General features: G+C 36.3%; 2 protein-coding genes across 7 annotated transcripts; one reads left to right on the plus strand and one right to left on the minus strand.

Annotated features, from left to right (window-relative positions):
- Window positions 1-17,059: 17,059 nt before the first annotated feature.
- LOC132274231 (membrane-anchored ubiquitin-fold protein 6) lies at window positions 17,060-23,467 on the plus strand. Its single transcript, XM_059775465.1, has 3 exons — window positions 17,060-17,749; window positions 21,176-21,346; window positions 22,907-23,467. Exons 1-3 carry the CDS (start codon window positions 17,620-17,622, stop codon window positions 22,963-22,965), a joined length of 360 nt encoding a protein of 119 aa, XP_059631448.1. The 5' UTR covers window positions 17,060-17,619; the 3' UTR covers window positions 22,966-23,467.
- A 1,822-nt stretch (window positions 23,468-25,289) lies between these two features.
- LOC132274229 (uncharacterized) lies at window positions 25,290-44,025 on the minus strand. Of its 6 annotated transcripts, XM_059775460.1 has the most exons (12): window positions 43,907-44,025; window positions 43,260-43,373; window positions 41,856-42,017; window positions 40,022-40,222; window positions 39,687-39,809; window positions 39,135-39,172; window positions 38,928-39,057; window positions 31,421-36,637; window positions 27,076-27,231; window positions 26,805-26,903; window positions 26,570-26,712; window positions 25,290-26,011 (listed from the first exon to the last, which is right to left on the minus strand). In XM_059775460.1, the coding sequence occupies exons 3-12, from the start codon at window positions 41,931-41,933 to the stop codon at window positions 25,729-25,731; spliced, it is 6,468 nt and encodes a 2,155-aa protein (XP_059631443.1). In that variant the 5' UTR covers window positions 41,934-42,017; window positions 43,260-43,373; window positions 43,907-44,025; the 3' UTR covers window positions 25,290-25,728. The 6 variants fall into 6 exon arrangements, with proteins under 6 accessions (XP_059631443.1, XP_059631447.1, XP_059631444.1 ...); XM_059775464.1 differs by lacking the exon at window positions 43,260-43,373 and having other exon boundaries at window positions 41,856-41,985; XM_059775461.1 differs by lacking the exon at window positions 43,260-43,373.
- Between the last annotated feature and the right edge of the window lie 28,064 nt (window positions 44,026-72,089).

Here is a 72,089-nt window from a genome sequence, read left to right on the forward strand (position 1 = left end):
AAAGACAAAAAATGAATTACCTAGCAAGTTGAGATACAGATACTGGATGAACTAGGAATCTAGGAACCATTTCAAAGCAATCATACCCACTCTCTGAGTCTCCAAGCACAAAGTAAATCTTGACAACCAAAGCAAACAAAATTGTATTTTATTATCTTTATCTTAAACTAAGATGGAAACTAAATATTCTTTAATAATGTGAATTGAAAATACCCATAAAAGAATTTATTTGTTTATCTAAAGAACTAAACTGGTAACAAGTTGATATGATATTTAAATAAAAAGAACTAAAGTAGAATACTTGACACATATAAGATCCAAAATATTGATTGATAATATTTCATTGAATACAATTACAACTGCTCTCGACGGCTTTTTCATCTTTTGAAAGCGTTGAATGATAGTTTCATTATCTATGCCCTTAAATATTTCTTTTTCAATATACACAACCAAGCTATCATTCATAAATTGATCTCCCATCCGATTATGCAATTCATTCTTTACAATATTCATAGCAGAAAATGCCCTCTCCACCTTGGCAGTCGCGACTGGTAAGATTAATGTCAATGTCACTGGTAAGATAAATGCCAATGTCACAAGTAAATACACCAATGGATATACCTTGTCTTTTTTTGTTTCAACCATTTTTTTTTGCAAGAACGGAAATCCCTTTCAATCCTTCAAACCTGATATTAGAGCGCACATCAAGAATATAAGGTTCAAGTTGACTATCAAGTTCTATGAGCTTGGCTGCAGAAAATTCTTTTGGATAGTATTCAGCAAAGCGAGTGATCTTTTGTTTGTCAAAAGCAAAGAATGCATCATCTGGACATAGACATGCCACACAAAGAAGTAACTCAGTATTGGCCTCATTAAAACGATTATTTAGCTCTTGAAGTTGCATATTTATAACAGAATAAAACAACTCAACATGATAATAATGCAAGTTTGTCATTTCTTGCGCATTTCGTCGTCGTCGTCCTTGAGTAATGAATATATCATCCATGTTGGGAACATCAATCTCATGTCTTTCACAAAAGGAAGAAACTTCATCAAGCAAAGAATCCCATCCATCATCCCTCATCATTTGTAATCGTTGCTTACATACTTTGACAAGCTCTATGGCATTTACAATATCTTGATCTTTTTTTTTGTAGTGCTTTGGATAATTCATTTGTCATGCCCAATGTTTTCATTAAATGGAGATTAAATACAAAATTAAAGGATTGTATTGACCCAAGTAGAATAGATGATTCGCCTCTTTGATCAGATTTCAATCCATCCTTTTCGATAAACTCAAGAACAACAATTACATATGAGAACAATGTAAACAAGCTAATTAAAGTACCATAATGCGAACCCCAACGGGTGTCTCCTGCACGTACAAAAAAAGTGCTCTGATTTAGGCCTTGCCCACTTGTGAGCTCGCCTTTGCTAAGTCCATCAATAACTTTAGCAATTTGTTTCTCGCGAAGCATATCACGACGTTTACATGAGGCTCCAACTACATTCACCACATTGGCAACAAATACGAAAAAAGTGGAAATCTGGCCATGATTATTTGCCACAGCAACAAGAGCCAACTGAAGTTAGTGAGCAAAAACAATGCACATAAAAAGTAAATTCATTCTCTTTTAGAATAAGCATTTTGAGACCGTTGAACTCACCTTGTGTAACGGCCCACTCCACCACATGATATGATATTGTCCGCTTTGGGCCTGAGCCCGCACAGTTTTGTTCTTGAGCTTCACCCCAAAAGCCCTCATACCAATTGGAGATGATGCACTTACATATAAGCACTTCACCTTTCCTCTACCCAGGCGATGTGGGACTTGTGCACCCGTAGCTCGCCAGTGTGAGGAAGTTCCCTTGATTGTTTGAATCTTCAGATTCATCGTGGCCACAAAAGGCAAGTCCTTAATGTAAAAGATATCGGATACATTCAATTGATGCAGTCAAACGAGTCCGATATTCATTTCTAGATTGGTGCGACTGCTTGCATAAAATTGTTTGAATGTGTTGTTTTTGGTTCACCAAAACTTCACATGATCTCCAAGCTTGGTTGTGGGCACTATTGGGACCTCCAACATGAGTTTGAAATTTTTCTTTCTTCTTCCAATTTGAAAACCCCTCACCCACAAAAGATTCACCTCCTGCTTGATCTCCAATATCCGGCTTGAAAAGATAACAACATAGGCAAAATGCTGCATCGTTGGTTATACTATATTCTAGCCAATTAGAATATTCACTAAACCAAGCAGGGTTAAAACGACGTGATGCTTTCCCAAAACTCGTATAGGGAAAACGATGAGTCTTGGGTTGACAAGGACCCTTAAGATAATATGCTCTACGAATGTCATCTCGAATATCAAGATGATAATCCAAGATTCGAGTTCATAATCCTGGATCCGCTGGAAGATTTTCTAAGTTGATGTCGGAACGACTTTGCTTCAATATTCGATCATCATCTCTCTCTATAGGAAGTGGCCGAGGTGCCAACCCTGATTTTCTTTTATAATATTTCTCCATAACTGTTTTAAAAAAAAAATACTTATTTACATATAATAATTAAGATGGACACTTCAATCTTATTAATTTTATTTAAACTATTCAATTTTTCATTTAGAATGTATTAGGAAAGATTGGAAAGTAAGTGCTAACTAGTAACTACACAATAAAAATTTAGAAAAAAATGCCCAATTTAAGTGACGATGATTTAACCCAACCTTAATATTATGATCAAAATTAGAAAATTTCAAAAAAATCCAAAAGACATAATAAATAAAAAATAAAAAAAACTCCCAGAAAAATATTTGAAAATTTAATAAAGGGTTGTGCTGCAGAACAAAATTAAAAAACTAACTTATAATTACTCAATTTATCTGTTATAATGATCAAACAAGTAAGATAAAAACTAAAATAGATCATCCTTAGAACAAGATAGAACAAGAAATCAATCTGGATCTTGGAAAGGGAGACCAACAAACAAAACCAAACAGCACCCCACTTGTGGGTATGCAGTCGTGCGAGAGATGGTGAAGGAGAAGGCGGTAAGCTTTGGGGTTTAAGGTTAGGGCAATGAAAAGTGATTCGGAATTAGGGTCTTTGGGGTTATGGTGTAAGTCAGGTCTACATTAAAATCTACAACAACCAATAACAGAGACTGGTAAGAATTGGATTTTTCTTTTCTCTTTTTTTCCAGCACTATCAAATTAAATTGTCAAGCCCCAGTTAAGTGCATATTTAAATGATTAGTTAAGCACGACTTGGTTAACAAGTTTAATTAGGTTAAAAAAAAAACTAGTTTCAATGATCCAAGCCCCGTTACTGGAAAAACAAAAAATCAAGTCCAGAACAAAAAAAAAAAAAAATGCTTTCAATATCAATTATCAAACAACCCAGGTTTGAGTACCTAAGATTATAGATGTGAATCTGATTCATGTAAAAAATAATAATAATAAAAAAAAATACTAGGGTTTCGGGTTTACCTGTAAATTAAACGTTGAATCAACAGCAAAACAAATTGGAAATCCTTCCTTCTAATTCCAAATCCGCAAACGATGAAGATTTAAAATCTGACACCCAAGCTTTTGCTTTTCGTATCTCACTTTTGTGCAAAGAAACTAGAAAGTCTCAAAGTCATAAAGTTTTTCATATGATCGTATCTCACTTTTGTGCAAAGAAACTAAAAAGTCAGAAAGCGAATTTTTATTTGGACTTTATTTGGTTCCACCGTACTTGTTATTTGCTTTTTGGTTTGTCTTATTGGGTTATATTTGGTACTTTGTTAGGGCTTTATTTGGTAGTACTTTGTAGGTGAATGACTTAAATGGGCTTGATTCACAAAAGTATTACTAATATATGAGGGCAAAAAAAAAAAATTTCAGGGGGGGCATTTTTGGACTTTTTAAAAAATATACATATACTATAAAATAAAATAAAAAAGTCAGGGGGGGTATGTGCCCCCCCTGGGCACTAGCTCCCTTCGCCAATGAAGATATGTCCCGTGTTACTAAATAGGACTCCTATATAAAATTGGAGTCTAAAGTCAATAAATTGCCTACGTCAATTTTATTCCACAAATACGATTTATTTGGATAAATTTAAGACAAAAGGCAAAAGGTGGATAAGATTAAGACTAAGGGTAGTTTTATAATTCAAATGATGGTGGATAAGATTAAGACAAGGGTAGTTTCTATAATTCAAATGATATTTAAATTTAAAAAGAAAACTGTTGCTACAAGGTTTCTCTATAGATAGAGACAGGAGGAGTCTGTGTAAAAGGTCCCTGACCAACACAATGCATTTTCTTTATCAATGTTTTTCATTCTCTGCAATTTCATTCAGCCTTTAAGTTGTATTTTACTTCTTTTCATAGGAGTAGCCTAGTGTTAGATTTATAATTATTGTACTCTGTATGGGGATTTTACTTATGAAATAAAAGTCGACGCTTGGCTTCAGTCCCCTCTACTTTTATTTTCTAAGTCTCTTCGAATAGATGAATGCTCGTGTAATTTGTTTTACTTCCTTCATCCATTCTACATATAGTGCTGAAAGTCCTCTTTATTGAGGCGTTGAAGAACCTGAAGGAAGGGGTCATCCTTGCCTTCCAGCAGTCGTCTGATTCACTAATGGCCGATTTCATATTCGGTCAACACCAAGAATAGTTTGGCAATCCAACCCCTTGGGTTGAAAGACTTTGGCACGCCCCTAAAAAAAATGGCCAAACAATTTGGCACGCCCGGTGGGACACAAAAAGTGTCTAAATCTATGCCATTTACTCAGCCGCAGTTGCAAAATTTGCCTGAGAAACAGCCTTAACATTAGGAATAAGAGGCTGAAATTAAAGTAAATCAACAACCAAGTAATCAGATGTTAGCTGAGAATATTAATAATTTAGTACAACGGATGGAAATTTCTAACCGTACATTTCATGGAGCACTAGATCCAATCCATAACACATTGGCTAATTTGAGTAACTCTTTGACTGTCTTATCAATAAAGTTTGATCAACACCTTATGGCATGGTCAAATACTATAGATACTTTGTTGTATGCACAACAACAAGTTCCAGCGCCTATTGGGGTTCAACAGAATTACTACCAACAATAGCTGCAAGGGTTTCAACCCCTTCTACAGTCGTTGCATGGACGGTATCCACCCCAAGCTAATGAATCGCAGGCTAATCAGCCACAACATCAGACACCAGCGGAGTACCAACTAATAGGAGGGGTCAATCAGAATGTGAATTGGCCACCACTTAATCCGATTTATCAATACCAACCGCAGGTATGTCAGCCCCAAGAGGGGCGAGATAATTTTAATGCTGGTTTTAATTTTCCAGCGCCTAAACCTTAGAAGTCGTATGTGCCTCAGCCTCAGGCGTCGAATGTGCCTCAGCCTCAGGCGTTGTATATGCCTCAGCCTCAGGCGTCGTATGTGCCTCAGCCTCAGGTACCGGATGTGCCTCAGCCTCATGTGTCGTATGTGCCTCATCCTCTGGCACCTTATATGTATCAGCCTTAAGCACAACGGCCAAACCATCAACCCCTTATGGTTGATAGAGATCAATTGGCTAATTCAATTCAAGAAACTTATGGACCATCCCCAAGAAGAGTTGGTCGCCTTACATATAGGAAGCCATCGGGGTTATATAGACCAATACGAGTTTCCAAGAGGTTTTAAAGTTCCCGATTTCGTTACCTTTTCGGGAGAAGACTCCATTTCGACCATAGAACATATTGGTCAGTTTACCATTCAATGTGATGAGGCTGGAGTAAATGAATTTTTAAAGTTAAGGCTATTTGTTAATTCCCGTAAAGGGACCGCATTTTCTTGGTATATAAGTTTACCAGCAGATTCAGTCTATACTTGACAACAATTGGAAGAAATGTTTCATACCTAATTTTATAAGACCGAACAAAAGGTTTCGATGACTGACATATCTAGGCTGTCCCAAATGCTTAGAGAGACGGCTGAAACCTTTATTGGTAGATTAAAAAGTGCGAGAAATAAATGCCAAGTAGCCCTTCCAGAAACAGAATATGTGAGTCTAGCCTTGAATGGTTTAGACTTTGAATTACGAAGGAAGTTTGAAGGAATGCAATTTCGGGATTTGTTCCAACTAGCCTCTAGTACTACAAGATATGAAAAGGTCCCGAAAAAAGAACAAGATAAAAAGAATGCCTCTAGGGGTACTTATTATAGGGACCCAAACCATGAAATTCATGTGACAGAGGCATTGAATAATAATAATGTCAAAGATTCTACTTATGAGAATCATTTGACAAAGGCTGAAAATGGCATTAAAGTTGATGCTGCAGAATTGATAAAAATCAAGCGTTACATATATCGAGTGTTGAAAAAGCCTCTGAAAAGGGTTAATGGTGTTCAGGTGTTGAATTCAATAACCATAAGGACACCAAAAGAGGCTGAAAAACAATATAATTTTGAACCAAGGCTTACTTGGCCTTGGGGCGCAACTCATTCGGCCCTAAGAAATCCCAAGAGGCCGAAAGAATTCTCGTTTCTGGGAGGACCCATTAAGTTGTTCAACCACTTGGGGTACCAAAGAAGAATCAATTATTGTGACCGATTTAAATTATGAGTTGTTGATTGATAGCCAAATATGTATATTTTGGTTGCAAATGTCAACAATTTAGTGCTGAGATTGGAAATTACCCGGGGGCTAAACACAATCAGTCTCTATATAATTCAATCCTGTACCTAGACCACTTAATTGTCATGTTGGTGGTATGGTTTAATCAGCACCTCAATCGATTAAGTGCTCAAAACGATTGTATGGCAAATGTGTCGTAGTTAGGATGTTGTTGAAAGATTGCTTTTAAACGAAATAAAAAAGGGATTGACGGCAATAAGGTGCTGATCGGAAAAGCAATCGAAGAATTGTCAGAAGATATAGGGACTGGTTAGTTATGCAAAGGGCCGAATACGAGTGGCTGATTTAAATTGTGATCCATCAATTCAACTCTTTAAAATTTCGATCTGCCCTTATTTCAAAGAGCTGGGGGGGGCATTGTTTGCACCATAAAAATAAATTTTATAATTTAAACACATGGTATTATTTGATTGGAGGAGAAGATATGTACCATGTTATTAAATAGGACTCCTATATAAAATTGGAGTCTAAAGTCAATAAATTGCTTACGTCAATTTTATTCCACAAATACGATTTATTTGGATAAATTTAAGACAAAAGGCAAAAGGTGGATAAGATTAAGGCAAGGGTAGTTTTTATAATTCAAATAATATTTTAATTTAAAAAGAAAACTGCTGTTACAAGGTTTCCTTATAAATAGAGACATGAGGAGTCTGTGCAAAAGGTCCCTGACCAACACAACACATTTCTTTATCAATGTTTTTCATTCTCTGCAATTTCATTCAGCCTTTAAGTTGTATTTTACTTCTTTTCATAGGAGTAGCCTCTAGTGTTAGATTTATAATTCTTGTACTCTGTATGGGGATTTTACTTATGAAATAAAAGTCGACGCTTGGCTTCAGTCCCCTCTACTTTTATTTTCTAAGTCTCTTGGAATATATGAATGCTCGTGTAATTTGTTTCTCCCTTCATCCATTCTACATATAGTGCTGAAAGTCCTCTTTATTGAGGCGTTGAAGAACCTGAAGGAAGGGGTCATCCTTGCCTTCCAGCAGTCGCCTGACTCACTAAGGGCTGATTTCATATTCAGTCAACACCAAGGATAGTTTGGCTATCTAACCCCTTGGGTCGAAAGACTCTGGTACGCCCCTAAAAAAAATAGCCAAACAATTTGGCACGCCCGGTGGGACACCAAAAGTGTTTAAATTTATGCCATTTACTCAGTCTCAGTTGCAAAATTTGCCTGAGAAACAGCCTCAACATTAGGAATAAGAGGCTGAAATTGAAGTAAATCAACAACCAAGTAATCAGATGTTGGCTGAGAATATTAATAATTTAGTGCAACGGATGGAAATTTCTAACCGTACATTTCATGGAGCACTAGATCCAATCCATAACACATTGGCTAATTTGAGTAACTCTTTGACCGTCCTATCAATAAAGTTTGATCAACACCTTATGGCACGGTCAAATACTACAGATACTTTGTTGTATGCACAACAACAAGTTCCAGCACCTATTGGGGTTCAACAGAATTACTACCAACAACAGCAACAAGGGTTTCAACCCCTTCTGCAGCCGTTGCATGGACAGTATCCACCCCAGGCTAATGAATCGCAGGCTAATCAGCCATAACATCAGACACCAGCGGAGTACCAACTAATCGAAGGGGCCAATCAGAATGTGAATTGACCACCATTTAATTCGATTTATCAATACCAACCGCAGGTATGTCAGCCCCAAGAGGGGCAAGATAATTTTATTGCTGGTTTTAATTTTCCAGCGCCTAAGCCTTAGGCGTCGTATGTGCCTCAGCCTCAGGCGTCGAATGTGCCTCAGCCTCAGGCGTCGTATGTGCCTGAGCCTCAGGTGTCGTATGTGCCTCATCATCTGGCACCTTATATGTATCAGCCTCAAGCACAACAGCCAAACCATCAACCTCTTATGGTTGATAGAGATCAATTGGCTAATTTAATTCAAGAAACTTATGGACCATCCCCAAAAAGAGTTGGTCGCCTTACATATAGGAAGCCATATCTGGGTTATATAAACTGATACGAGTTTCCAAGAGGCTATAAAGTTCCCGATTTCGTTACCTTTTCGAGAGAAGACTCCACTTCAACTATAGAACATATTGGTCGGTTTACCACTCAATGTGGTGAGGCTGGAGTAAATGAATTTTTAAAATTAAGGCTATTTGTTAATTCCCTTAAAGGGACCGCATTTTCTTGGTATATAAGTTTACCAGCAAATTCGGTCTATACTTGACAACAATTGGAAGAAATGTTTCATACCCAATTTTATAAGACCGAACTAAAGGTATCGATGGCTGACTTATCTAGGCTATCCCAAATGCTTAGAGAGACGGCTGAAGCCTTTGTTGGTAGGTTAAAAAGTTCGAGAAATAAATGCCAAGTAGCCCTTCCAGAAACAGAATATGTGAGTCTAGCCTTGAATGGTTTAGACTTTGAATTACGAAGGAAATTTGATGCAATTTCGGGATTTGTTCCAACTAGCCTCTAGTGCTACAAGATATGAAAAGGTCCCGAAAAAAAAACAAGATAAAAAGAAAGCCTCTAGGGGTACCTATTATAAGGACCCAAACTATGAAATTCATGTGACAAAGGCATTGAATAATAATTATGTCAAAGATCCTACTTATAAGAATCATTTGACAAAGGCTGAAAATGGGTATTAAAGTTGACGTTGCAAAATTGATAAAAATCAAGCGTTACATATGTCGAGCGTTGAAAAAGCCTCTGAAAAGGGTTAATGGTGTTCAAGTGTTGAATTCAATAACTATAAGGACACCAAAAGAGGCTGAAAAATAATATAATTTTGAACCAAGGCTTACTTGGCCTTGGGGGGCAACTCGTTCGGCCCTAAGAAATCCCAAGAGGCCGAAAGAATTCCCGTTCGATCCGGGAGGACCCATTAGGTTGTTCAACCACTTGGGGTACCAAAGAAGAATCGGTTATTGTGACCGATTTAAATTATGAGTTGTTGATTGATAGCCAAATATGTACATTTTGGTTACAAATGTCAACAATTTAGTACTGAGATTGGAAATTACCCGGGGGCTAAACACAATCAGCCTCTACATAATTCAATCCTGCACTTAGACCACTTAATTGTCATGTTGGTGGTAAGGTTTGATCAGCACCTCAATCGATTAAGTGCTTAAAACGATTGTATGGCAAATGTGCCGTAGTTAGGATGTTATTAAAAGATTGCTTTTAAGCGAAATAAAAAAGGGATTGACAGCAATAAGGTGTTGATCGGAAAAGCAATCAAAGAATTGCCAGAAGATATAGGGACTGGTTAGTTATGCAAAGGGCCAAATAAGAGTGGCTGATTTAAATTGTGATCCATCAATTCAACTCTTTAAAATTTCGGTTTGTCCTTATTTCAAAGAGCTGGGGAAAAATAAATTTTATAATTTAGACACATGGTATTGTTTGATTAGAGGAGAAGATATGTACCATGTTATTAAATAGGACTCTTATATAAAATTGGAGTCTAAAGTCAATAAATTGCCTACGTCAATTTTATTCCTCAAATACGATTTATTTGGATAAATTTAAAACAAAAGGCAAAAGGTGGATAAGATTAAGACAAAGGTAGTTTTTATAATTCAAATGATATTTGAATTTAAAAAGAAAATTGCTGCTACAAGGTTTCCCTATAAATAGAGACAGGAGGAGTCTATACAAAAGGTCCCTGACCAACACAACGCATTTTCTTTATCAATGTTTTTCATTCTCTGCAATTTCATTCAGCCTTTAAGTTGTATTTTACTTCTTTTCATAGGAGTAGCCTCTAGTGTTAGATTTATAATTCTTGTACTCTGTATGGGGATTTTACTTATGAAATAAAAGTCGACGATTGGCTTCAGTCCCCTCTACTTTTATTTTCTAAGTTTCTTGGAATAGATGAATGCTCGTGTAATTTGTTTTACTTCCTTCATCCATTCTACATATAGTGCTGAAAGTCCTCTTTATTGAGGCGTTGAAGAACCTGAAGGAAGGGGTCATCCTTGCCTTCCAACAGTCGCCTGATTCACTAAGGGCTAATTTCATATTCGGTTAGCACCAAGGACAGTTTGGCTATCCAACCCCTTTGGTCGAAAGACTCTGGCACGCCCCTAAAAAAAAAAACAGCCAAACAGTATGAAAAATCATGAAACTGATCAAGGCACTAGAATCTAATATGGAGGCAGTGGCACCTGCATGGTACATCTCTCTTATTATGAAACGATCAAATATACCGAGTTGCAAGAGGAGTTGAGCTTTAATTGTACCGGTGTACGTACTTACAATGATCATGCTCCCCTCCCCTCTACGTGATATAGGAGGTCACTATCACTCTTTCTTGAGACTCAGAATCCTCATTTGGAGCTGATATTCATGGTTTTCAAAACGCCTCTACATAATTTGGAGGATTTCACACATATAAGTGTCAATAACTTTTCCTCCATACGCCGTGGATGTCACAGATAACATGTAGAATTCCATGGTAAAGCTATTGGATAAATTGATCTGGATGGGAAAGAGTGTCATGCCCTTCTTCCTGTGCTTGTAGAAGAACATAATGTCACGGGCCTAGAGATTTGGCGCAGCGGCATGGCCGTGCGGCACCAAGGCGCTACTTCAGCTCGCACAAGCGCCTTGGTCAGCCATCACGACCTGCCCTCCCAAGGATACATGCTGACTCGTTTCGGCCTTGGCCTCGTCAGGGGAACGGCTCCAGCTCCCGACCAGTTTGTGCAGGGATGGCCAACTCCTTCCTTCATAGTCAAGTCCACGACCAGCGATAAGCACCTCGAACTGAACCGAGTCGACCAGCTTGAACTCTAAAGAAGTACCATCCTGTGCTCTTGCACGCCCCTTCCCTGGAACCATTCCCAATCAAACTCTGCTCTTTGCTAACCAGCATGCGTGCCTTCCATACTCTAAGCATCTTAGGAATCACTTCGTGACACTCTCCTACCCAAATCCTGCGATGCCCTTATCGCAGTGCAGCGCTTCACTACTGCGTCCACTCCCTTCCAAAGTTTGCCTCCAAGCGATATGCTCGCCTTCCTACCATCGCTTTCTTGTGCAACTTCCTGCACTGTACTCGCCCAATGATAGGCCTCGGACTAAGGGAACGTCCACTCCTCAATGACGTGACTCTTCTCCGTCATGTCGCCTCCGCGACATCCCGAGCAAGCAAGGGCCTCCTGCCGACTTGATACCCACCCTTCTCCATGGTTTGCATCGCCCAAGGAGCTCATACGAACTTTGGTGCGCGCAGCCCTCCGGCCCTCCGGTGCCAACTTCAACGGACGCCTCTTCCTTGGGAGATGAAGGCTCTCCCCCCAACTGCATTGATTCCTCCTCATCGATGCATCTTCAATGCACCGTTTTCATTCTCAGACCCCTCCCGGATCGACAAGGGGGCACCTCACCGTGCTTTACCCCAAGTCCTGCTCTGATACCATTTGTCATGGGCCTAAAGATTTGGCGCAGCGGCACGGCCCGTACGGCACCAAGGCATTGCTTCAGCTCGTGCTAGCACCCTGGTCAGCCACCACGACCTACCCTCCCAAGGGTACATGCTAACTGGTTTCAGCCTACCTTAGCGTCGTCAGGGGAACGGTTCCAGCTCCCGACCAGTTTGTGCAGGAATGGCCAACTCCCTTCTTCATAGTCAAGTCCACGACCAGCGACAAGCACCTCGAACTGAACCGAGTCGACCTGCCTGAACTCTGAAGAGGTACCATCTTGTGCCTCTGCACGCCCCTTCCCTGGAACCATTCCCAGTCAAACTCTGCTATTTACCAACCAGCATGTGTGTCTTCCATACTCCAAGCGTCTTTGAAATCACTTCGTGACAATAAGCTAGCTTGCTTCTTTTGCATCATCTTGGTTGTGAGTGGGATCAAGATTCAAAGACTCTGAAGATATTTATTGTGGTTTGTGAAAAACTTCTATAAATGGCACTACAATCTGCATGCTTTATGAGGAAGCTTAGATGGATATAGTAAGGTCTATAACCCAAACACTACAACAATGGCAATCCACTTATTGGTGGGTGTGCTACTGAAAATCCCAATCTTTTCATCATCTACTTCCAAAAATTCCAATCTTTTCAAAAAAAAAAAAAAAAGCGAAATATGCGTATGGTATACATATAGAGTGTATAACTTCTTATAAGTTTATGAAAAATTCCTAACATTTAATTTTTGAGTAAACAAGGATCTAAATGTTAAAAAGACTAAAGTGTCCCAATATAACTAAATAAAAAAAGAATAAAAAAAACAATTAAATGTGAAATGACTAAAGTGTCCTTTTTCTTTTTTTTCTTTTTTTTTTTTTCTATATAAAAGGGCATTATTAAAAAAGAAAATGGTATTTTTGAAATTTTATATCTTAAAAATGTCATGTGCATTGTATACATCACTAAATGTGTAACGAAACAATGACCTCATACCCTTCTTTGATTATTTTTTCAAACTCACTTATATACCCAAATATATATATATATATATATATATATTAAGATGATATTTTCTAAAATTTAAACATTAAGGATATTTTTCTCAAATTGTCCTTTGATTTATAAAACTCGAATTCCTACTTTTATGTTCTAAACAAATGTCCTCTGTACCAAACTAGACTTTAGGGATTGGAACTTACTTGGTCCAATTGATTTATATTTGACTTGCACAATGTAGTATATGGTGTTATGATTGGGTTGAGAGATGAGCATGATAAATGTGTCTACTCTTTTGTGGCTGAGAGGGACTAACTCTACAAAAGGTTGTGTTGACCCCATTTATTAGACCAATTGATGTTCCATATAGTGTTATTCCATATATTAGTGCTTGCCTTTTGCGATAACTTTTTTCTTATTATATTCATTTTCTCCATGAAATTGTGATGCCTATGCAACGTTGTTTGGTGACACAAAATAAAATAAAATAATCATATTCTCCATTATCTTTGCGTTCGTCCTCTAATGCACAAAAATTTTTATATTGGTCTATTGTCATGATCAAACAGCCAATAGATATTGATGTCGTGTGCTCGCGAGTGTGTATATTGTATTATATATACACATCTATTAATCTTGGGAGTTGGACTAGGACATTTTGGACTGAGTTGCGGATTCTCATATTTAATATTGTCCGGTTAAGTCATTAAATTAATGTCTGTGAATTTTTGAGTGTACTCAATATATATGTGTGTGTGTGTATTTTAATATTGTGAATGATCCACAAGATTATGTGATAAATCATGTTAAAAATAGTGTGAACTTGGGTTACACTAAATAAAAATTCGGATAACCATTCTTTACATGTGAGAAGAAAAAATTACATATTTCGATACTATCATGAAAATTAGAATTTAATGGTCAAAATTAAATAATATTGTTACAAAGTGATCAACACTATCACGGAAATTAGAATTTAGTTACCAAAATTAAAAAATATTGCTATAAAGTGATAATAAATAAATAAATAAAGCTTAATGACTACTAAATGACCATTTTTAATTTATTTTTAAAATGCCTTTCTTATAAATTTATAACAGTAAATCATTTTATAATTGGACAAATATATTCCTGTGGACCTTAGAATTTTGTGATTCAATTAATCAGACTGTCCATCTCTTAGCCCACCACCATATTTTTGTGATTTAAAAAATTGTATTTAAATTATTTTCCAAAAAAATATAAAATTCAAATATAATGCTAGTACTTACCAAAAACTATATATATATATATATATAACACAGCCGGCACTTGAAATTTCTATAGAGTTGTTCATCCATCCACCAAACAACGGTTAGATCTCTTTCTATGTTTGATTGTGCCACCAACTTAAATTTCAAGTTGCAAATATATATATATATATATATATATATATATATAAACAATGTGTGTATATTATTAGTATATACACATTGTGAAGATACTATAATAATGCATTCCTGACCAGGTCTTCCTATTTCACGTGTGCCATTAGCTCAGCTCCTCAATTAAAATACTCTTCCAACTTCAAAATTATAATTTTACCTTTTAACTTTCTAATTAATAATAGATTTGTTATGACACTATACTACTACAGTAGTAATGTAACTACTGGTAATATAGATTGAATGGAAATATATCATTTCTTCAATTTTTCCGAACTTCCTGTTTCGTGTAATACGAAAGAAAAGAAATGAAGAATGATACGATAACATTGATTATTAGAACCAATAGGCTTGTGGCCTAGTGGTACGAAGTTCTTACTTTTGAAAGGGAGGTCACGGTTCAAATCTTAGTGGAGGAAGTGTGTGTGACTCCCAACTAAGAAAAAAAAAAAAAAAAAAATTGATTATTAGAGAAAAAAAAATGATAATATTTGGAAAAGATAAAAGAAAAAAAAATGATGTTTTATTTTGTGAATGATAAGGATAAAATTGGAATTCATTGTTAAAAAAATTTAAAAAATAAGAAGAAGAATAAAGAAAACAAGCGATTTCTAGCTCTCCAACAAAAAAAAAAAAAAAAAAAAAAAAAATGAATTTAATAAAATAAAATAAAAAAATAGATTCGATATATTAAACAGTCTCTCCTAATTCTTTTTTTTTTTTTTAAAAAATAATAATAATAATAATAATAGACTTTGATATCAAATTATTGACAGCAATTATACAAGCAAAGGAATGTTCTGTTGTGGGAAGCACATCTTATCCATTACACGCGTCCTTCTTGTATTTTGCTATGCATCACCCTTTATTTCGAGATTGTAACACAAATTATTCATCAATGGGACCACTATTGTCTGGAAAATTTCACATTAACTTTAGGAAAATGCTAAAGATCACTAAATAAATTACTTTATTTTATTGAATTTTTATTTTTGAAAAGAAATAGTCAAATAATTAAGTTAAATAATGAGAAAGGGATTATATATTTTTGGGAAGAATTAATGGGAGAAAGAAAAAAATAAAAAATAAAAATAAAAATAATGTTATTCCGAAAAACTAATCTTACAAACCGAGTCTTGTTATCTCTCAATCTAAGGTTATTTATGTGTCTTATACATCTCTCAATCTAGGGTTAATCTTTTATTTTTGCACGAGTTATGGTGATATACATATACATATACATATATAATATGAATGGTGATGCTGCAACTTGAATGAAATATAATTGTAAGGTTTGATGAATTAAAAATTCAAAACAAATTCAAAATAAAATCGAAACTAGTTTTTATCTTAAACCTTTTAGAAATCTCTTACATATTTACAGGATGACTGTGTACTTTGTTATTCAATCTAAAATGGGATTGAAAAGATGTAAAGAAGGAATTGAAATATAGAATTCATATATATAATATACTTAAGTATATAGATAGCTAAAGAAAAAAATTAGGGGGAATATGAGAAACATAAGGTACTAAAATGACTAAAAATATATATATTTGCCATAAATATGCAGATTTGTGATAAAGTGATGTTTTTTTTTTTTTTTTTTTTTTTGACATGTACCACTGCTCTTAACTTTATTACATTGTAAAAAATAAAATATTTTATTTTATACCAAGAGAACTGATCGATATGCCAAACCGAACGAATTTTAGTCGCATTGAGTCCCACGCATATATCTAATGGCTTGTTATTCTTTGATTTTGTTTTTGGATTACTAATTTACTTCTCTCGACTAATGTAATATGATTCTTTTAAAAAATAATAATTATATTTACTTTTCAAGTTATTATCTAAATAATAGAATATTTCTTTCTAATTTTAAATATAACACTAACATCTTATCAAGATTAACTTTGATCCGAAAATATTAAAGGTTTGTTATACTCATTGTACCTTTATTGGTTTTTTTTTTTTTTTAATATAAAATATATATTTCTTTATGAACAGTGCTTATTCTCCATATTTGAAAAAAACAAATGTGGAATCTATTGCGGGCCCTTCTTCTTGTGGGCTTTTGCCCTTGCTGTTTGCTTTCGAATAAAATTTATTTACGGAGAAAAAAATAATAATTTTTCAAGTTTGTTAAGGACATTATTGAATTTTAAATTTTATTTTTTTTCTTTGTGAATATGCTTAATAAGAGGTCACCTAAATTGTTTAAAAAGTTAAAAAAGACCGGCCAAATCATAATAGTTGGTATTACCCAAACTTAAAATGTATACTTGTATAGGAGGTTAGTATTATATTTGAAATTAAAAATGAGATCTTGTTATTTAGATAATATGAAAAAAATTATAATTATTTCAAAAAAATATCATTTTGCTGCACAGTATTTCCAACAGTGCAGCGAAATGAACACGGATCAATAGTATTGGTTATGAGTATTCATATAAAACTGTCGATTTCCAAATCATTAGATTTTTAATTCAGATTAAAGATATTTCATATATATTTTTGACATATTATAAATCTCACTGAGAAAGTCTCCGCCGTTTAGGTGGTTGTTTTCTTTATTTGTTTCTCTTCTTTCTTTTTTCCTTTCTTTCTACATCAAGCAATTGAATACGTTTCTCATTCTTTCAGCTGGTGGGTGTCGATCCATTATCATTTTCACCCCCCACTTTTTTCCACTTTCGTTTCTGATTCTTTCTCAATAATCTGAACATCTTCAAGGCTTTTTGGGTTGATTGATTTCATGGATGTCTAATCAGTTAGCACTGATCTTAGGTTGACATCAAGCACTTATTTGTATATTATTCACTGCAAATCTGTTGAAACTACTACTCTTTTCATGGATTTCTGCCTACTTGTTTGATGGGTTCGAGTGATTTTTGGTTGTGATCTTGTTAGATTTGATCTGGGTTATTGATAATTTCGTTTATAAATCAGTTGTTAATTGATTATAGGGAGGTTTGGGGTGATTGCGATTGTGATTGTCAGTGTGAAAGCAATATAGAGTTATTATTTTGAAAATTTTGAGTTGATTTGGTTATGATTATGAGAAATTGAGGTGAATTTTGGTTGTGAGGCTCTTGAATGGCAGGAGAAGAATTGATTGAGCTCAAATTCAGGCTTGCCGATGGCACCGACATCGGGCCGAGCAGTTATAGCCCTGGTACCACTGTGGGATTTCTCAAAGAAAGGATAATTGGACAATGGCCTAAAGGTTACAAATTCTTTTTTATTCTTACATTTTTTTTTTTTTTTGAAATATGAATTTGGATGTAATAATAATCTTTGGTATTGATATCCTCTGGATTTGCTTCTGTCTGAAAATTATAGTTTCTTTTTTCTTCTATAATTTGAGAAAATAAATTACTGTACACTGCAGTTTTTTCATTTGCTTGCTTATTCAGTTTCATGCTGTAAAGATATTGACTTTGCTATATAATTTTTTGCAAGTGGGCATGCTTTGTTGCTGTAATTGTCTTAAAAACCATCAACTTATGATGCATATGTTTAATTTTCTACTCTCTCTCACACACACACTTTTTTATATGTCATGATCCAATTTGTCACTTCTCATTCATTTGCTGTATAATCTGGAACTTCTGGAAATTCTTGCATACGCATTTAAGATAATTAATTACCATTGTATTTGCAATTTGAAGAACTTCTGAGCAAATTTGTCTACATCATTAGGAAAGCAATATGAAGTTAGGAGAACTTTTAAATTTTCTATTAGTGGCAGATAAAAAGTTAACTAGCTTACTAGTCTTCCTGCATGCTTTATGTCTTCGAATTGTTTTGGCAGCTGATGTTTGAGGGCTTTAATAGCTGTTGGGGCTACTGAGAAGTCACTAATTGTAATTATTTAATATAATAATGGTGTTCTTTATTTGTTTGGATTATTGTTAAGAATGGAGATAATGTATATTTATGGGCTCTAGCTCTGCTACATCTTTGTTGGTAGTCTGTTCTACCAAGAGTTGCCTCTTCTCTATATCTCTCCTAGAATCACATTGGCAATGTTCAGTTATAATCTGGCCATCTGCCAATATATATATTTTACAAGAAAGCCAACTCCTAGGGTCAATCTATATGGTTCTTTCGGTCGTTTCTTAGGAAGTAGGAACGCAAGAAATTAGACGTCCAACTTAATATGTCCCTTTCAAAGCACTTTCCTCAACATCAAAATATTTTAGAGAGATTCCATGAATAATCTATGAAATTACAATTATTATTCATCGTATTGCCTACTTTACATGCCAAAATTTATGAAATGAGAATGGCTTACGAATTTTGAAGATGCTTAATTCTGACAAAAAACTTGGAGGGTTCAGCTTTCAAGCTATAGAAGTGAGTCAGGGTCAATGCTAGGAGAACCAAATCAGGCACCATAAATTTCAGGCTTCTTTATATTATCCTAGGTAGGCTTCAACATGAGTTCTCTGTTGTTATTATATGAAGTCTAAACAATCTAGTGCTTAAAATTGTTTTTTCTGGTAATCATTTGATTCAAAATCATTATAAATTGTCTCGACCTCACTTGAACTTTTCACTTTTATCTTTTCTTTTCTTTTCCTTTTTTCTTTGGAGGGGGAGGGGGGGAGCAGAGCTTCCAACGGTTGGGCTACATAACATGGATGGCCTTTCCCCTAATCCATAATCCTCCCTGAACATAACAAGGATGGAGCCTGGATTTAATCCTGTACAACTATCTAGAGACTTTACAAGATAGGCTAGTCACCTTCAAACTGTTCGCTTTTCAATATATGAGTGTGTGGCATGCAAAAGTTAACAGCCTTCCACTATATTTCTAAATTTCTCTGTTTTTAGTCAATAATTGGATTCACGTCTTTACTGATCATGATTGAACCTATAACCCCAGATTTGTGTTTTTCTGCAGTCCAAAGCTTTTGAAAATGCTGGTTCCTAGGTGATCAAGTTTTTTTTTTTTTTTTTTTTTTTTTTTTTTGGGGGGCATAAAAAATCTCTCTCTGCATACCTGCGTCATCATGTTGAAAAGAAGTTGAGTGCTGTATCGTAGCCATATGTAAAACTGTCTTAGTTAGTGGTATATTGATCACAATTATTAATGGATCTTTGGGATTCTGTTTTGAATTTTTTTTTTTATCTGGATGATTGCTACAGAACTTTTTGAAAATGTGTTCCTTTTCGTGAGTGAGGGCGGGCCTTGGCGCAACTGTAAGGTTGCTCCACTGTAACTTGGAGATCACGGATTCAAAACAGGAAACAACTTCTTGGTATGTGGAGGTAAGGCTGCATACATCTAACCTTCCCCAAACTCCGCAATGGCGGGAGCCTCGTGTACTAGGATAGCCCTTTGTTCCTTTTTCTGTGAGTGAAATGGGAGAGTTTTAAAACCTCTTCAGATTGCCTAAGTTGTTGAAAATGATGCATAAGTCCATCTTGAATAATATGAATATTGTTTCTCCCATCTACTCTATCTAATGTCGTACTTCAATTAAATCGCAAGTTATCACATCTTTCCCTACTCTTCTAATGTATGTTAATTTTTGGTTTTTCCCTTCCTAGTATTACCCTTAATGTGGACCACTAATGTTTCACAAATTTATTGGCATTCGCTTCATAAGGTGAAACTATCTTTAGTCAATTTTCTCTTGTTTTATCTCCATTATGTGCTACTTCAATCATCTCAGGAATGTATTCAATTTAAATTCGTTGTTTACTTTCTTACTGCACATCCATTCTCAACATTCATATTTTCACTGCATTCTTTATTTAATATGTTTTTCTTAGTCATACTCATTTCATCCCATAAAGTATGGCTAGTCCAATAACTGTTTATGGTTCAATTCTATAGTTATATGTTAATATATCTATTTCTAACATATTTCTTTTCTGGAACCTGTCTTGTTATATTTTCAGAGATTAGGATTTCTCTAAATTTATAGAACTTCTATGAAAATCTTTCTTCACCTTGTATCTTTCCATTAGTATCCTCAGTAAGTAATAGTCTCTATTATTGTTCTTCTTGACATCAATCCAAAATAAATTTTCAATGCTGTTCTTTGAGTCTTGGTCGCTACTCAATCACTCTTTGCCATGGCTTTACACTACGTTTCGTTGATGTAATACTGCAATAATTTGTACAACTTTGAATATCCCTTTTTATATATAGGACTCCTCTAGACACTCCAAACTTCAATGAGAACCCTCCAAATTCTCAAGTAAATAATTGTATGTTCCCCTTAAGTGATGTGTTGCATCAACTTCCGCGTGCTTCAGAAAATGGGCAAAGGCACTGCAGTACCTAGATGATGTTAAAGACAGGCAAAAGTTCCTGTGATATTATATTGAGAATCATGCATAATAAATATGATTCAACAAATGATTGAAAAAGTTATCTATGAATGTGAGCTTAAATTGCAGCTATGATTATATGTGAAATAATATCCATTTGTTCTATTATGTGGTGGTGCCTTTGATTTACATTTTTTTGGTACTCTAGAAAGCACAGAGCTTTTACTGTTTGAGGTCTGATATTCCCCTCTGACCATGCAATTTTGTGTTCTTCATTGATAGCGTGGTTGTTCTTGATTTTTTTATTTATTATTATTTTTTTTTAACTCACATTTTTTCATAAGCTGCTGCCTCTGTTTTGCAGATAAAGAAAATTGTCCAAAAACTATAAATGATGTGAAGCTTATTAATGCGGGAAAGATACTGGATAATAACAGGACACTTGCTGAGTCCAGACTCCCTGTGGGTGAACTTGCAGCAGGGATCATCACTATGCATGTTGTTGTTCGTCCTCCCATTTCAGAAAAAAGTAGTGGTAATTCACTGATTATTTTTTGTTCACTAGACATACTTACCTGTACACTGCATGTGTTTTTGCCTAGGATGAAGTATATGTGTGTTTTCGTGTGTCTATCCTTATAAAGGTAAACAAGGTTATACATCATAACTACACAAACTGCCTTGCTTTCTTGAAACTGTAAATATAGTTTATTATGTCTTCGGTGATGCTAATTACAACATGAGTTATATTGACTGTCGTCAGTCATAATAGTTCCTTCTCTTACCACTTCATGTTTTGTTTCTCAAAAAAGCTCTGCCAATTTCTGGTCTTTCGAGATGACATGTGAGTAATATAATTTACTTGATTCTTGGACATTCTATGGCTTTCCTCTTCCATTTGATAGCCTCAAAACTGGATGAATGAAGTACCAATTTTTTTTTTTTCTTCTTCTTATTTTCCTTTTTTTTTTCTTATTATTTATTTATTTTTTTTTCCTTTTTTTGGTAAGTGAATTTCCTACAGTTTCTGTTGCTGATCTGTACACATGCACTGCCTTCTAAGTTGAGCACCTTCATTTTGTTCTATCTAGGGATCACATGCTTTTGAATTTATTTATTTTTCTGCTGTCATTACTCAAATCCTTTCCACATCCTAATGACAACAAGCTCCGTTTATGAACATCTTGCCATTTGTTCTCCTATCTTCCATATATTTATGGTGTCCTTGTTATTGCCTCATAAAATTACTATGCATTAGTCGCACAGCTTTTTGAAACGTATCAGTTGTACTATTTTAAAAACTTTCTTGAACATGTGTCTGTGACAAATGGCTCAATGTTGTAGGAAGTCTACATTTGTGCATCTCTTCTCACAATAATTCAATTTACGGATCATTACATGATTGTTGAACTTGTCCATTTCTTATATGATATTGCAATATGCTTTCACTAAAATAACCTTGCTGATTGAGATAATCTAACTAGTTCTTTGTTTTTTAACTTTTTCGTACCTACTCTACTATCCCCCTTTTTTCTCCCTTGGTCCACGGACATACTTCTTATATAATCACGATAGTATTATTCTTCCTTAGGCCTTAACATGACATCTGTAAGGATAGTATTATTCTTCCTTAGGCTTTAACATGACTTTTGTAAGGATACTGTTAGCATATCATACTTCTAAAAAGATTAGGAAATTTTCCACGGTGATGGGTGCACTGGTGGTTATTTAATGGAGCCAGAAGTTCTTGGGTGGTAGAACCCAGGGCAACTTTAATGTAGGAAGATACTTTCATATTGAACACACTTGTCCCATAGACAGTTAGGATACGTGTAATATATATTTATATTCTATAGAGTTATGCTACACAAGCGCATCATTTCAACCGAAATGATGGGCCGAATGCATTCCATGCGTGGGATGCGTTCAAGTGGAGACCAAACACGGTCTCACATTCATCTAATCCAAGGCTTCAAAGCTTTCCGTCAAGGAATTGGGTTAATTTTGTAGGCTTAAATATCATTTTTCTATTCTAAATAAAGATTGACTGCGAGTCCCAGCCCAAAAAAACTAATGCTCGATGCATTTGTCACAGAAAAATTTCAGGATGATTTCCCAAAGAAGAGTAGCAGATGTTCATGCTCAATCCTGTAAAGCCAAGTGACAAGATTGACAAAGCTTCTACAGTTAGATTTTGTTTCTCTCCGTGTGTTTCTTTTTGATGGTTGCTGAGATGAATTCCGAAAGCTCTACGGATGTCAGGTATATCTGGATTTCAGAAAGAAGAATCTTGGAGAGGTCAGGCATGGCTGTTGTCTGTTTGCTTTCGTCTTCTGGTTCCCTACAGTAAAATACCCTGAAGTTCCTCCAAAGTAAAAAATAGAAGAAATTACGTACCTTGTCGGAAATTAAAAGCTTCGTAGATCAAGAGAGCTTTCTTGGAACCTAAAAAATAAGGAGAGGACAAAGTGGAAAGAGAGAGTTGAAATAATTCACCATTGGTTTGATTTGTTTTTCTTTACCTTTTTTCCCCCTTTTTAAAAAAAAAATTTCTTTCCGAACGGGTACAATGAAAAATTGTTCTCATGACATGTAAACCATACTAGACATTGATAATTTGTTTATGTTTATTTCAAATTGGAGTGCTTTATTTGAATGTTGGCCTTCAAGTGGTGTTTGCATGTGGAGTGAAATGCATCCCATTTTGATATTCCTGGAAAGTAAAGGAAAAAGTCAAACAAGTGAATGGAATTTTTTTCATAGGCTCGAACCCTTAAACTTCCTTTGGGAAGTAAGGGCATGGTATCATTAGAGTACTGACTCGTTAGTAATAGGTGAATCAATTTATCTTAGTAAATTTTGTGAAAGAAATTATTATTGGGATCAAATCAAAATCAAAAGGATCCACAGATATATACACGCGCACATATAATCTCTTTCATCGCATGTAGAAAATTGGAACAGCTGATTTGACAATGAACCTTAAGTAATAGAAATTAGCCCTAATTTACATACACACATTTGTATATGTTATATATGTATTGTCCTTAAGATGGATCACAATCCTCTCTAGTGAGAGGAACATGCGGTCCCATCCAATTGGTGAAGTTTGTTAATCAAAAAGTAACTAACGTTACGTGTGAAATGGTGAACTTTGAAATTTGTTACTATTTGTTTTGGATATACTTCACACCATTATAATAACGTGAGTTACTGTTGATGGTGGTGAATTTCACCAATTAGATGGGACCGCGGGTTTCTCTTACTGGAGAGGATTTTGATCCCTTAAGAGACTTCACATTCCGCTTGATACCCTTTTGGCAAGAATTCTTGAATCTTTATCCCACTTCAGACTCTACAAAATGGCCATTTTGGAAGACTGACTAGCAACAGTTCATGGTTCTGAATCATTCTCCAAACTGTTTCTGACAATAAAAAAGCCTGGTTAAGGGCACATGTGTCCCAGACCTAAACCCTCCACACATTGTGGAAGACAGGCCTTCCCCCACTTCTTCCATGGAATCTCCTTATCAGAATTTGGACCTACCGGTTACAAAAACATAGAATTGATTTGATCCGAAGTATTTGTAGAGGGGATTTTGAAAAGAGAAAAAGCATAAAAAGGGTTAGGGGATAAGATATGTTTGGCAAGGATTCATTGACCAACTTGGCTCAATTTATTCTTTCAAAATGCCAATTGTTTGTACCTCTTTCTTATCTTCTAGAAGCTTATTAAACAAATCCTTCTTTTGCCCCCAAAATCCACAAGAACCTCAAAGAAAATTTCTAGGTTGTCCATTTTGGAGAAATTATAAGATGGTACGGACAATGTGATCTTGACCGATCACTATCTGATATGTAAGTAAATATGTTAGATGAAGAATATGGTCCCAGACCAATCACTATACATGCAAACAAATATGTCAACTTTAGAAACAATTACTTGGTCACTGTAAAAGCAATAAAGATCCATTGCCTTACAGTGACCACTGGACATTCATTCAACATCAGTTCTTTCTTGATTTGGTCATTGAATTATAATTTTTTTCAGAAAAAATGTCACTTCCACTTGTTTTTGAAGAAAAAAATATTAAGATTGACCAGAGGGAAAAGACTTCCCTTCCCTCCTTATCTTCCTTATTGCCTAAATCACCTTTTCTTCCACCTCCTAACTTCTACGACATTAGCTTGTTTGATTACAACATATATTATTAGCAATTTTAATTAACCACACAACAAAGACCACAATAATAGCACAAGTCAGGAGGCACTTTTGAGATTAGGATCTCTTTCCATAATTAAAATGAGGCCACATATCAACCTTTGCTTACAAACAAGATAATAATAATAAATAATAAAAAAAAACGTCACAACCCATATCATGCCTTCATGTACCTTATCCAAAACACACACACACACTCAAACACACACACACACAGAGATGCACACAATATACTTTGAAGTAAAATAGATGCATGTATGAAGAAAGCAGAATGCAAGAGCTTAAATAGAAGTGATGATGCCAAAGGAATATTTTAATTTCTATACAAAGGAACTACTACAACAGTGAAGGTCAAGAGGAGGGAGGGAAGGAGAGGTGGAGGGGGGAAATAGATAAAAAGGAGGGAAAATGTCCCAATATTACAGAGATCTACATCTTGTACTGAAAAGCCAGTGGCTATTTGGCAAGCACTTTTATTATTTACAACAAAAAACTTGTGTCTTAGCCTCTGACCTCCCCTACCAAGCTTGCGAATTCTTGATCCTTCCAATTGCAGTAGGTCAGTCCGGCATGTACGCCAACATTAATTTATAGCGTTAGATACATGCAGGAACTGGACATTGACATCTGAAGCTGGTGAAGGATGATTTCCAGGACTTTGCAAAGAAGATACTCATGAAGACAAAATGCTGTGCCTACGAGGGATGGTCCCCGAGGGTAGCTGATGAAGAGCGATTCAAATGCATGGGCTTCTTCGATGCCCTAACATTTTTGAGTGTCATCAGAAGTTTCTGTCTCTCTCCTTCAACCTCAGCAAACTGGAGGCTTAGCTGAGAGTAACGATCATGCATCTCCCTGAGTTCGGTCTCCACAGCTGCATGCCTTCCCTTGAGTTCCAACATGTCTTTGATGAGCTCATTGATGTCCCTAAAGCTTTGGAATACTGCTTCCTCATCGCTGTGCTGTTTCACAAACGAACTAAACCATGGAAAAAGGCAAATGTCAATTTCTTAATAAGACAATCAAATTCTAAAGTGAGCTATCATTTGTTCATGTAGAATGCCGCCATTAAGTTTAATATTTCCTATTTCGGTTATGCTAGCAGAAAAAGAAAAAAAAAATTCCTGGTATCTTAAAAAAATAGCAAAACACATGCTTTGGATTAAAGTAACGCAAAACAAGATTTCATGATAAGCATATGACTTGACCCAAAAATATGCATCAAAGCATGAAAAATGCACTCCACAATTTGAGGGGTACGCCTCTAATGAGTAGAAGACAAAATTTTTTAACTGAGCCTCCAGATCTGAGCCATGCACACCTCATCACCACAGGTTTTGGGCCTCATTTGGTTTCACAGCACAGACCAAACTTGTGTGTTGGTTAAACATAGTTGAGCTTCCCACGAGCAAAAGAGATCATACTTAAGCCCATATCCTAATTATGAGAGAAAAAGAGAGATTTTTGTGTGCAGTTCCGCTGCCGATAGAGAGTAAATTGTCAGGGTTTATTTAGCTGTTGTAAGGGATGACAGACCTCTGGAAATGAATGCTTGATTTCTTCTTTGCCCGCAACGCTTCAGCAAGCTCAATTTCCAAAGCAAGTACCCTTTCTAATGCCTTCCCACTGTCCGAAAACTCGTTAAACAAAGGGAACATACTTCCCAACTCTTCATTGGCCTAAAAATAAAAAATAAAAATAATAAAAATAATAAAAAAATAAGAACCTTGAAGAAAAATAATGCTTCTTAAGGTGAAAGAAACTCGATTACCTTGTTCAACTGCATCATTTCTCTCCGCAAATCTTCAAATTTTGGGCCAAAATGATGATCATCCTGCAGAAGGGAGTTCTCATTTTTCATCCTCTCCAACTGCAAGGAAATGAAAAGGATTTATATTGGGTTTCCGTTGAACATTATCCAAAGTAAATTCTTTTGTCAGGACCAATGGATTGTAATTCATGAACCATTGCTTCCAACAATACAAGGCTGGATACATGATCAATAACAAACTTAGCACTTCCTTCAGAGTAAAGAAAAATACCTCTTCATGTAGGTGATCCATGCTAGACTTCAAACTCTGGGCTTTGAAATAATCATTGATAACAGCTAAATGCTTCGAGTCACCATGCAGCAGGGCCCCTCGATCTAGAAAATCCTGATTTGAGATTCCATGCATACCTTTTGATATTAAACCATCCTGCTAAATGATTGCACATTAAGACTTGCAAACTGTTCATTGAGAAAATGAAAATATATGCACAACGGATGACGGATTAAAGTATTAATATATTACTTACACAGAGAGAGAGAGAGAGAGAGAGCAGGGTATAGTAGTCGATTCAAATAGTAGCAACCATAATGTAGAAGTCCTTTCCTCTTTGACCTAGACAAAAGTGGTGGGAACAAATTCCATCCCATTTTCAAAGGAGAAAGGGAGAACCTATGAAGCACCGACACGGCTCTAAGGGTCGACGTACTAGTGTCGGATGCGTGTCCGGCACGGACACTCGTATCCCAGGCTTGGACACGTGTCCGACACGCTCTAACCGTGTCCTGCACTTTTTAATATATTCGATGCAGTCAGACACCGATCGGACACTGCCGAACACCGATCAGACACGCACTTATCTGATTCCCATGTATCGAGGTATGGCATTCTCATCTCGGGACTGAGCTATTTCACTGTGGCTCTTTTGCCTGAAGTAGCGAAGGAAGAAGATGAAGAGAGCCAGAGAGGAAGAAGTTGAGAAGGAAGCCAAACCAGTGTAACATGGTATCATATATATGTATATCTATATATATATATATATATATATATATATATATTTGAAATCGAAATTGGTTTGATGTATCTATAGATGTAAAAATTGTGAAGATATCGAGAAGTAAGAGAATGACCGAAAACGATGGGGGACAATAAGGCGTAAAATTGATTTTGTTTTTGTGTTTATAGATCTCAAATTGTGAACATAGAGGGGGATCAGAGAGAATGGCCGGTAGGAGCAGAGACATGGGTCATTGAAAAAAGAGTGATCGGGGAAAGAAAGAGGGGGTTAGGTAAGATTCATCTTATCTGTGTTATTTCTTATATATACATATATTTTATTTTATAAATAGTGCTCCATATATTTTTGTTTTTTTTTTTTTTAATGGAATATGTACTATTGACTTTATGTTTTTGAAAAAAAAAAGATGATTGGCCTAATTTAAATGAGTTGTATTTATTAATATATATATAAGAAATTAAGTAAAAGTAAATATATTTTTTTATATATAATAAAAATTATATTATTATTTTATTGCCGTATCCATGCTGTGTCCGTGTCCTATTTTTTTTTTAAATTGCTGTATCGCCGTATCCGTGTCGTATCGTACCCGTGTCCCGTGTCCCGTGTCCGTGTCCGTGTCCGTGTCCGTGCTTCATAGGGGAGAACCAAAAAATATATATACATTGACCATGACTGCACCAGGAAAAGCTTTCTGATGAAGCAAATGCTTAATGCCATCACAAGGCTTAAAATTAGTTTGTTTTATGTGGTCAACTGCTTGAAATACGAGTGTGTTGTCAATATCTTACTTCCATTGAAATAAATGGAGCAAATAAAAATGATATTTTGTTACAGCTAAGTCCCCACTAAAGCATGTAAAGTTGTAAGACCAAATATATTAAACAACTAAATGCGGCTGCGAAATAGGCATGGAAATTAAAGGTTTAAATCAAGGACATTAAACAAAATATGCCAACTGCTCGCAACATTTGTGATGGGTGTCCATCTGCTTAGTTGAAAAGGATGGAATTCTAGACCATTGGAAGCTAAAAACAACAGGTTATAAATTATACATAAAACTAGTTCAGAATTTCTTCATAACTGATAAGCAGGAATAAATGTTACTGAAAAGGCAGAAGCTGCTGAAATACGGAGAAATTATTTCAGTACCAACTACGAAAGCTGACTCTTTTTTTTTCCCTAGTTAGTACTCACACACTTGTTTCTTCTGAGACTTGAACCCCTGACCTCCATTTGGGAAGTAAGAGGCTGATAACGCTAGGCCACTGGCCCGTTGGTCCTGTTGGTTACGAAAGCTGACTTAGAAATCAACCTTGCTAAGAGATGGATGGTTATTCTTTTAATGACATCCTAGATCAATAAAATTGTTTTACACTATTTAATTAAAAATTATCTGTTTCGCCATTATTTTGAAGTACTAAAATGTTGAATTGTCCATTGCCACAGAAGTTTAGAACCCAACATTTAAGAAAACAAAGCAACAGCAAAAGAGGGCTTATACATTGCCGACGGTGTTCATCAACTGGCAGATTGAATATCTGGCTTCAATTTTGGGGTCAAAAGAGAGCCTATCAGTATGAGATGTGTCTGACACATGAACCTAAATTGGAGAGCATGATCCTTCACACACTATAAAGCAGGGACATATTTACACTAAATTGCATTGAGCCAACCCTAATATTATACTAATATAAATATGTATAATTTTTTTAAATACAAATATGTATCAATTGATGAATTTAAATAATAATTGTTTCTCACGTTATATATATTATTACTAGCATTTCCTTATAAAAAAGTTTTGAAAAAGAAGTTGAGTGTTGAAATTTGGACTAAATTAAGTTAGTCATGATATATATTTACCTATATATATATATATATATATATATATATATATATATATATATATTGAAGAAATTCTAAACTTTTCTTAAGAGTTATGTTATGATATTATACTTGTAAAAGTTGAATTTTAATGTTCAAAACTTCTTAAATATATTTATCTTAATACTTGTTTTGTATAAGAAATTCTAACATTTTCTTAACAGTTCTACTATGATATTATACTTGTAGAAGTTACATTTTAATGTTCAAAACTTGTTAAATATGTATTTTTAAGTATCAGACACGTGGATTAAGTATCTGAAAAGTGTCAGATACGTGTTAGAAACAAAAAAATTATTGTTAAAATTTGTTACTTTTAGGAAGTATCGGACATGTATCCGAGAGTATTTGTGGAGTGTTGGTATCCCAACATGAATAAAGTACAAATATGACCCCCTTATTAGATTATCCATGCTTCATAGTTCACATGTGATGATTGAAGAAATAAAAAATAAAATTTGAAAGGAGAGAAGAGTTTCCTATTTATGAGATAGAACTCCATTCTTTGCCACATGCCATTTAATTTACATCATAATTGAGTATATTCTTAAAAGATAACAACATCAGACTATTCTATTTCTATAACATCTAATGTGTCCATTGCACACAACTCACCCAGTCCTAAGATTTGGGATTTGGAAAGCTCCAACACTAACATACACACCTGTGCCCAGGTCCATGTTATATAGGCTAAAGTAAATGATGCATTGACTCGTTTTGAAGCAAAAGGAACATAATAAAAGAATTCTATGTGTCAATATATAATAAATTTGAACTACTGGATATTCTTGCTAAGTGCATGTCCAGACATGTGTTTAACAAATCCCATACCCATGGGTACTTCACGTAATTTAACATAGGTGACGTTATAGATGACTACTTGTCCAAAAGCTTAAACTGATATGGAATTAACTCAATGATGTAACAATCTCACACATTCTAAGCTATTACACATGTGACTATCAACTATCATGGTATCTAAAAATACTATCATATACCTAGTTTCATACCTGTAGCAACACAATATGAGCAGGGAATTGATACGCTTATTTCAGATCCTTCATAAAGGAACAAACGGGAACGGCTTCAATGAAAGTCGACTCTTCACTAATATACTTCTCTCTCTCTCTCTCTCTCTCTCTCTCTCTCTATTTATTTTAGGATATTCCATGACAAAGCCTTGTAACTTTATCAAACCTTTCTACCAATGGCAGAAAGGTAAATGTGGAGCAAATGCTAGGCAATAGGACCAGTATAGACCTGTGAAGTAGATCTCTAATTTAAAATTTAAATTAAATTAAATTAAAAAATCCTAATTATCACAATCTATTGGGTAACAGGTAAAGGGAGTGCTAATAATACTACAGAAACAATAGGATGGCTTGTTAAAGACGTTTTTATAGAATATGTGTATTGGAACACCAACCAAATGGTGGCTCCACAACCTAGAATGTGGACCAGCACATCATATTCCACTTCTAGTGAAGGATGCATATCAATCTGCTGTTGGTTGGCCATCCCAAGAATATATTCACAATTCCTAAAAAGTAATTTTAATTTCAAAAGAACCACAAAACATAAAGCTATTCTCAGGTAAACATCATTGTACTTGTCACTTTGATCTTTATAGATAAACAAATTATAATAGCATCAATGATGAATGAAGTAATAAGGACTATTCTGAAATGAATTATTCAAAGAAAAAGTAATTACCCGAATGGGTGCAGATGAATGTTCACCGCCGCCAATGGGAACTGAGCTTGCATCTTCTACTTCTTCATAGTTTATCAAATTGTCTTGATCTGAGTACTTGGGAAACTGGTTTCCAGTTGAACCATTTCGAGTAACATCTGTATCTATTATTTCAAGGGATCGAGTATCTGCAATTGGATTTTCCTGGCAAACCATTCCTATAAATGGCTTGCCAGACATGTGCCCCACTTTGTCTGATCCACCATTTTCTTCCTTCTGCATATTTGTGGGAGATGCAGAACTCTCCAACTGTCCTTTTGTCAAATTAAGTTCAACTGCAATTCTAGACTTCTCCTCAATGCATTCTTGCAATGAAGCTTCAAGCTTTTGTTTTTCTTCCCTGCAGCATTCAAGGCTTAATATTGTGCATTCCAGTTCAGCATTTATTCGGTCATAAGTCTTGACTTTTTCTCGCTTGTCAGATACAACTGAATTTAATTCAGCCTCCAATTCTAAGATCTTCACCGATAGCTCTTCATTTCTCCTTATGTGAGAAGCTTCAGATTTCTTCCTATTTTCAATTTCATCAATTGCATCTTGTAATTTCAATAGCATCTCCTCTCCATGCTTTTTGGAAATAGAAAACTGGTGCCTCAGTTCTTGCAGCCTGGTTTCATACTGTTCTTTGATGAAGGCTATTCTCAATGATTCTTGCACAGCAACTGGTGGTCCTTCAGGTTCTCTCTTTTCACGAACCTGGAGACATTCAGTGTCGGCCTTGTCTTTAAGCTCCTTTAAATGGATGGATAAGTTCTTAAATTCTTCTGTCTTCAGGATCTGTTCAGAGAGCCTGTGGGTAAGCTCCTTACACTGGTTCTGCAGCATTACTAGTTCATCATTATACTCTTTCACCGAGGTTAAGTAACCAAGCTGTTCATCCAATTTCGCTTTGAGTACTAGCACTGTGATTTCCAGTTCTTCCTTGGAGCTCATCAAGTCACCAATCTCTTTTTCAGAGTTCACCAGCAAGTACTTCAGCTGTTCTAACTCCAAAGCATGCTGATTTTTATCCTTAGAAGAACTAGCCTCCAATGTTGCCACCCTATTCTTGTATTCTTCCAATTGAACCATTATAACACTGTTTGAATCTGAAAGGACTCTATTTTGACCAACAGAGGCTGATAGCTTGGATCTCATGGATTCAACAGTTGTCACCAACCTTGCATTTTCTTCGAATTGATGCACCTCGCCAGCGAGACAGCGATTTACCATTGCCTCTACATCAAGATGCTTCTCACGAAGCTCAGAAAGGTGAGTATCTGAGGTTTGAAGTTGCTGAGAGAGCTCCGTGAGCCGGGTTTCATACTGAGTTCTAATGAAAGTGACTTCAACATCTGAAGCTAATAAATGTTCATGCATTTCTAATAACTGAAATTCGAAATCTGCAAGACAAGAAGATTCTTCATGAAGCTTTTCCAGACATTCCTCACGCTGCAGCAAAAGATGGTAGACTCTAGATTTATCCAACTCTAGATCTGATGCCAGTCGCCGGAAATGATCCAGTTCAGTTTTCTGCTTGGAGAAATGGAGTAATTGGTCGTGCTTCTCATTCAATTGGGAAGTAAGACCTGCAACTGTACCCTCTAGATTATCTTTGACGTTTCTCTCAGCATGCAATTCATACTGCAGGGATCTCAAACATTTTTTCAAACTTTCAAGGTCAGATGCCAGGTTGACTGATTCCTCCGTTTTATCTTGCAAAGATAACATCAAATCTTGCTTTTCCTGCATTAACTCAGAAATGGTCAACCTACTCCTTCCAAGTTCCTCGGTTTTCTGCTTGGAGAAATGGAGCAATTGGTCGTGCTTCTCATTCCATTGGGAAGTAAGACCTGCAACTGTACCCTCTAGATTATCTTTGACGTTTCTCTCAGCATGCATTTCATCCTGCAGAGATCTCAAACATTCTTTCAAACTTTCAAGGTCAGATGCCAGCTTGACTGATTCCTCCGTTTTATCTTGCAAAGATAACATCAAATCTTGCTTTTCCTGCATTAACTCAGAAATGGTCAACCTACTCCTTCCAAGTTCCTCAGTTAAAGCATCCAAGCCCAAAATCTTTTGAGCAAGGTCCCCATTCTTTGAAGTAAGTTGTTGAAGTTCGACTTCCAAAAGAGCAAGATCAGCAGAAAGCTCTTTGTTCTGCTTTGCAAATTTTTGTTCAGCTTCTGAGCTGAAGTGGAGTTTGTTAGCAATAGCTTCGACTTCCAACTGTAGCTTTTCCAACTGTAGCAATTGGTCATGCTTCTCATTCAATTGGGAAGTAAGACCTGCAACTGCACCCTCTAGATTACCTTTGACGTTTCTCTCAGCATGCAATTCATCCTGCAGAGATCTTAAAGCAACATTCAAACTATCAAGCTCAGATGACAGGTTGACTGACTCTTCAGTTTTATCTTGCAAAGATAACATTAAATCTTGTTTTTCCTGCATTAACTCAGAAATGGTCAACCTACTCCTTCCAAGTTCCTCAGTTAAAGCATCCAAGCCCAAAATCTTTTGAGCAAGGTCCCCATTCTTAGAAGTGATTTGTTGAAGTTCAACTTCCAAAAGAGCAAGGTCAGCAGAAAGCTCTTTGTTCTGTTTTGCAAATTTTTCATCAGCTTCTGAGCTAAAATGGAGTTTGTAAACAATAGCTTCAACTTCCAACTGTAGTTTTTCCACAACAGCATTAGCCATGCCTAGTTTAGTCATCATATCCTGTATGTCATGTTTGAAGTTCTGCTTCAAGACTAGAAATTCCGCTTTAGCAGTACTTAAGGACATTAGAGCAATATCTTTTTCATCCTCCAGATTTTTGTTCTCTTCCATGAGTTGAAGAATCTTTTCACATGCATTATGCTGGATATCTTCCAATTGCATGAAGACACCCAGGAAATCCTTAAAATCCAAATCCTGGGGAACAGAATTGCTCGTGAGAGACAGTCCATTGAATTGCTTGTCATAAGATGCCAACAGACTCCCCAATTTATCTTGCAGAAAATTGACAGTTTTCTGCAGATTTTCCTTCAAAGAAGCCAGCTCATCATATCCGTCTTTAACAGTTTTTAAATCTCCATTCAAAGAGGATATTTCTAGTTGAAGATTGCCATTTGTCAGTGTTTCTTTTTCTAATAAATACATTAGCTCTGTTTTTTCAGCAGAACAAGCCTCATATTTGCCTTCATAACTGCTGTATTCTCTCATCAGCTCTTCGTATTCTGTAATCTTCCGAGTAAGGAGACAATTTTCATCGGAAAAGGTTTCTAATTTTGCTTCTAAAATTTGATTATGTAGAACCATATCATTGCACTTGGCAATACAACTAAACTTGTCCTCATTCAGGTTCTGGACATCATCCATGGCACTCTGCAGATTTAGCATTAACAACTCCTTGGACTCAGCTGAAAGCTCTAACTGCTGTGCAAGTTCATCTATTTTCTTTTTCATAAGTATAATGTCAGCAGTTGCTTCAAGCAAAGTTTCTTGTAAAGTCTTTGAAAACACATCCAAGTGTATGTTTACCAAATGCATTTCACAAAGTTCTTCTTCAACCTTCTGGTAAAGTTCTTCCTGCATCTGAAGCGATTTTTTCAAGTCCTCTAAAAGAATATCTCCACCCAACAGTTGTTTCTTTACCCTCACATTTTGCAAGAGTTCAGCATCATTGGATCCTTTTTGGTTCTGCACTATATCTGGGTACCCTTGGAAGCACAGTTGTGAAGTTTCTGAAAATGCTTGCTTAACGAGGTTCTCGTTCGTCTCAAACATAGACAAAACTTGAAAAGAAAGCAGATCAAGGTCCTTTTGTAACTGACCCACTGCAATAGAGTAATTCAAGCGGGCCCTTCTTAGTGCTGCTTCCGAAGTAATAGCCCTTCTTTCAAGCTCCTTATTAATGGAAACCAGGCCACATCTCTCTTCAGTAAATCTTAAGTTCTGCTCATTTATATCTTGCTGCATGGATTCCATCTCAGCTTTGTTGGTAGCAATTGTGTACATGCAAGTAGAGTGCTCACTTCTGAGATTTTGCAACTCTCCTAGCATTTGTTTCTGATTTATCTCAAGCTCCTGAATGAGAGCTTCATAGTAGCACTCCATCTGGTCCATCTTTCTTGCAAGGCTTTCCTTTTCAGCTTTCACCTCATCCAACTCCCTCAGAAGTTCAAAGGATTTGCTCTTCATTACATCGGTAGCATCTACAGAGTCGGGATTTTGAGACACAAGGCCACCAATGCTTAAGCAATGGGGCATACTGTCTGGCTGATACAAGTCCATGTCAAACCCAGTTTCTAACACAAATTGTTTGCTTTCCTGAAAACTTGTTTCTCTAATCTCATTTACATTTTGTCCTTCTGATGGTACTGAATTTAGCAGTGAAATTGCTCCTCCAGTTCCCTGTTTGAGATCCTGCAAAACACCGAGCAACGACTCCAAGTCTGAGTGAAGGAACCTGACATCTCTTTCGTGAAAACCAAGGTATGCTTTCTTATGAAGCTCCCTTATCTTATCCTCGACTAACAAAAGCCCGTGTAGCTGTCTGAGCTGTATATCTTGAAATAAGTAATCCTTGTCTGTGCCACTACTTTCTGTTCTGGAGGACTGAGGGCTTACTTTTAAAATTTTAAATTGTTCAAGATCATCTTTGAACTTTGAACACTCTGACTTCAGCACAGAAACCTCTTTTGCCAGTTCTTCTCCTGAAGCAATCTCAGAAACAAGTTGCTGGGCGAACTTTTCTGTTTCAACACCCAATTCGTCGGCATGACTTTGTAAAGAGCTTACCTCCTGCTTAAGCTCAAAAATAGAAGACTCAGCCACTTCCAAGCTTCCTCTAAGTCTACTGTTCTCCTCATAAGCAATTGCCAAGTCATTATCCATGGAATAATCTGAACCCCAGCCTTGGACCCACTCATTGCTTCCCTGTGCCAAAATTCTATGATCAGATGGATCGCCCTTCTCTGCTTGAGGGCTTTCAAAATGGGAACATCCGTTTAAATCACCAGATACTGTACTTTTGAGGCTATCAATTTCATGTGTGCTAGAGGTATCATGCTTTTCAGCATATAAACTTCCTGAAGTATTGGATGAGCCATCAAATCCGACAGCAGAGTCTGCATATTCTTCATTTAACCCCACCTCTTCCTCTAGTGAAGGTAGGTCTTTGGATTCTGGCCTGAATCTAACTCTTGCATTGACCTATTCTCAGAGAAAAAGAAACAAGAAAAACTCTATCGCGATTAAAATGACTAAATAAAACACTTGCTGCTTATAAAAAGAAGATGGGCATTGACAGCATACAACGATATTTGAGAATGTGTGTGTGTGTGTGTGACTGACCAAAAATATGCTAAGAATTATGGTAATACACCTCCAATAAGAGAAGGCATTTAATTTTTCTCTCTCAAGATATTATGAGGCATTAGGTCAATTTTCTTGGACAACTGTTCATTGCGCTAAACTTTGACACCCTCCAAATGAGAGAGATATTTGAGCTAGGCCTTGAAAGAAATTTTGCGAGTACCCAGTGCATGCCTGAAGGTATTAAACTTCAGTGTTCAGACACAAACATTTGCTCACATTCATACATGGAGAGATGGGAGGCATATGTGTGCACACATGCATATTTTTTATTTTCTTTTTGTTGATGTACATACATATTATTTATTAGTGTCGACATATAACACATGTTATATACATTTGCCAATAGACAACAGGTGATTATCATTATAAATTTTAAAAAGTCAGAGCCCTCATCTGTTTTAATGGGTAACATTATCCTAGCAACCATATATTTTGCTTCCAGGAATTATAGCTCAACGTTTTCTGAGAACAATTCAACCTCCAAAACTAGCGATACTGCAAATGGTTTCGTATATAGAACTATCTGTATAGAAGTGTTTGGAATGGATATACACCGCATATCTCATAAATTTATTCATTGTATCTCTTGATTCTCCTTTTTCTCTAAAGTAGAGATCCGTTGCTACCAATAGTAAACAGCACATATGCACTCGATCACTCACAAACACCCACCCACACGCACACACAAAGAAGGATAGATGATATAGAGAGAGAAGTAAATTTATTCATTGTATCTCTTGATTTTTCTTTTTCTCTAAAGTAGAGCTCCATTGCAACCAATAGAAAACAACACATGTGCTAGATCACTCACAACCCAACACACCCCCCCCCCCCCCCCCCCAACACACGAACAGACAAAGAAAGATGGATGATATAGAGAGAGAATAAGTAAATTACAGCTCTAGTTCAAGACTAGGACACTGAAGGTTGATTAGCTGGCATCAGGAACAGAAATCCCTATCCTTGTCTAAATCTTAAAGTTGAATAACAGTAAACTTGTGCAACCCTGAATATCTCTTTCTATGAAAAGGATCTATATGGCATTGTACTTTCTCCCAATTTATATCACAAAAACAAACAATTTTAAAATATACCTCCCATGTGCTATTACGTTGATTATAAAGGAAAAATTTTGTATGTTAAAAAAAATAAAAGCAAAAATCAAATAAGAACGAAGTGCTAAGGAGAATAATAAATTGCTAGGTGACATAAAATTAGTAGTAAAATTGAAGAAGATAACCCATTTTATTTAAAGGTAAAATGACAATATAAGAATCAAGAGGAAATTGCCAGAATGGAACTTCAACAGAGGTATGCAAGGGCCTGGGGGAATTCTGGCCTCTTTTACTTGGGCCGTCAATACAAGTTTACATATACTGGAGCATTCCAATCACAGAGAAAGAAAAAAAAAAAAAAAAAAAATCTTTTTTCTGATGGATTTATTTACTTCTCTCTCCAATAATTGTAATTTCATTTAATTCAAGACGTGTTCACTCCCAAGTTACATTTCTTGAAGGCACTATTATTCTTTAGCTCCACTACATAAATTTTCCTGATAAGTACATCTTTTCTGCCTCCCGTGATGAGAAAGGCTTGTGTCTGAATGTGTATTTAACAATCAAAGAGCCATTTCCCAATGATATAACAAAATTTCATGTTGAGACTTGTGTATCAAGTTATTGGTCAATCAGAGAGTATAGAGCTAAATCAAATTTACTTAGCAAGATGCTTTAGCTTGTTTCTGTTTCACAAATTTGAAAACACAAATCACAATTCAGAGGCCAGAGGTGTGTCTTCTCATCAAGGAACAACACAAACAAGTCATTATCACATAAAAAGAATCACTCTGATATCTGATTTTGAAGTAAATTCTCTATATGTTGCTTCATATGTTTTCATTCAAATCAGAAAAGTGGATAGCCCAAGTACTGATTAATCAATTTTTTCCAAGCTTGTGAACAGATAGATATATATATATATATATATCCACAAAACCTGTTATTTCTGCAAAAATCTGGCAGCTTACCATGTGCAACCAGAGTTCATTAATATAAACTAAAAAACAAATATAAATACAACAAAAGCAAGATTTGTCGACATATATAGCAGAAATAACAGATTGAACCTTATCTGGCTGATCATTGGCAGTCTCTTCTGAAGATGAGATTTTTCCAAAACTGGATCTGTCCTGCCTGTTCATATCAGTGCCCATCTGCAATCCTCCCTCTCTGAGTTCCCTCTGCTGCTCAAATTCTCTGTAAGCATATAGACCTTAAGTTCAGTTGTTTAGAATAACAAATTCATGTAGTTTTTGAATGTTATGATGCAATACCTGAATCCAGTTTTAGAAGTTAGCAGCTGGATTGTGACCTAGCACCAAATAACACAGTCAACTACACCATCATATGAGAATTATACAAAGGAATTCTTTAGAAGTAAAGCAACTAACAGTGCTTAAACATAAATATGAGAATTATACAAAGATATTCTCTAGAAGTAGTGAACAGTGCTTAAACATGATAACCAAGGTTAGAGACGGTAAACAAATATATATATATATATATATCACCAAGTAGTAGTGAATAAGCCAACAAAATGGAGACTAGGTTTATGAGCCAACTAGGTTTATAGGTAAACATTGCTACAAACCAAGGAATTTATAGTAATCTAGCATTGAGTTTCTCTTTTCCTTTCAAAACTTGCTGGTTACTTTGCCAACATTAGGCACGTTGGACGCATATCAGTTATCATACATTTACAATTATCTGTATAGCATAGGGTTGAAAAGTCATGCAATCAACCACATTTCGGCTGGTCTTATATGATTCAGTAGAGGCTGCTGTTAAAAAAGGTTATAGGATGTATAACAGTCAAAGGTTCTCACATGTAATATAGTTCCAGAGTTGCATCCGTGAAGAGGCAGTGCAACAGCAGAAGGCTTCAGCGCATCAGCATAATCAGCAAGGTTGATGCTAGCCTCACCAAGGATGCTAGAGCGTGAAGAACCCTGAGACCGATGAGATACAGGTAATTAACTTATGAAGAGATATGAGTGAAATAATATGTTCTGATGGTAAAACGAGAACTGCAAAAATATATGCACAAAGAAGGAGCATAAAACATCACATACAGATAATTTGCGTTACCAAGGGAGGAGGGGGGGTGTAAAAGATGATGATTAAGATTAAATTTTAAACAAATGATTTGGGCCAAAATTACCATGGCCACAACAAATTTGTATAGCTTTTCATCATATTGCTTGCTTTTGACATCTTGGAGAAGTCTTGTAGTTTCATAGATTGGATCTGCCCATTTGCATGTCCCATTTCTCACATTTGCTTTGGTTGTCTTTGCTGTTGCCTTTCCAGAATCCGTAGGAATGAAAGATATAAATAACTTATCCCAGCCATGTTGTGGAATCTGAATAAAGTGAAAAAAACGTAAATAAATAAATAATAAACAAATGAAACTATATTCAGTCATTGCACAGTTCAAGACCATGTTGTGGACTTGTTACACATTTTATTCTGATTACACGCGATATAAACAGTTTTGCCAATCAATGCAACAAGTTAAGTGCCCATGTGAGGCAATCAGTGCTTGTTTCTATAAGACATAGTTCAGATTAAGTTTTCATTTCCCTAGTTGTCATTAAAACATTTTTACATAATATAATTTTTATGATTGTTTTCCTTTCATGTTCGTATCAGATGACTTCTTTGATTTGAATTAGATCTTTTTTTTTCTTTTTCTTTTGTTCTTTCTCCTTGTTCGGTTGAGTTATAGACTATTTCATCTATTGACTCAGTGATGCAGCACATGACAGAAACTAAAGACTGGAACTCTTATAAGATACTCTAATTATAGACTTCCGTGCATTGTTGGTGCACCTCCATTAATCAGTTTACCAGGTCTGAATTAAATTTTGTAGCTAATCAGGTTACAAGCAGGGTGGGATAATAAGGGTTTGAACGGCCAATTAAAATCGGAATGGGAAAGGTAGATGAAACACCTCCAAAGCTCAGTCTTAATAGGTGTAAGGCAGGATTGAAGTGACCTGGTCAAACTCGTCTCACTGCTTTCCATAACAGCGCAACTAATCCTCCTAGACATTCCAACTACTGAAATCCACATTGCCATAACTCACAATATTCAACAAATTTTATATTCATTTGAGGATTTTCTGATAGCTATTATCAGGTTCAGAATGATATAAGTTAATGCCCAAAGAAAAGATTAAGAGGGCTTTTAATATTTTTTTTATTTTTTATTTTTCTTAGTTGGTACTCACACACCCATGCCTCCACTAAGGCTTGAACCCCTGACCTCCCTTTGAGAAGTACGGGTTTGGTACCGCTGGGCTACTGGCCTATTATTAACCATTTAAAAGTTTAAAAAGAAGAAGAAAATATAATAACAAATGAAATAATTCTAGAAGAATAAAATAAAGTACAAGAAAAAAATTAATTGAAGTATAATAAACTTTTAAATGTTAAAATTCAATTAGACTATTATGTAACGTAATGTAATCTAAACATTGAATAGAGTTTTAGTAGTACATTTTTATGGGCCCACATCAAAGAGTTAGAGAAAGCTTAAGACAACAATAGGTTCACATAAGCCTTTTCCCTATGCGGAGCCTTAAACAATTGCCTCAATGTCCAGTGGTAGAGTAAGGCATGGCAAAAATGGACCATTAAGTCAACAGACTAGAAAAATACTAATTCAAGGGTATACATACAGTGACATCTTTTTGACAGGAGATGAGATGAGAAACAGATTTAAAGTATTTCACTGAGTTTGTGACATTTTCTTACCCCTGATATGTACACATGCACTAGGCTGGTTTTCAGGATTTTGAAGTTCAACCACTGTGTCAACCTTAAGCCAATTCGAATAGTTTGGCTTCTTTTAAAAAGTATTCCACCAAATTTCGGTACTACTTTCAACTTAAGCATAAACTAATTGGAGCAAAATTTCAGAATCCTGTGTTTTCCTGGAAGTGTATTTTCTATGATGTGGAATAAATTTACATCTTAAAGAGCAAACATACATGTGTAGCATGGAACTGCAGCCGAAATACCACTTTTACTTTTGTCTTTTCAAGCTTCCACTTTGCAATCCTCGACATTACTGCGCAATCAATCTACCATTGGCTGTAAATCCTCAGGTTTCCACTATATCTATTCAAAATCATCCAGAAACCCATGCATCACTACAATAAATTTACAAAAATTATTATTGATGAGTAAACAAAACCAAAACTTTAGAAGGAAATGCTGCCCCTTAGATTACAATTTCAGAGTCATGGAAATAAAAGTTACTGTAAACATGAAAGTGAATGGCTCACCATGTTTGATAAATCACAACTAAAGAAAGTAAATGACCATCTTTGAAAAGAAATAAATAAATAAAAAAGAAGAATATCTTCTAGAAATTAACAGCACAATGTGAAGGGATAAAGATTTGATTTTTAAGAAGATCAAAAGCTTTCTTGAAAAACAACAAGGAGATTGATATAATTATGTCAAATGTAGGCATCCTCATGACATTCGGGCTAAAAGTTGAAAGGAAGGCCAGGAAAACAGAAGAGCACATCATTGCATCATTACATCTATGTAAGGCAGTGGTCTTTTTCCAGAATTTTCATCAAGGAGAGAGTTACATTTACTGAATGGTTCAGAAAAGGCAAAGATGTGGAGAGATTAAACAGCAATCAAGAAGTCAATCATCCTAAAGTCGGGTCCTTTACATTTGCCATGCAGTAGTGTTGAAGTTAAAGGTTAATTACTTATCAAAGAAAAAAAAAAAAAAAAAAAGGTTATAGGTTAAGCATTTAAACAGAATTTCTCATTGTCAAACACATGTTTCACTATCTGTAAGTAACAAGTTGATAATATAAATGATATCTGGAGAAGGAGAAACACATAATACTTGAAGCAAAAGAGTTACAATGAGATGCTTGAATATCCCATTTACACGGTGAACCTCCAAAAGAAAACTAAATTTCATTTCTACTCTAACTGACCACCAGAGTAACATCCATTAGAGAATCCAAACAAGGTAAAATGCATTGTGCACATCACCTCATCATGTTGAAATAGAAACATTTCATAAAATAAAAAATAAAAAATAAAAAATAAAAAATGAAGAAGAAGAACACCTTTGTACCAAGCTGATTCAAATGTAAGAGACAATGTCAAACATGGAAATTAAAACTTCATTTCATGTATAGAGGGAAGGGGAAAATAAAAAAGGGAAGTGCTAAGACTAGCATCAAACAGCACAAGAGCTATATTTGTATCTAGTAGAAAGAAATGCAATGCTCAATTCACATTGAGAAAACCCAGATCTTAGAATTTACACCAGTGAAACACTAAATTGGGAAAACATCAATAAGCCACAAAAACATTGAACACAATTGGAAACACAAATTAAGCTAAAATCCAGTAAATACCTTTGTCCAAATTCCCAAAAAATCAGTATAATCTCAGACAACCCCTTCTGATCCAAACCCTAATCCGACAAACAACTTCAAACAATGCCACTTCCAACATCAACCACGAAGACTCTACAAAATTTTTAGAACTCAAACCCAATCTCAGACTTCAAATTTCAAAATGCAAAAGAGACTTTAGAGACAGAATCGAAAAACAAAAATGCGAATGTCTACCCAAATGCAGAAAAACGTATCCTCCCAAAAGTAGAAGATTGAAAGCTAGAAACTATTCTAAAAGAAAAAACTTTTTTTATTTTTGGGTTTGTTTGTTTTCAGAGAAAGTCAAAAAAAACCTCCAATAGTTACCAGATTCCACGGCAACACCTTACGTCACGAACTCAACAGAGAAATCAGTAAAAATTTGAACACTTCGAAGTTTCGACATCACAACAAAAACATTCATTTTTTAATTGAAGAAAAAAAAACAATATATATATATATATATATATATAGACATTAAAATAATATATAAGGAGATGTGTTGTCGTCTGGTACCTAATTGGTGATCTGGAGAGCTTGAAGCTGAAGGAAAAAAAAAAAAGGGAAATCTTGGGAGAGAAGGTTCGAGGACGCAAAGAATGTGAATGTGAGAGAGTGATGCTTACTTTACTTGGTAGCGTGACGAAGCAGTGAAGTTGGAGTTTTCGCCATTAAAATGAGCTAAGACTGACTCCGACTGATATCACATTCACATCACAGGTGAGATGAAATATCAATTTTGGTGAAAACAGGGAATTAGAATATAATATATATATATTTTTATACTATATAAACGGATTAGGTACAGATCGATCTGTACAGGTCGTAATGTTGTCAAATAACATTTTGCCATGTGGACGTAACGGATCTCGTTATTAACGCCGTTTTGCTGCGTTATAATTAGGAAGGGAAAAAAATAAAAAATATATTCGGTGCTCTCTAATGATACTGACCTTCTTAAATATATATAAAATAAAATATATATATATATACTAAGATATTAAATAATTTTACGTGATGGAAATCAATTCTGGCAATAATTACGGTGGTATTTATATAAATTATTATGTATATATATATATATATATATATATTGAATTCAAACTTATAGCAAACATAGAGTAGCAAACAGGAAAAATAAAAAAAATTATCAGACCGTGTATCAACCATATAATTGAATGGAAAAACATAAATATTACATTTGGAATGACGGTATTCGTAATTTCGATGTGAAATTAGAAGAAATTTTTTAATCTCTCGATTCGGTGCTCTCAAACGTAACAAAAGTGATTTGTAATATTCAAACCCAATTAAAGTAATTTATAAAATTTTAATCTTATCGTTAATATCTTTAATATTTATCTCAACACATTTTAATCTTTTTCTTGGCCCCTTTTAATCTTTTTCTCAACACCTATAATTTTGTTCTCAACACATTTTAATCTTATTTTCAACACATTGAATCTTTATCTCAACATCTTTTAATCTTTACCTCAATGAACAGAAAAATTAACAGACGTACATCAACCATATAATTGGATGGAAAAACATAAATATTGCTTTTGGAAGCACGACATTGATAGTTTCGATTTGAAATTGGAAGAAATCTTCCGATCTATCAATTCAGTGATCCAAAACATAACAAAAGTGATTTGTAATAATATGATCCAATTAAAGTGATTTATAAACTCTAAATCTTTATCTCAACGCATTTTAAACTTTTTCTTGACATATTTTAATCTTTTTCTTAACACATATAATTTTGTTCTTAAATTTATTTTTAACACCTTTAATCTTATTCTCAATACTTTTTAATCTTTACCTCAATGAACGAAAAAATTAATAGACATGCATTAACCACATAATTGGATGGAAAAACATAAATATTATTTTTGGAAGCACAATATTGGTATTTTCGATTTGAAAATGGAAGAAATCTTCCAATCTATTGATTTGGGCTCCCAAACATAACAAAAGTGATTTGTAATAATCGAACCCAATTAAAGTAATTTATAAACTTTTAATTTTATTCTTAACAACTTTAATATTTATCTCAACACATTTTAATTTTTTTCTTGACACCTTTTAATCTTTTTCTCAACACCTATAATTTTGTTCCCAACACATTTTAATCTTGTTCTCAACACATTTAATCTTATTCTCAATACCTTTTAATCTTTACCTTAACATCTTTTTAATTTTTACCTCAATACCTTATAATATTTTTCTCAACCTCAAATCCGAGTAATCTCAAAAAAATAATAAATGAATAAATCAAACAATTTAAGCTGCTATGCCCTGCTCAAATAAGACTACCATAAAACTCATTTCAATATCATTACTAGCATAGAACAACTGCTCACTACTTGGGCAAGGCGTTGATTTATTCATTTATTATTAATTTTTCAGATTACTTATATTTGAAATTGAGAACAAGATTAAAATGCATTGAGGTAAAGATTAAAATGCGTTGAAGTAAAAATTAAAGATGTTGAAAATAAGATTAAAAGGTGTTGAGAATAAGATTAAATGTGTTGAGAACAAGATTAAATATGTTGAGAACAATAAAAAAAGTGTTGGGAAAAAATTTTAGGGTTGAGAAAATTATTAAAAGGTGCCGAGAAAAATATTAAAATGTGTTTAGATAAAGATTAAAGGTATTGAGAACAAAATTAAAAGTTTATAAATCACTTTAATTGGGTTCGATTATTACAAATCACTTTTGTTATGTTTGGGAGGACCGAACCGATAGATTGAAAGATTTCTTCCAATTCAAATCGAAGCTACCAACATCGTGATTCCAAAAATAATATTTATGTTTTTCAATCCAATTATGTGGTTGATACATGTCTATTAATTTTTCTATTTTTCCTATTGGTAACACTTTGTGTGTTATAAGTTTGAATTCAATCTTTTAGATATATGTATATATATATATATATATATATAATTTCTTTTATATATATTTAAAAAGGTGAGTACCATTAGAGAGCATCAAATTTATTTTTTTATTTATTTTTTGATAATTTACTATTAACACCGTTGGGAAATTATGTTTCAAATTTAAATTACCTTTTTTAAAAAACTTACCTTAAATGGTGTAATTTATTATGCAACATGGGTACAGCATAACCCACTTACAGTAGAGGATCCTAGTCCGGAATCCGATACCTTGATATTTCTCTCATTTATTTTCGATTTAATAACTTTCCTTTAATTGCATCATAAATTCAACAAGATCAATTTCAGGTAGTTAGGTTAGAGTTGAATTAATTCGAATTTAGACTAGTTTTTCTTGAAATTTTCAATGCAATCCCTATGGGTACGACCTCATTTTTGCAAATCTATACTCTAAATGATTCATACACTTGAGAGTATTTTTAAAATCGCATCAATCATGGTGAGATGACCAAGTCAAATTATTCAAGTCCATTCTAGCCTAAGAGGGATTAGGCCTAACTATGATCCTCACAAAATTAGAGAAACAAGTCCAAAAGGTGTGGTGATAGTGTATGGTATTGTAGGATTGCTTTGAGCACTCTAAAAGTGAATGGGGAGTGCTAATACCACTCTAATGTTACGTTTGGTGTGCATGAATGGAATGGAATTGAATGCCCATTCCAACCATTCATTTGTTTGGTATGCAATTTAAAGTAGGAATGGCCATTCCATTGGATTTAAAATCCATTCAACAACTAAACATATAGAATGTCCATTCTATTCCCAAGTAATTTTCTTTTTAAAATTAAACTTCCCAAAAAAACCCTCATATTCCAAGTCCAAAACCAACACTACCTTCCACCACAACCACATCCACATTTCACCACCACTACCACCGCCTTCCACCACCACCACCTCCACGTCCACCGACTTTCACTACTGCCCACCACTTTCCATTACCGACACCGCCTTTCACAACTGACACGCCTTCATTTGCCACAACCACCATCTCCACTGCCATCGCCTTTCACCACGCTCACCAGCTTCTATCACCACTGTTACCTTCCACCATCGCAACCACCTTCCATCATCGTTGCCACCACCACCTTTCACCATCGCTATCGCCTTCTATTGCCACCACATTCCATCACCACCACTGCCGCCATCGCCTTCCACCACCGCCACCACATTCCACCATCGCCGCCACTGCTTTCTACCACCACCACTGCCTTCTACCACCACCACCTTCCACCACCACCACCTTCACTACCTTTCACCACCACCGTCACCTGTACTACCTTTCACCATCACTGTCACTGCCTTCCACCACCACTGCCAACTCCGTTGCCTTCCACCACCAGCATAGTCACCTCTATTTGCTTCCATTACCGCTACCTATACTACTATCTCTTTCCGCCACCACATAACTGCCACCGCCATCCACCACCAACACCACTACCGCCTTCCACCAACACCGTCGCGACCGCGACAACCTTCCATTATTGCCACTGTCGCCTTCCAACTCCATGCCACCACCTGCACCACTACCGTTTTTCACTTCTACAGTCACCGCCACCATTTATTTTTTAAAAATTATAGAATAATGTCATTTTGTTAATTTAATTTATTTGTTACTAAAAGGGATATTTTGGAGAACTCAATTTGAAATTTATTCCATTATAAATTTTAAATTGGTCAAACTAAGGGTGCACACGGTCCGGTTTAGACCGGATTGAGAGTATTTTGGGATCAAACCATTTATAACGGTTTTACTATTTTTAAAACCAGACCGAACCATAATATTCATGGAACCAAACCAAACCAAACCACAAAAAATCGATTTGGTTCGATTCGGTTTGTCGGTCTCAGTTGATTTTCTTTTTATTTTATTTTGATTTTGAGGGGGCAAAGTTTAAATAAATAAATAAATAAAATATCAACTAACATTGATACAATACACAAAAAAAAAAAAAAAAAAAAAAAAAAAAAAAAAAAAAAGGGAAGAAGAAGAAGGAAAGAAGATTTTTAAGAAGAAAAAAAGGAAAGAAAATTGAAATATATTTGAAAAGGGAAAATTGACTTTTTTAAAAATAAATTTATAAGGAATTTAAAGAACAAAAGAAAGAAAGGGAGCACGTGAGAACTTTAATTGATTTAGGGTTTAGGATATGATATATATATATAAATATATATTATATAACATAGTAACAGTTCGGTCCGGTCCTAAACCAGGACCGGACCAAAAAATTACGGTTCCATAATTTTGGCCCTAGGATCGGACCAAACTGCTATACAACTAGTCCAAACCGCCCAATTCAGTATGGTCCGGTCCGGTTTTTCGGTTTATCAGATTTTTTGAACACCCCTAGGTCAAATCAAACACTATAATGGTTATTATCATTCCATTCCTATACATTTTATATTTACAATCAAACAATGGAATGAGAATGGCCATTCCATTCTTATTCTCATCACATTTCCACTTGCATTCCATTACATTCTTACACACCAAACACAACATAAGGGTTTTAATATATAATGTCATTATCTACACCCATTAGGGTAACAAAATATAACACAAAGAAAGAAAATAAGTTACAGAAAATTCATATCCCTCGCAACTTCTTGCATATATATTGGAACACAATCAAATACACATATATCTCCATACAAATATAGATCCCGCATAACCCTAAGGGGTTGGCCTAGTTGCAAAAGAGTTGGGTCTTAATGCCTCATGAAGCATCATGTGTCTTATGATCAATTCCTTCTAGGTGCAAACAATTCTTTTAGGGCCACACCCGTGGACATAATTCCAACTTTACCCGATTCGTGTGGGGGATCCTTTGCATGGATCCCCTGAATTAGTCAGGGCAAAAGATATCCCGATTATCGAAAAAAATGTAACTCCCTCGTAGCAATGGCGATTCTTATTGGGTTTAGAGGAGCCTAAATAATTATCTCAATGGTGATCAATCTAGAAGGGTAAGACGTTGTAACCTTTATATAGATAATTTATTCAAGCAATTTTTTAAAAGGTTGAACCTATCTCTTTACCAAATTCTTGGTTGACATGCTTTTGTTGAAGACCAATTTCCCATCAATTTCTTCCTCTGTTTCTTCCACTCCTCTCCAATTTCAATATGCTTATTTAACTTCACAATTTGTTTTTTCAACACATTCATTTGTTCTTATTGGAGTTTGAATCATCACTATTTATGTTGGAAGCTAGAAGAGAAATTACTAGACAAGTAGTACCTTTTATCAATGGTGAATAATAATTATTATTATTAGTTTTTTTTGGTTAAGAGAATAGAAAGTGTTTTTTGACAGAGAATATTACATTAGTAAGGGATTTAATATTTTTTTGTGACAAGGTAAAGGAGAAAGAGATTTGTGGAGAATTAACAGAAGAAATTAACGGCGTTAATGACGATGTGGGGACTCGAGCGGCCAATAATTGTTGTCGACTTGTGTTTCTAAAGGAGACATCCCGCCAAAACCTGTAATTGTGACAAACTAATTTCTCATAATTAAGAAAATGATATACAATTGGGTGTTTTTGTGTTTACTTGTACAGGAAATGTTTGGAATTACTGGAATGCCCTTATTATTTGACCAGTTATTTTAGAATTTTGCGTGACGGCGAGTCATTGCTTACAGCGACTCATTTTTATTTTGATGGTGACAAAATTTGCGTTGACAACTATGTCCATGACTTTTATCTTTTATTACTACTTATTAGTTATTAGTGAGATGTTTGGTTTCCACAATCAATATAATTCGATCAACATCTATAAACCAACAATTTTAAGCGTATAATTTAAAAAAAATTGAAATTTCATGCTTTGTCAACATTTTGGGACACTTCATCGCTATCTTGTACTTTTTAAAACATTTTGTGAACACTTTATGAACATTCATAACACAAATTTTATACAACACAATCAGATCTCAATTATTCATATTCAACCATCTTGAAAATCATATGAACATATTTCAAAGTGTTTAAAAAAAAAAGTTTTAAAAATTATTGTTATACACACGTTCAAAAGTGAAACATTCAATAATATATTTTTGTAACCATACAAGTGGTGTGAAAGTAGTGGAATAATGTTAAAAAAAAAATAAAAAAAAAATTGCAGTGGAATAATAATAGCATATATAATGCAGTAACTATTACAATAATAACATAAATTCATTTTTTTACTTATGTTGGAATGACTCTTAATTTTAAAATTAAAAAAAATTAAAGTCTTACAATAATTTTACTCGACCAATGAATGTATATAAATATAAAGGTTTGTATTCTATTGGCATCTCCTCTTTTTTTTTTTTTTTTTTAAGTGACATAGAAAGTGTAAGCCTCCCCGACCACAAACTTGGTGAAAATTATTTGAATCAAAGTTATAAAATTTCGTTTCTCCTAACATTCAAAATTAGACCCACATATATTCTTCACTTTAACCATTTAAGGCTATATGTTTTGATACCTAATTCTAATGAAAGGTGGTCCATGTTTATTTATTTTCTTTTTGATCATGATGAATAATGCTTGTACATTTTAGGTAAGCTCAACATAAAATCAAACCATTTTAGATCGTTATTATGTGGTTCAAATAAGCTTGGTAGGTTCCAAGTTTCATGGAATTGATATTAAATTATTTTTAATTTGTCTTTTATTTTTTTTCCCTTCGAGCATATGTATTGGCCTCACAACATACGCATCATTTAAGTCGGTTCGAAAGCGAGACATTAAAGACTTACCTACTGAATCCCTGCTAGCGCCGTTATGTGCATTCCTACTGTGGAGGGAAAAATCCCCCTTTAATGAAAGTCACCCACGTGGCCACAATCGAATCTTTGTTTTTATTTTATTACTGGGCCGCAAGAATCCAGCCTTGTTCAAGCCCAGTAAAGATGTCAACAACCCAGGGTCACTGGTGTTGAGCTTCCGGCCCATGGGCCGAGTCGTCTAGACCAAGCTGCATTCAGCCTAACTTCAGTTAAAGATGAACCAGTTCTATTAGGCAATGATTCAACAAAGAAGGCAAGTTCTGTGCAAGGAAAGTTTTGCATAGAAATAATTGTAATAAGGAAAGAACTCTAATTGTAAAGAATGTTGTATATGGAAGGAATTGGAGGACAAACAAGGCGAGTCCTACCATAATTTTACCACCTTGTTTCATATAAATAGAGGCCTAAACCTCCAATAAAGCCATCGAGCAATATACGCTTTTCTTTGAGTATTATAATTGCTTGTTCTGAGTGAGTTGTATTTTTTCTTTTTATTTCTTTTAGTAGAGAGAAATTTTGCACCTACACTTTGGCGCCGTCTGTGGGAAGCGTATAGAAATATACTCCCATTTTTGTTTCAAATTGTTTCTATTACTTTGATCTGGAATGTCGAACGGAGAATCTGCAACAGCGGCTGATCAACAGATGGAGTTGATGCAAAAGATGCGAGAAGAGTTCTTGCATCAGTTCGAAACGCTTCGTCAGGCGAACAAAGCCAATGTAGCTCAGATTGCATTGCTTCAACAGCAAAACGACACCCTTCAAATGACGATGGCTCAGTTGAAATCACAGCCGCCACCAGTTTGATGTGACCGCAACCTCCCCAAACCAAAAGGCTCTTCCAGTTAACAACCCTTAGGTCAATGGGGCACAGCCTGATGAGGCTCAGCCCAACGAAGTTCCGCAAGAGTAGAGGACAAGGTCCGAGGCAGTTGCTTCGGACAATCTTCCTCGTCGCACGCAGGACAAACAAGCCGAGTCTAGCCATAAGTTTACGGTATGGTCCAATGGCATTCTAGATGGCGCAGGTGTACAAGAGGCCTTTGACGAAAATAGACTGCTGAGGATTCAGACGCCCGCTGAGATGGCCAGAGAGCAGAAGAACTCGTTAGTGAAGACTCCGTTCACCGATGATATATACATTGTCGAAAGACCGAAGAAGTTTTTTATGCCTTTTTTCACCCAGTTCGATGGCATGGGGGATCCTTCTCGTCACCTCGATCACTATGCATAAAAGATGGCTCTGGACGATCACAAAGATCCGTTCATGTGTAAGGTTTTTCCGACCAGCTTGACAGGAGCTGCATTGGAATGGTTCAGAAACAGGCCACACAAGTCTATCCCGGACTACGAAACTCTTTGTACTATGTTCCTAGCACAGTACTACGGAAACAAGAAGCAAAAGAAGAGTATCGCTAGCCTTTTCACCATAAGGGAAAAGAAAGGAAAAACGTTACAAGATTTCTTATCCAGGTTTAACATGGAGGCCTCGGAAATAGCAAATTGCCATCCTGCGACTGCAATAGAAATGTTCAAGCTTGCAATGATCCAGGGAACTAAGTTCCATACCTTCTTAGTCAAATATTCCCTTCCGGATATGCAAACTCTCAATGTTAGGGCACAGATCTACATCCGACTTGAGGAGAATGTAGCCCACTGAGCGCAGTATGCCACCCTCGTTACAGTAGAGAATAAGCCTCGGGAAAGGGCGTCAAATTCAAAAAGTCAGAGAAGCCAGCACGCCTCAGCACCGGTCACTCAAGCACCCGAGAAAAGGCAAAGGACAGAGGAAAGGTTCACACCTCTTTGCACCACCTTGGCTCAGCTATTCCAAGAAAATAAGATAAAATTCACAGCCCCTCAGCCCATGAAGCAACCCTTGGAGGAGAGGGACAAGAACAAGCACTACGCCTACCATAGAGATTACGGGCATACAACCAATGATTGTAGATCCTTTAGGCGGCAAGTGGAGAATATAATAATCAGAGGTGAGTTGGCAGACTACCTCACAACAAAGGAGTACGTGAAGCCTCGGGAGGTCAACCCTCGGAGAATAGAAGGTAATCAAGTAAAGGTCATCCATGCAATATATGGGAGATCGAAAGATGACCAAGAGTCGGAAGAAGTGTACAGATCCAGGCTGAGGACAACCCATAAGCTAAGAAAGTTGTCCTCGGTGAACACTATCGCCTCGGGCCGTATCAGTATTGGGTTCGGCGATGTAGATTTATACAGAGTTCAACTCCCCCACGAGGATCCACTAGTCATTAGCCTTCTGGTGGCTAACTGCATGATCAAAAGGGTTCTGATAGACCTTGGTAGTAGCGCCAATATTATCACGAAGACGGTCTTTGAGCAGCTGGAGATCCCGTCATCATCAATCCGGCCCACCTCCAGTCCCTTGATAGGGTTTGATGACACAAAGGTAGACCCCCTTAGGGTGATTGATCTATCCGTCACTGCAGCAAAAAGAACGTTGAAAGAAAACTTCGTTCTAACAGAGATACATCCTTCTTATAATCTCATTATAGGAAGAGGCTGGATTCACCGAATGAACGGGGTCCCGTCTACCCTTCATCAAGTGATACGATGCTTGTCTCCGGATGGTAAGGGGGTTATTAATCTTTGGGGAGATCAATTCGCTGCCAAAGAATGCTATATGTTGACACAGAATGAGGTGAAGAAGATAGTTAAGCAGTCTCAGCCAGTGGCGACTCTCAAAGGCAGGTCCAAATAGCAATTACAGAGTCCTTTGCCCAAGTATTTGAAAGCGGAGGATGAAGCTGAAGCTATAAAACCTACCGAGGAATCTCTCGAGGCTGTTGAAGTAATCCTCGGCGATCCCCAGAAAGTCACCTATATAGGCTCTTCCTCCACAGCTGAAGAAAATGAAGCGTTAATTGATGTCATTCGACGAAACGCAGATGCATTTGCTTGGGATCATTCAAATATGGTAGGTATCGATCCTTTAGTCTCATGCAATAGCCTGAAGGTGGATCCGACGTTCAAGCCAGTCAAGCAAAGACACAGAAGCTTCGCTCCTGAACGCAATTGGATTATTGATGAAGAAGTAAATAAATTGCTTCAGGCGGGCTTCATCCGAGAAGTGCACTATCCACAATGGCTCTCTAATGTGGTAGTGGTTCAGAAAAAGAATGGGAAATGAAGGGTGTGCATAGATTTTACCAATCTCAATAAAGCTTGCCCTAAAGACAACTTTCCACTACCCAAAATAAATCAGATGGTTGACACAACTACTGGTTTTAAGAGATTCACATTCCTCGATGCGTATTCTGGCTATAACCAAATACCTATGAATCTAGAAGATAAAGAGAAATCTGCCTTTATAACAGAGAAAGGCACCGACTGCTACAGAGTCATGCCCTTCGGACTCAAGAATACTGGGGCAACTTACCAACTCCTTGTTAACAAGATCTTCGACAAGATGTTGGGAAAGACGGTCGAGGCCTACATTGATGACATGGTGGTTAAAAGTGTGAAGAAGAAGGAACATCCCAAGCATCTTTAAGAAGTCTTTGACACTTTGAGAAAGTATAACACGAAGTTGAACCCTTCGAAGTGCTCTTGTGCAGTTTCTTCAGGGCAGTTCCTCAGTCATATTGTCAACAAGAGGGAAATCGAGGTAACTCCGGCTCAGGCTTAGCCCCTAATGCAAAATCAGGAACCAAAAACTCGCAGGGAGGTATAGGTTCTGACTGGCCGAATCGCAGCTTTTAGTTGCTTTATCTCTCAATTATCAGGCAAATGCAAACCATTCTTTGATGCAATAAGATCCAAGAACAAAGATGTATGGGGACCTCAACAACAAGTTGCTCTCAACCAATTGAAATGTTCCATGGCTGAACCTCTAATTCTATCAGCTTCGAAACCTGGCGAGACCCTCATTATGTATTTAGCAATCTTCTGCATAACCAGAAGTGTAGTACTGATCAGGGAAGAAGGGAAGAGTCAATATCCAGTTTTCTATACAAGTAAGACAATGACAGATGCTAAAACACGGTATAGCAAAGCTGAGAAGATCATATTAGAATTATTGTATGCGAAGAGGAAGCTTCGACACTATTTTGAGTCACATAGCATCGTAGTCTTAACCAACTACCCCATGTGAGTTATTCTTTCCAAGCCAGACTTGTCTGGAAGAATAACTAAGTGGGTAATCAAACTCAGTTCCTTCGATATATCTTATGAGCCAAAAGTGTTACACAAGGGATAGACATTTGCTGACTTCTTGCCTTGAGTATGAAGATAAGCTCGAAGAGCCAGACCCTCCTGAACCACAATGGGTAGGGGTGCACAAAACATCCGTGAACCGGAACCGAAATTTCGGTTCTCACGGTTCCGGTTCCGGTTCCTAAAATGAAGAACCGATAAGTTTCGGTTCGGTTTCGGTTCCAGTCTCACGGTTCAGTTTTGGAACCGGAATCGAAATATATATATTTGATTATATTTTTTTTACTTTTAGGGCAAATCATTTCAGCCGTAGCAACCACCTCCATCTCTATTCTCTCGACTTTAAACTTGCCCTCTCTCTCAGATCTCAGTCCTCACCTTCTCTAAATCTTTGAGATTCTCTCTTTCTTATTTGGCTCTTCACTTTGAAAGAGCAGACCCTAATTAAGCTATCTAAGCAAACAAAAGGTAAAAGACGATGCTGAGAGTTGCGGCTAGGAGGTTAACATCTCTCTCATAGAGGTCCATCGTCCACCCAGACATCATCGGCCTTCGTTAACAGAAATCCAATCAACGGCTCTAATTCGCCATCATCCGATTCCAGCTGGTCCGCCTCCCAACTCCCCTACACATTTTCCGTCTCTTCCCAATTTCTGGATTAAATCAGAGGTCAACCCTCTCACCTTTGTTGCTCTCTCTCTCTCGTCTTTTAGATCTAGGGCTCATATATTTTTGCCTAGTATGCATCTGTTCAGACTGTTCATGGCTTTACGTTTTCTTTTCTAATCCATTTAATTGTTAATGTTAGCAAGATATATAGGAAAAAAGCCAAACAAACGGTTCTTATTGAACTGAACGGGTTCTACGGTTCGGTTCCATGCTATACGGTTCCGGTTCCGATTTTAAGGAACCGTTGTGAATGGTTCCGGTTTCGATCAGAACCGTAAGGAATCGAACCATGTGCACCCCTAACAATGGGAGCTTCAGGAAGATGGTTCCTCGAATCTAACTAACTCTGGGGCCGGAGTCGTTATCACAACTCTTGAAGGCACCAAGCTGCAGCAGTCAATCCGTCTGACTTTTTCCCGCTACTGACAACGAAGCCAAGTATGAGGCCTTGCTCGGTAGGCTTCGATTGGCAAACCAGCTCCAGGTAAGGTGTCTTAAGGTTTTTAGTGACTCCCAACTTGTTGTGAATCAGGTGATAGGCAAATATCAGCCCAAAAAAGAAAGAATGAAAGCATCCAAAAAGGCTGTGGAGAAAACTACACGAGGATTTGATCAAATTAAATTTCACCAAGTACCTCATGATGAGAATTCTGAAGCAGATCAATTAGCTACCGTAAAATCTTCTTCAGACGAAGATTTGGTCCGGATAGTACCAATTGACGTTTTGGATAAACCTAGCATAAACCATCAGCAGGAAATAATGGTGATTCCAGAGATTCTAAGAGAACCATGCTGGATGGATCCGTTGGAAGCTTACCTCAAACATGGAACACTTTCAAACCAAAAAGCTGAGGCTCAGAAACTCAGGCTCACCGTAACCAAATACTCTATCATCAATAATTAATTGATCGGAAGTCATTCTCAGGTCCTTACCTGAAGTGTTTTAGTCCTACTGAGGCCCTTGCAATTCTGAAACAGATTCATGACGGGGATTGTGGCAATCACTTCGACGGTAGATCCTTAGCATATAAGGTCCTAACTTAAGGTTATTTCTAGCCGTACTTGGCCCGGAATACTGAAGTGTATGCCAGAAGATGCGACAAATGCCAGTAACATGGTCCAATGAAACATCAGCCCGCTGAAGATTTGCACGCAATGGTGAACCTATGGCCATTCGCAAATGAGGAATTTATATGGTCGGTCCTTTACCCAAAACTGTGGAGCAAAAGGAATATTTATTGCTAGCCACAGATTACTTTAAAAATGGGCGGAGGCAGAGGCTTATTAAAGCGTGACTCATGAGCAAGTCAAAAGCTTTTTATGGAACAACATAATCTATTGATTTTGGGTACTAAAGGTTATCATGATGGATAATGGTCCAAACTTGGACAACAGAAGCACAAGAAAATTATTCGCCAAGTATGGGATCAGGCAAAAGTTGGCCGCAGTTAGCCATCCGCAGGGAAATGGGCAGGCTGAAATAACTAACCGAACCATTTTCAGCTACCTAAAGAAAACGTTGGAGAAGCTCAAGTCAAAGTGGTACGAGAATCTACCTCAGGTACTTTGGGCATATCGAACTACCCCGCGAAGGCCAACGGGTGAAAGCCCCTTTACTATGGCCTACAGGTCTGAAGCTATCTTCCCTACGGAGTTAACAGTTCCTACTCTTCGGACCCATTTGATGCTCGAAGGGAACAATGATCAGCAGCTCGAGCATAGCCTCGATCTCTTGGAAGAAAAAAGGGATAATACAGCAATTAGGCTCGCTTCATACCAACAACAGCTGCATAACAGTTATAATAAACGAGTCAGGTTCAGAAGTTTTATGGAAGGTGATTGGGTACTGAAGCAAGAGACAACCCATGTTAAAAAGTTACAACCCAATTGGACTGGATCTTACAGAGTCACAGAAGTGGTAAGGAAAGGAGCTTACCGGTTAGCTGAAGCTGATGGGCGTCCAATTGCACGTCCATGGAATGCAATACACCTAAAAATGTACTATCATTAGGCGATATAGTCTGCTTGTGTTCTTTTTTAGTTAGATAATATATCTATTTTTCTACAAATACGGTTGTTCTTGGCCCATATAATAAACTCTCATATTGTTAAGTACGTTTTCTCTCTTTTAAGTGTGTGTCACTTTCCGTAGTCAATAACGTTGGATTCACGTGTGATCACCAATCCCGTGAATTCCATAATCATTAATATTCGGTGCGAGATGTCATTCGGTTCATGTTTTTTTTTTTTTTTTTTTTTCTTCATAAAAGGGGGCAAATCTAGTACTTTACTATGAATTGATGTTACGACAAGAAAAGCAAAAACAAAACACAAAGCAAATGAGAAGATACAAATGGGCACAAAATCAACGATTGTTTATGGAAACTATTGAGTATTTGTTTGTAGAAACCATCTTCAATAGGACACAACAGCTGTTCATATTTTTACATAGTAACTTACTTTTACTGTTGTCCCATATCGATAAAAAAATACCTCTATACATTCATTTATATAGGGAAATATTAAAGTATTTGAGTGCATTGCAAAGAGGAAAGAGGGCCCACTGGTAACAGTAACGGCCCAGCCCAAATTGTGTTCAAAGCCTTGGTACCAGTGAGCATTCTTTGCAATAATTCTTTTTAAAACCCACCTTTCTGCCTATATTATAAATTCTATTCTTTGTTCCACATCGAATAGGAGTACAAGAGGTGTATAGTTCATATAGAGGGGGCACTCCATATCTGGTTGCCACGAAGAGAGTCTCTGTAGAAGATAGTCTCCCAAACAAATGTATGGGAGACTTCTCAGTCACTGTTACTCTTTTTCTTGGCCTCATATCATTTCTGAATCTTCGACGTATGATTGCATACTTGGTAACTTTTCTAGTTTAGGCTTCGAACCTCAAGAGTCCGGCACAATATAATTCCTCTTAGGCTCATAGCCGAGGAATGCATCGCTTCGGACCTCAAGAGTCCGGCACAATATAATTCCTCTCCGGCTTATAGCCGAGGAATGCATCGCTTCGGACCTCAAGAGTCCGGCACAATATAATTCCTCTCAAGCTCATAGCTGAGGAATACATCGCTTTGGACCTCAAGAGTTCAGTACAGTATAATTCCTCTCAGGCTCATAGCCGAGGAATACATCGCTTTGGACCTCAAGAGTCTAGCACAGTACAGTTCCTATCGGGCTCATAGCCGAGAAACACATCGCTTCGGACCTTAAGAGTCCGGCACAGTACAGTTCCTCTCGAGCTCATAGTCGAGGAACACATCGCTTCGGACCTCAAGAGTTCGGCACAGTACAATTCCTCTCGGGCTCATGGCCGAGGAACACATTACATCGATAGGGTTTGAGCTTAGGTGGGGGCAAAAATTCTATGTGGCTGCCACACCTATAAGCCCTTATACTTGGCCCAATAACAAATTACCCTAGGAAAATTTTATCCCACATCGAAAGTAAATAGAAAACATGAGTGCAATATATAGTACAATCACACACTCATAGTTCGCCAAGAAAGGTGCCCCTTAATAAATAAATCTTAAAACGAAAATAAGAAAATCAACATATCAATGGACCCTCTTTCTTGAGCCAATCCTTTTCAAAATCTTCAAATCACAATGATACGAATACTACATTGAAAGGTTGAAACCCTCAGCACATTCCTCCAAGACAAGAGATTCCGTGTCTTAGATACAAAGAATCTAAGTACAAGGAATTGGGAAAAAAACCTAAATGAATCAGTAAAAATCTAAGTAGAGGTTGCTGTATTCGGTGACATTTTATCCCCAGGATCAACAAGTCTGGCTAAGACAATTACTAAGGCAAGTGAATAACTTGTCCCATATTGAAATAATACAAGGAAAACGAGTATTGATATATCTATTCCATGTGAATCAATGGTAAGAAGGGTTCCTTTGACGGTTAGATCATTAGATGGAGAAAACCATCCTCGGATATTAATCAAACAGTTAAAGGGACACCCTTCTTATCATCTTCCCTATTTTTGCTTCAGACCACAAGGGGTACGAAGCCTTCAGGCAATAGATCTTCCTCAAAGATATGAAAACATTACTACTCAGTGATAATGTGAAACTCAGAAGTATTCACAGACATGCAAGTCACCTCAAAAATAAATTTTATCATTACAATACCAGGAGCAAAAATATATTGTTTCAAACAGTCATTAGTTCAAAATTAGAAATTACACGACCCTACTTCCTTTTTGGATCAAAAGGAGTAGAGTTGAAGGCATTAACCACATTCTGGTTAAAAGTAGTTTTTGAAGGGAGTAAAGGCTTTGAAGCTGGCGGACGAGAAGAATTTGGAGCTAAAAGGTCCTTCTGATGAGATTTCACCATCTCGGCAAATAGCACCTCAGCTTCTTGGGCTGGTGGACCCTCAGCATAAGGAAAAGACAATTCCATGTTAGCATTAAAGGCGTTAGGATCCTTTACTTTGTCACCAGAGCCTTAGTTGAAGCCGAACCTGAAGGCCTTTACACTGGATAAGCGCACCAAAGTGGTGTAACGTCCTTGTATTTGTTTTCCAGCGATGACACAGGTGCCGATCGCATTTGTCAAATGCTGGACCTCAGCCTCCAACGTCTCCACTTTAGCTTTAGAGGCGGCCAGACGGTTCTTGTAGACATCCCTTGCTTCAGAGGCAATCTTTGCATTCAAAGCAAAACTCGAGACCTTCTTTTCAACATTGTTAAGGTCTCTTTCTAGTTTCTTGATAGAAAGAGACTGAGCCTCAGTAGTGGCGTATAGCACCATTGTTTGCTACAAACTCTGCATAGTCAACAATGACAATATCAGTGAATATTAAATGAAAAGAAATCTGAAGAATTAACAGTAAAGGGAAAAGAATAAACCTTTACAGCATCAACTGGGGCAGACGATAGTAGCTGGTCCAACCCCATGTTCCCAACGATCTCCTCGTCTTTGGGAAGCCACATCCCTCGGGCAACCGCTAAAGCAGCAGAGGGATCGATGACTATTGAATCCCTAGAATGGAGAATTGACTTGTCAGCCCTTGAGAAGACAGGCATCCAAGGTTCTCCAGATTCAGCTTGGACATAAGCCCAAACCTTTTCTTCTAGGTTAGTCTCCCTAACCTTTTTCCCCCTGCCCTTGAGGACACTTTTGCCCTTGTTGGTAGAAGGAGGATTCGACCTTGTCTTTTCCCCCTGCTCTCAAGCTCATAACCGAGGAATACAACGCTTCGACTCTCTGTTTTTCTCCCTCAGTCAATGGGAAGCTGTCGAAGGATGAAAGCGCCAAATTTGTGATACCCCTCGGATCCGAGACATGGGTTGATCAGGCCCAAGCCCAAACCTGTGGGAATATATCAAACAATTAATATTTAAAACGAACACAGAATACAAAACGAATTAAGAATAAATATTAAAAGCTGAAAGATCTCTAAATATAAAAACCTCAAATATTAAAGATTAATAAAATCCAAATCTTTCCACAGTTAAACAACTCAGGAATCCATCCATTGGACCTCTAATACGAAAATCCAACTGATATATAAATAACTAAAAGAACAACCGCAACTAAGCCATGGAGAGAAGTCCTACGTCGTCGGAAGAGTAAGTGATAGTCTCTGCTCAGCACGATCAGGTTTAAGACTGGAACTGGCGAATACCTGAAAAATAGAAGTGGGTCAGGCCCACGAACAAGTTCTATACTACTACAATTCAAGCAGAGACTCGATACGCATATACATTCTAACCAACTTATTAATAGCTCTATAATCCATATATATATATATTCACACTACAGGACTCTCACTGGACTATGCAGGGGGTCTCAACCAAAATAGAAGGTAACATACAAAACGCACCTGAGTGGGCATGAGTACCTAAGCCTAACAGGGTATACCTCAACCAACATAGCCAGTTACGTATCCTACTGCATATACGCTCCCTAACCGTCGATCCTGAGACTCAAGCTCATATCACGGTACCATAAGTATATATTTAAAGTCCTATCCTATCCATTCAAACCAATCCAGTTGGTCATTCAGCTTGTGTAGCTTCTTTGACTTATATAAGTATGATTTATTTTATAATGCATTCCCTGATTCTAACGTAGGTAGGATTTAGTATTTTGAAACTAATCCGTTCCTAGTATGCCACTGTCCCATACCGGTACATACCATCTATACATCTAGTAGTTGATAATACAGATAATGAATGTAAAAACCAACTAATCCATAATAAGCAGAATCAAAATATGTAATTGAACATGCTTGCTTTACACCACTACATAGTTATCCAAGAATTGATAACACATTTAACATATGTATGCGTCAATTTATCCATTATAAGCATATAATCATTCTGTAATCTAACATGCTTATAATTTACCACAGAAACATGAATAAACAATAACTCCATTCACAAATAAATTACTACACTTAAGGTTGTGCAATTTAAATCCTCAATCTCCAAGAACAGTCTACTGATTTACTTAAAAATTATATACTGTTCAAGCAATAAACATTAATTAGTTTATTATGCATTAACAAGCCCTCTGAAGATTTAATTTGATCTTAGACATCAACTAAACTTCCTAACTACAGCTCCTAAATACATCTGTAGCGTTGAAAACAAGCCTGGAATCAACCAAAACGTCAAAAAAACAACAGAAGGGGAAGGAGCCGCCTCCCTCACAAGGGGAGCCGCCTCCCCCTTGAGTGAAGCCGGCTCCACATAGTGTGGAGCCACCTCCACACTTAATGGAGCCGGCCCCCCCTTGTGGGGAGCCGTCTCTTTGCCCAGTTTTCCTAATTTGCTTGTTTTCCTTCACCTGTGTCACATCTAGCGACGTCCAGTTTATCCGTCCTCAATTGCTAAGGCTGCTATTGGTTAAAATTATGTCCCAGTGTGATCCAAAAACAATTTAATGCTTTATTTATTCAGCGACATCAATCGAGACGTGAATTATGCAACAAGAAGTTAGAACAAGCAGTTTACCATTCAAGAACACGTACTGTTCTAAATAAATCAACCATGCAAACCAGGTTAATGTTAATACTTCCCAATGTGTTATAGACTAATTTAACTCTTTATACATCAGTTTACATGAATTAATTCAGGAGTTACGCAAGAAAAAATTTAAAACAACTAATACATAGCTTGTAAACACAACTAGTTTTTAAACATTCAGACATGCAATCCAGTTTAATTTTAATCTTTATTTAGTCCTGGAGTTGCATTAGACATGTAAAGAACACGAGCCAAAGGAAGAGAGTTAAGACTAGAACTTGCCTTTAGGTATCAGTTTGAAACCTTGCACCGTCGTCTTCCTAAATTCTCCGGCGATTCCTATTGAAATCCTCATCTGGTTTCTCTCTGCCTCCACAGTCGTGAATAGGGTTCTAAAACCCTAGGTAGAACCTTATTACATATATTTATAGGCCTCACTAAAAACCCTAATACTAATCCCAAGCTAATTAAAAGTCGGCTATTACGTGACCCCTAATGTAATACCCCTAGTTTTCAAAAGGATACAATGGGAATTTAAATTTGTTTTTATTGCATTTTTATTTCATTATGTGATTTATGTGCTCATTTGCGTAATTGTTTAATTATTTCTTTATTTTAAATTAATTGTGTATTTGTTCTTGATTCTAAATTACTTGTTTATTTGTTTTAAAGTAATTGTTTAATTTTAATTATTTAGTTGTCTAAATTAATTGTTTTATTTGGTCTTGTATATGATATGGGATTAGGGTTTTATTTTTTATATAGTATGGACGCAGACTTATATTAGGTTTTAAATTAAACCCTGTAAATATAGAGTTACGTAGATTAGGGTTTGGGATGTCTATATATATTTTTCTTTTAAGTCTGCTAGGGTTGGGAACAATCCTACTCACGTAATATTTATGAGAAGGAAAACAGAGGCTCTAGACTGGTCTTGAGAGAAACATAGAGGGTCTCGGGTGATTTTCTGTGAGGCTAAAGGAGGAAGACTGGAGGAAGAACAGAGGGGTTGCTTTTGGATGGAACCAAGAAGCAATAGAGGAAAGGAACTGTGAGCAGAGCAGAGGGGAAACAGACTTGGAGAATTCTGAAACTTAGAGACTACGCTTAAGGTTTCAAACTGGAATCGTGAGGCAAGTTTCAGTCTATTCCTTTCCTATAAACTTGTGTTCTGTGCATTCTAAATAGACTCCAGGGATGTAATAAACTTTAAAACAAGTGTTTACGCGTAATGAATCAAATTGAAATCTGTTCTACGTTTTGTGTATAACTTTGTTTACTTCCTTGTATAGACTACTTCAATTTGGATTTAAACCTCTGTAAATCAATTTATAATGGAATTCAAAGAATTTCTAGCGCTGTTTAGACCTTGTTTGAACTCTAAAAACTTTAGAAAAAACTGGGAACAGAAGGTTGAAGATCACTGTGGAAGAAGAAGGTGAAGCAGAGGAGTGGAGAAGGCTCAAAGTGGGAGAAGAAGGCTCCAGATTTGTGGGAGCCGTCTCCACCTTCAAAGAGCCGGCTCCAAGGGGTTAGGGAGCCAGCTCTAAGTGAGAAAGAGCCTGCTCTTTGATTTTAGAGCAGACTCCCTTGGTTAAGTCACGTTTGGATGCATTCTTGGGCTGTTTGGGCGTTGTTTGGGCCATGTTTGAAATTCTAAATGGTTTCAGGGACTGGAATGAGGATTCTAAAAGTAATTTCAAGGGATTTTAGTTCCTTTAATTGTATATTTTGGTCCGTAGGGCAAATGGAATAAACAGTGTAAAAATAAGCAACTTTGTACGCCGCTAGCGGATAGGAAGGACTAGTGCACTAAGTTTTGTTTTAAAAATTTAACGGACTGTTACATGGAATCTAAACATGATATTATGCTATATTAGGACCCACAATGCATAATTTATCCTAATATGCTAAGGGTTTTCATAGTGTAGGAGTTTTAAGTAATGACGCACTTTGTTGGCGATTGTAAAGTATCTAATTGTGTAAATTTAATTTAGCAACTTAGATGACTGGGGGATGGTTTTAAAATCTATGTTAGATACAGAATAGGGTCATGTATTTATTAGACCTTATTTGTGCATAGGTTGGATTTTAATTAAGGAACTAATAAATTAGGTTCCATTAATTAAATGGAGATTGTTATTTTAATGGTTAAACTGTTCTTTATGTTTCAGCAACTATTGGTTAGTACTGTGGATTTTTCTGAGTTATAGTTTGGCATTCTCAGCTTTATAATTGACTCTTACTATTGTTAATATTGTCAACTGCTGGACTGTACTATGGGTTAGTTGAAATTTAATTAAATGAATTAAATTGTCAATGACATCGATGGATACTGGATCTTAACTTGATGAATTATTAAACTTTGTCTCGTTAATTACATGGATGGATTCTGGATTGCAAGTTGATGAACTGTTTAAACTCTGTGTATCAACTATTTGGATTAAGTGGGTATGATTTGATGAACTGTTGAAAATGTTGCATCATTCAAGGATCATTTGCATTATATGTACCGGTATGGAACGGTGACATATCAGGGATGGATTAGATCAAAAAGCTAAGTCCTACCCCTTTATACATAAGGAATGGATTAACTAAAACAGTTAAATCCTACATGGATGCATGTCCTGTCAACTAAAACAGTTGAACGACATAATGGATATTTGTTTTATCTCTGCACTAGGAAGGAATTTATATATATATTTATGGTACCGTGATACGAGCTTGAGTTTCCTGATCATGGTTAGGGTGCGTATATTGCAAAGGTTGAGTAGCTGGATATAACTAATATTCCCTGGTAGGTCTAGGTACTTGGCCGCTGAAAAGCGTGTTTTATAGGTCACCTTCTACCCAGGATGAACTATGTTATAGGCTAGTGAGCATCCTATAGTGTGTATTTATATATATATGGACTATTGTAGATATTGCCGAGCTATCTAGGATGTATCTGCGTATCGAGTTTATGTACGGATTGTAGTAGATTGAAACTTACATGTGGGCCTGACCCACTCCTATTTTTCAGGTTTTCGCCAGTTCCAGCTTAGAGTTTGATCGTGTTGATGCAGATACAGACACTCACTCTACCGGTTACATAGGATTTCCTTCCTATTATGGTTTTGGATTTTAATTCTGTAAATTTATCTAAAGATTGGTATTTAGGGGTCCACCAGGTGGATTCCCGAGTTGTACGGATTTAAATTATATTAATTTATTATTTAATGTTTGAGGATTTTCATATTTCTTTCTGTTTATTATTATTTTAATGTTAATTCAGTTTTTTTCCTGCTTGTTTACATATTAATTGTTTGGTATCTCTCGGATCTGTGCTCGGACTTGATCACCCGTGGCTCTAGAATCGAGGGGTATCACAGTTGGTATCAGAGCACTCCAGGTTCTAGTGTCCTTAAGAGTGTCTTTCATTAGAAGTTTTCCGCGTTACGTCTCTTAAAAACTTAGAGCTATATCAGGATTCGTTGTACTCTGTTACGGTTCGTTAGGAAGAGGAGCTGATGTCAATTATATTCCATAATTATGGAATGGTTGACACTAGAAGGAGGATGGGGTCGAAGGCAACAGCGAATCAGACCCGACGGAGTAGAGGAGTATATTATCGAGTTCTCTATCAGAAGCAGATTGTAGGATTGAAGGTTTAGTTCCGGTTGGCGCTACTTTTCGAAGTATAAGCCAATGAGGGATATATGAGTGTGTTTTAGGTCACCGTATAAAGGGACTAACACGATTTCAGTTGTTCTCATAAAGGAGACAACCAAGGAATAGGAGTCCAAAGAGGATTCTAGTGGAGGAGATTTCAACATACCCAAGAAAGAAGGTATTAAATGTTGAAAATCAAGGATCACGTGAAAATGATCTTGTTCGCTAATAGTATAGTGAACAATACTCATAGAGTTGAGGTGGATAGCTAACCTTGTGTATTACCTTTAAACGAGGTAGATAAAGGGAACTCTGTAGGGGTTCAGGAATTGGATGAAGTTCTTCTCAGAACGAAACAAAGATTATATAGCACGTTCCGGGGAGTATGGGGATTAGGTTGTGACGATCTAAGTTGCTTTATACAGCTACATTAGACAGGTTGCATTCCGTGTATAAGGAGGATGAAGGTTAAGCCTTTGGCATTTGCTAAGGCAAATGGATTTTGTTTTGAGCTATGTTTCGAGGTTGGATGATTACCGCCGAAACTGTAGAAAGGAGATTGTGAACCAACCGTGTAAAGTTGATTTCTAAGAGATATTTTTTTTCTTTTCTAGGAGGAACGATGTTTTTATGTAGGATTCTATTGTGTTTTATTGTGTGTGCCTTATGTGTTTCTTTTTCATCAAGTATTCAGGATTGGAAAGGCGGTTTAGTTGGGGACACAAGTGTGTGGTCAGCCAACCACCGTTTTGGAGGAATAGCGTTAATTACGCTAGGATTTTGGGCATGTGGTCATAGGATTTGGTAAGTATATCTAACTTTAGCCAATCTAATGAACCTAGACATGCGTGGTTATAGTATGTGTTCAGGATGGGATAAGTAAACTAGCAGTTTGAGTCAAATGATATAGATTCATTTGATAAGCTGTAAGGAACTGGCTTGGCTGAATATCTTCTAGAGAATTTTAAACAGGTGTTCCCAAGTCAGTGGGAGGATTTTGTACTGGTTTAAGTACTTAATGGAACGTCACCGACTAAGGATAGTATATGAATTAACTATTCATCAGTTTATCTTTAATTAAGAATTTTCTTTCATGAGGGGGTGTCATTAGGAGGAATTGCTGGAGGTGTATATTGAGGATGAAGCAAAGTCTTTTCATTGGCATAAATAATGTGGAAATTTTTTTTTTAGGTCACAATTCACAACAAATAGTTGTTGCTCGGAAATTGTTGACTATTTGGAGGATGCAAGGATTTCATATGCATTTGCAGTTAGGCAGGATGTCTAATAGACACTTACTTATGTTAGAAAAATAAGATGTCAAAGACTTAGAAGATGAGACCGAACATCTAATTATGGAAGCTGGTGTTACCAGACTAACAATACTTTCATTAGACAAACTGGAAGGAGGATGAAAGGTCTGATGTTCACAACTCTTAGTTCTTTAGGGGTCTTGGAGGAAATATGATGTTTCGCGAAAAGAAACAGATGTTTGGAAGACAGGTAGGAGGAGGGACGTGGTGATTTGTCTCGAAGTCTGATATCTGGTAAATAATCTAGATGGACCGTCAGAGATCATTAGATCCTTGCGGCCAATTCTCATGCTAGAGCGGGACTGACAGAGTAGTTTCCACGGATCTAAATGAGAGATTACTGATTCTACAAAAGGGTCAGGATTCTGGTTGGGATATCGTTGGCTGATAAAATTAAATTAGCTTCATTTTGTCTATTTTGGGAACTAGTAAGATATCAGTTTCTATGAATAGAACGGATCACGAGACGGCTTAGATGGATCGATGTGGTGATTCACACTTTGCATTAAGCTTCATCTGGTGAAAGTAACAGGGAGGAGGATGATCTTTTTAATTGATATGGAAATTAAACCTTCGGTGGTTATTGCGCGATCCGTTGTGATTTAGTATGTGGAAATAATACCACTTGCTATTACCAGGGAAATAAAAGTAGTCAACTTAGAATATTTGAGCTGACCCCACAGGAGGTAGTATCTTACTCAGTTGAGTTTAGGGTACTGAAGGAGGACGACAGGTTGGTTTTAATAATGTTCGAAAGGTGGGAGTGATTGAAATGTAAAATTAATAAAATTTTACGGTACAATCAAATGGTGAGGAGTTGTAGCACGACATACAAGGTTTGTTTTAGTGAGCCGGTACGGATCGAGACATGTATATCGTTGTCTCCAAGGGTATCACCTATTCGCAACGGTGGATAGTTGATACTTGGATCTTATTGGAGGTTGTTGTCACTTCTTATATCATCATGGAAGTAAGACTACATAGGAGTGGATGGTTGGTAGAAAGTACCGACATTGGGTGGAAGTTTACATCTCTCTGGATTAAAAGTCGTGGATATGCAAGTTCGAGGGTGGACATCACTGTTAGTCGGGTTTGTTTTGATGCGTTGTGTCAGTTCTACATTGTGCTGCTAATGGAGTTGTAGTATGAGGTTATCTCTTATAAGAGTTAGACACTGCTATGTCAACGGAGTTTTTGAAAGTGTGGGAGCAACAACTATGCTTCGCATCTCTAGATGGAAAATTTGATTGGGATGTAAATTTTGATCATGGCAAATATGCTTAGGATATATATCTTAGGATGGCACGGATAATTGAAAGTGGTACTTAGCTTTTCCGTATTATCTGTGCTATTGTCGGTACAAGGAGGTTAGTGCGACAATGTTTGGAATTTTGGATAGTATGTTGTACAGATCTCGCCCGGGTTGGTCTGGCATGGAAGCAAGGTTATATAATAATACCTTGTTTTTAGTAAGGGTACATTGGAGATAAATACTCTCTTTTGGTAATGATTGCGCACGGTTTGGAGGCGGCAGTCGGATTTTGTAGATAGTTGAACTCGTACATGAGCGTTTTCTATCAGGAAATGGTTGTTGGGAGGACTTTCGTATTGGAAACAATTTTTTTAGAGGAAGGTCAGTTTTATGTATTACACTGACTTTTCCAGGATGTTGTCCTCGAGTTAGGCTGTAGCCTATTGTTTAGCGTTACTCAATAACTAGCGCTGGATGCATGGGAATTTTATGCATCTGTTCTAAACTATTGGGTAAGATTGGATCGTTGATCGATACAACCTAAAAGTTGTACATTTATGCTATTGCTTATACATAAACACTTAGTACATGGTTAGACATGTTGGAATTTGGTGGGGCTCATCTCAAGAGGCTGTGCCACATGAAAACGGAAATGAATTTTGCAAGGGCATTAGTTCAGAGTTTCGTGAATTCCGAGGACGGAATTCCTTTTGTTAGGGGGGAAGAATGTAATACCCCTAGTTTTCAAAAGGATACAATGGGAATTTAAATTTGATTTTATTGCATTTTTATTTCATTATGTGATTTATGTGCTCATTTGCGTAATTGTTTAATTGTTTCTTTATTTTAAATTAATTGTGTATTTGTTCTTGATTCTAAATTACTTGTTTATTTGTTTTAAAGTAATTGTTTAATTTTAATAGTGTATTTGTTTTAAAGTAATTGTTTAATTTTAATTATTTAGTTGTCTAAATTAATTATTTTATTTGGTCTTGTATATGATATAGGATTAGGGTTTTATTTTTTATATAGTATGGACGCAGACTTATATTAGGTTTTAAATTAAACCCTGTAAATATAGAGTTACGTAGATTAGGGTTTGGGATGTTTATATATATTTTTCTTTTAAGTCTGCTAGGGTTGGGAACAATCCTACTCACGTAATATTTATGAGAAGGAAAACAAAGGCTCTAGACTGGTCTTGAGAGAAACATAGAGGGTCTCGGGTGATTTTCTGTGAGGCTAAAGGAGGAAGACTGGAGGAAGAACAGAGGCGTTGCTTCTGGATGGAACCAAGAAGCAATAGAGGAAGGGAACTGTGAGTAGAGCAGAGGGGAAACAGACTTGGAGAATTCTGAAACTTAGAGACGACGCTTAAGGTTTCAAACTGGAATCGTGAGGCAAGTTTCAGTCTATTCCTTTCCTATAAACTTGTGTTCTGTGCATTCTAAATAGACTCCAGGGATGTAATAAACTTTAAAACAAGTGTTTATGCGTAATGAATCAAATTGAAATCTGTTATACGTTTTGTGTATAACTTTGTTTGCTTCCTTGTATAGACTACTTCAATTTGGATTTAAACCTCTGTAAATCAATTTATAATGGAATTCAAAGAATTTCTAGGGCTGTTTAGACCTTGTTTGAACTCTAAAAACTTTAGAAAAAACTGGGAACAGAAGGTTGAAGATCACTGTGGAAGAAGAAGGTGAAGCAGAGGAGTAGAGAAGGCTCAAAGTGGGAGAAGAAGGCTTCAGATTTGTGGGAGCCGTCTCCACCTTCAAAGAGCTGGCTCCAAGGGGTTAGGGAGCCGGCTCTAAGTGAGAAAGAGCCTGCTCTTTGATTTTAGAGCAGGCTCCCTTGGTTAAGTCATGTTTGGATGCATTCTTGGGCTGTTTGGGCGCTGTTTGGGCCATGTTTGAAATTCTAAATGGTTTCAGGCACTGGAATGAGGATTCTAAAAGTAATTTCAAGGGATTTTAGTTCCTCTAATTGTATATTTTGGTCCGTAGGGCAAATGGAATAAACAGTGTAAAAATAAGCGACTTTGTACGCCGCTAGCGGATAGGAAGGACTAGTGCACTAAGTTTTGTTTTAAAAATTTAACGGACTGTTGCATGGAATCTAAACATGATATTATGCTATATTAGGACCCACAATGCATAATTTATCCTAATATGCTAAGGGTTTTCATAGTGTAGGAGTTTTAAGTAATGACGCACTTTGTTGGCGATTGTAAAGTATCTAATTGTGTAAATTTAATTTAGCAACTTAGATGACTGGGGGATGGTTTTAAAATCTATGTTAGATACATAATAGGGTCATGTATTTATTAGACCTTATTTGTGCATAGGTTGGATTATAATTAAGGAACTAATAAATTAGGTTCCATTAATTAAATAGAGATTGTTATTTTAATGGTTAAACTGTTCTTTATGTTTCAGCAACTATTGGTTAGTACTGTGGATTTTTCTGAGTTATAGTTTGGCATTCTCAGCTTTATAATTGACTCTTACTATTGTTAATATTGTCAACTACTGGATTGTACTATGGGTTAGTTGAAATTTAATTAAATGAATTAAATTGTCAATGACATCGATGGATACTGGATCTTAACTTGATGAATTATTAAACTTTGTCTCGTTAATTACATGGATGGATTCTGGATTGCAAGTTGATGAACTGTTTAAACTCTGTATATCAACTATTTGGATTACGTGGGTATGATTTGATGAACTGCTGAAAATGTTGCATCATTCAAGGATCATTTGCATTATATGTACCGGTATGGGACGGTGACATATCAGGGATGGATTAGATCAAAAAGCTAAGTCCTACCCCTTTATACATAAGGAATGGATTAATTAAAACAGTTAAATCCTACATGGATGCATGTCCTGTCAACTAAAACAGTTGAACGACATAATGGATATTTGTTTTATCTCTGCACTAGGAAGGAATTTATATATATATTTATGGTACTGTGATACGAGCTTGAG

Source organism: Cornus florida, unplaced genomic scaffold (assembly GCF_030987335.1).
Source record: "Cornus florida cultivar Cherokee Brave unplaced genomic scaffold, ASM3098733v1 CherokeeBrave_3.0.0_Hap2_Chr09, whole genome shotgun sequence".
Taxonomy (NCBI): domain Eukaryota; kingdom Viridiplantae; phylum Streptophyta; class Magnoliopsida; order Cornales; family Cornaceae; genus Cornus; species Cornus florida.

Bases quoted from the DNA above. Each gene is read 5' to 3' on its own strand.
- LOC132274231 (XM_059775465.1), top strand. From the start codon at position 17,620: ATGGCAGGAGAAGAATTGATTGAGCTCAAATTCAGGCTTGCCGATGGC. The intron at 17,750-21,175 runs GTTACAAATTCT...TCTGTTTTGCAG, and splicing joins AATTGGACAATGGCCTAAAG to ATAAAGAAAATTGTCCAAAA. The intron at 21,347-22,906 runs GTAATTCACTGA...CATTTGTCACAG, and splicing joins CATTTCAGAAAAAAGTAGTG to AAAAATTTCAGGATGATTTC.
- LOC132274229 (XM_059775464.1), bottom strand. From the start codon at position 41,933: ATGTCGAGGATTGCAAAGTGGAAGCTTGAAAAGACAAAAGTAAAAGTG. The intron at 39,058-39,134 runs GTATTGCATCAT...ATATGCTTACAG, and splicing joins ACTTCTAAAACTGGATTCAG to AGAATTTGAGCAGCAGAGGG. The intron at 27,232-31,420 runs GTAATTACTTTT...ATCATTTAGCAG, and splicing joins ATTCATCTGCACCCATTCGG to GATGGTTTAATATCAAAAGG.